The sequence below is a fragment of the Pollicipes pollicipes genome, unplaced genomic scaffold (assembly GCF_011947565.3).
Source record: "Pollicipes pollicipes isolate AB1234 unplaced genomic scaffold, Ppol_2.1 Scaffold_1600;HRSCAF=1878_pilon_pilon_pilon, whole genome shotgun sequence".
Classification (NCBI taxonomy): domain Eukaryota; kingdom Metazoa; phylum Arthropoda; class Thecostraca; order Pollicipedomorpha; family Pollicipedidae; genus Pollicipes; species Pollicipes pollicipes.
The window spans coordinates 25,697,946-25,770,034 of record NW_023595962.1 but is presented as its reverse complement, the minus strand read 5'-3'; the positions used below and the strand labels follow the sequence as shown (position 1 = coordinate 25,770,034).

General features: G+C 48.3%; 1 protein-coding gene and 1 long non-coding RNA gene across 2 annotated transcripts; one reads left to right on the top strand and one right to left on the bottom strand.

Annotated features, from left to right (window-relative positions):
- Positions 1 to 1,044: 1,044 nt before the first annotated feature.
- On the bottom strand, positions 1,045 to 3,664 carry LOC119098255 (techylectin-5B-like). Its single transcript, XM_037221213.1, has one exon. It carries the CDS (start codon positions 3,067 to 3,069, stop codon positions 1,900 to 1,902), a length of 1,170 nt encoding a protein of 389 aa, XP_037077108.1. The 5' UTR covers positions 3,070 to 3,664; the 3' UTR covers positions 1,045 to 1,899.
- A 29,902-nt stretch (positions 3,665 to 33,566) lies between these two features.
- On the top strand, positions 33,567 to 56,721 carry LOC119098364 (uncharacterized). The gene is made up of 4 exons (XR_005094225.1): positions 33,567 to 33,969; positions 34,822 to 34,889; positions 38,503 to 38,555; positions 56,139 to 56,721. It is a non-coding gene; the product is annotated as an uncharacterized LOC119098364 (long non-coding RNA).
- The last annotated feature ends 15,368 nt before the right edge of the window (positions 56,722 to 72,089 follow it).

Sequence of the window (72,089 nt, the reverse complement as noted above, 5' to 3'; positions counted from 1 at the left end):
TCATTCAAAATCGATCGATTTACGATACATCCGTGAAGTGATCCCAATAACCATGGAGTTAAGTATGTTACGTCGCACCTATTCAAATACTTGAAGTTAATGTACTGAAACTACCCAAGATGTCTGAAGAATAATGCACAAACCTCACGTAGCATAACGCAAAGCATGCTCCGTGTTGTGCTCATACACAGGCTGGCCGAAACAAAATCGCCACATTCAGATGTGCGGAGCCTTAACAGAATGAGCACATCGGTCAAGGATCTAACAAAAACCACTCTATTGTTAATTCAGTGGTCTACTCGCTACACTCATCGCTGTTCACTTCGGTGGCCCGGGTCTTTAGCCATGGGCCTGCACAGGCCTTTCTCCATTTACGTGCGCAAATAAATGAAACCTGCTGCAAGCGAAACAGAATTTTGCGTGTGTTAAATGTTCTCATTTTTACTAATTGACCAACCGGTTATCTGTAAATATATGCACCAATGCTTTGCTCTTCGGTCTCAAGGTATAGGCACTGGCGCCAGTAGTGGACTATATGGCGCTCAACTATAGTGTTTGGCGCTGTATGAGGAAAAATGTCCTCGGGGAAGTCCACCCTGATTTGGCGCCGATTTTGGCGCCGAACGAGGACCGAATCGTCAAAATATGTATTCCGTCCCAATGGATCAGTGTTGTGAATGACAACAACCGTCGTCAAAGTGGAGTACTTAACAGCACCACTTTAATACGTATCTCTTGTTTTTTGTCACATTCGTTTGGTTCATGATATAAAAATGGCATTTGTTGGCGCTCGCTTCGGACTTCGGAGTCGTAAGCGACCAGAATACCTTTGGGCTAGCATTAAAAACAAATCGCATTTTTCGGCTCGGGTAAAGGAGTTAGTTGGCACTAGCGTGCGTACATTATAGCATATTATTCTGTCTTTGTTCGTCTCTGGTCAGTATAGGCGCCATTACAGCGCGTTCTTCTCGACCTCGCACGGCGTCATTGAGGTGAGCAAAGGTGCAAAAGTCATGATTCGTGATTTACACTTGTACAGCCTCCTCAAAGAACCGATTGCCCTTCATTGTGTGTGGCAGTGGTGCTCACGAAAGTCATATATTAACATCCAAGCAACGTGTTGTCCGTTGTCTTGAACACCACGTGGCTGCCAGTGGGGTGGAAGGATATGAATAACGTTTCATGTCATCATCCATTCATGAATGACCTTGAATAGCTAGCACAGAATGATTTGCACATATTTTGGAAAGTGCACCTCAGACACAGGACTTTTAGTGTTAAATATCAGAGCTGTGAACCAACGATCTTAAAAATGGCTATTTAAGTTTGATTTGGATCTCAGATATCTCAAATAAATTGTTGGATGACGCCTTTGCGTTGTTTTTCGCAACGCCTCGTGACAGAGACGGTGTAAACTGCGCCGTGCGCAGTGAAATATTGGACGGCAAACGACATAGCGTCATCTTTTTTATTTTCAGCAATGGCCAAGTGAATGGTTGAGCTGCTGGGGCGCGTTGGTGCGGGTTCTTGACTGCCTTGACTTTGCCTGTTGCGAGCCGCCGACGGAGTAAACCCAATGACGTCACGCACTGACTCGTGCAGGTCATAAACAGACCCCATGGACTTAACCACGCACACAGAGCCTTGACAGCAATCGACATATCGCAGTTGAGGCACCGTGGCTCTTAACTCACTAATGTCTGACATATATTATTCTGCATAATGGGCATACCAAGTCGCTATTTACACCGACACCTAGTCAATTGCACGGACGTCATTTCCACATTTTGTCCTGCATCGCTGCAAAATTTGAGATGGCAAACAACCAAGCAAAAGGAAAGCATGGTAATGCAATAAACATGGCAGCCATAAACGCAAGACAGCATAACATAAACACCATTATTCTCTTGCACCTTCTTGCGCCAGTTTGTGACACCAAGTCATGTAATTAACAGGACGCATTTTCAGTTTGACATGCTTTAACGAGTATCTTTCTCCCTTCCAGTGTTTCCAGGTAACTCCATGCCTAGCCGTTTTGATGTCACCTTTGGCGTACTGTCCTGTCAGAGTTACATACATGCATGACTTGTGCCACCACGCACTTTTGTACACCACTGCACAGTCCTTACTCCAGCTATCGTTGTCCTGATCCTTCGTTGAGAACTTGCAGTTGTTACAATGTGCCAGGGAATCCCCAGTATTTCCTCCATACTTACCAATCTTCATTGCGTATTTCTGCTGTTCAGTGCCGATGGAGAAGGGAGTATAAGTGGAGAAGGTGGAGGCGTTGTCCCAAGCCTTCAGATCCACACGTAACTGCATCTGATCCATGCTGGTCAGCAGGCTCATGTACTCGTTGCCCAGCCAGAACTCGCTGCTGAGGTTGCCGAAGCCCCATTTGTAGCTCTGCCAGCGCATGTTGAAGTCCTGGTGGTCGGCCACGTCCGCGCGCCTCATGAGCACTGTCCAGCCGCCGCCGCCCGTTTCCATGTCGCAGAAGACGCGGATGCCGCCGCCGTTGCCGCACACGGGTGGGAAGATGGTGTAGACGCCGCTACGCTGGTGTCGCTGCTGGACGGCGGCGCAGTCGGCCGGACGCCACTCGTCGACCGTCTGGAACTGGTCCCGGAAGCTGCACCGCTCCACGATGACGGTGGTTGCGCCGCTGCCTGCCGCTGCGGCGACGGGACGCGCCTCCTCCAGCAGGGTGACCAGCCGCTGCTGCGTGTCGTTGAGCTGCGCCTGCAGTTGTTGCTCCGACTGGCGGATCTCCTGGCTGATGGTGTCCGCGAGGTCGGGCGGGCTGGCGTCGGCGGTAGCGGTGGGCGCCTTCGCTGCAAGCGCGGGTTGCCTGAGCTCGGCTAGGGTCTCTGTCAGCCGACTGCTGCCCACCTCCCTGTACAGCTGCAGCACGCTGTTGTCCAGCTGCGCCAGCTGCGTGTCCACCGTGCGCGTCAGCGTCTCTAGCCTCGCAGCCATCTGGATCAGACGCTCCTCCATCCTCTGCAGGATGCTGGGCGTGCCGTAGCCGTCCTCCGGCTCTGTCCCGATGCTGCTCTTCAACGGCATGTCGTGAGCTTCGGTGCCGTCTGCGCACAGAACACTGCTTACAGAGAGCACACGAGTAGCTGCATCTTGACCGTCGCTGCTGTTGCTTTTGTCTAACTCTGCCCTCTGCACCGCCGGCTCTCATTATACACCGACAGTTTGTTAACGTCCACAGCTCAGACAGTCTGGGATTCCGCAGACCGCTTTGTTTACAGTTCGTACCGTGTACGATTCTGACACTGCTGGGCTTCCCACCACTAGACAGACATACACACATAGCTTGGACCGTTCCAGGACGCCAAACTCTTCATCTTGACATGTGAGCCAGCATGCTTGGTTAGTCGCGGCTGGTGTCGTCTTCAGAGCGTAAACATCTAGTAAGGAGGCACTCCGGTGTCTGCTAATTCCAAACATAAACACGTGACGGAGGCCAAGAGAGCCGGTGGAATCTGGACTGCGTCACGAGCATGCCGAACCCGAGCACGAGCAGCTATGTTTACAACTGTAGACGTCACGTCGGGAAGTCAGCTGTGGTGAGCTTGTGTTGTTTATTTCCTTGGAAGGTGCCCCGCTTAGTCCACAGCAGTGGGGCAGTCTGCGACAGACGGCTGGTGGCCACCTCCGTCATGTCTTAGGTTTTTATAAAACCTGATGATTGGTGTTATCGAATAAACAAATCCTAACACAACATCTTACTCGTCAGATTAATGGCTTTAGAGGCATTGCCATGGGCAATGTCTGGTCCACTGATTACAAAGGTATTTTCCCGCTAATTTGTCATGCAATATGTGTTGTGATCTAAAAGACAAGCGCATCATTGGACCCACAAGACCCAAGAGGTTCCTTTTTCATTGTCTGTCTCCGTTTAGTACAGAAACCAATGACTGAAATTCCTAAACCAAGGTCAGGAGAGCGAGGTGGTAATTTTTTCGAGAAGAAACGTTTTCGTGTACTGGATGCCTGAAGTGTTTTATTGGGAATCCAAGGACGAGATAAGAAATGTGACTTTTGTTTCTTTTCTACGGCCTCCTTGGTACCATTTTTCACTGGAAACTCTGCTACAAACTGCGATGACACTTTTTGTAGGGGTTGTCTGCTATGAACTATACTTGCATTGCAAAAATTGCAACTACTTTTGCGATCAAGTACCAGTCTCAAATAGCCACGACTCGTCCTTTAGTTATCAGCCTTTTACCTCAACTTTGACGAATGGACACAGAAATACACCATGTCAGGCGAATTTTTTACTTCAATTAACGTAATACATGGCCATGCATTAAATCACACCATCGACAACCTCAGGTGAGTTACATGCCATGTGACAACTCTTGCCGTTTCGAGGCATTCTCGCATCGAAACACATCTTTCAATAGAAGATGAAAATCCATAACGGCAACGCGAGTTCATTATATTTACACGGTATATTTGATAAGGTGCATCTAATGTTCTTCTAAAATCAGCTACGCAATTTCGCCGTCCGTCAGTTGGCCGGAGCTTGTCCAGCACCCCGGTTGTCACCGATTTGGCACTGAGAAAGACCAACTAAAAAATCCCAACTGTTTGAATTAGTTTTCTTGTTACTTTAACCCAGGCACGCGACTACGCGGCAAGTTGCTGTGGAGGGCATGGCATCATATCCTTTAACTTTGGGCAGGGGTTAGTTTTGAACCTTGTAACGTAGGACACGGGTGACTTCTAGGAGGAAACGGTCTTAAGGGATCTTGGCGCACAGTTGCTGGTTTTTACCAGGGTAGTACCTTAAAACGTAGTAGATCGTGGATTTCGTCAACCGATAGCCTCTTTTTCCGAAAATCCTATCACGCCTCTAACGATGCCATAAATCAGCGGAACGTCGCAGCGAGGCGTCTCGATCATAAACATGGCAGAAGCATACTTGTTTTCCATTCAACATCGATAGAGTTGCGATACATCCGTAAAATAACTGCACTACCAATGGAGTTAAGTCCGTTGTCGTGCACCTACACAAATACTTTAAGTTAACATACTGAAACTACTCAGGATATCTGAAAGAAAATGCACAAACCTCATGTAGAATGGCGTAAATCATGCTCCGTGTTATATTAATCCACCGACTGGCCTAAACACAGTGGTCACATTCAGATGTGCGCAGCCTGAATAGAATGAGCACATCGGATAAGGATCTCACACAAACATAGCCATCCTGTTGTGAGTACAGTTGTCCGCTCGTTACACTCATCCCTGTTCGCGCCGGTGTCCAGCGTCTTGGCCAGATACCTGCACAAACCTTTTTCCATTGACGAGTTGAAATAATCGAAATCTACTGCGGGCACAACACAATTTTGGCTTGTGTTGAAATGTCCTTAATATTATCAATTGACTGACCAGTTATCCGTAATTATATGCGCCGATGCTTTGCTCTTTTGGGCTCTCAATTGTTCGGAATAATCCGGGAGCACGTGTAGAGCAGCAATACCAGCTGGTGCTGGCAGAAGAGCTGTCTCCCTTAGAACGCCACTGATCTATTCACTGAGTAGGTAAACAGCACCCATAGTGCACGCGCGACCATAATGCTGTCAGAAGAACCGTTCCACATTTAAAGATGCTGAGGCAAATATCAGATACTGTAAAGGCCAGAGCTACATGACCGACTTGTACTGAGCCTCAGCACACACTGCAGCCGGGACCGGTTACAAACCGCCGGCACAGCATCATCAACCCACGCAGGGGTGTCCGAATCCGAAACATGCCACAGCACGGCCGACAGTGCACGTGCACTACACTGCCTCCCACGAGCACGAAAAAAAAGAGGGAAAAAGCACTTCCGATGACCTCAGTTTCCAGAGAACCTTGCTTGCTTCCTTCGTCTCCCAGATCCACCAACACCCGAGACACTCGCACTCTCACCAAACAAGACGCAACCGGTGTGGCCATAGAACCCTTCACGGATTGGATGAATCCAGGGATCATGAGTAAATCCACGAGCCTGATTGGACCGGATCAGAAATTTGCACAAAAACATGGTTTAGGACAGGACTGGAGTTTCAAATTTGCCTGCTCACACCGAGAAGCGGATTGAAAATCAATGAAACGGAAATTTTCACTCAGTAGGTGCTCAATTGCTCAATGAAAACATCAGCTTAAAAAATAACATTCGAACCCGAAAATTAGGTGTTTTCAATTCCAAGCAGTGTAAAAATCGACCTTCGACAAGCCATTTTTCTGATAAAGCTAATTGATATGAATGAGTGACGCAAGGATGTGCTGCTATCGAAAACAAGTGTTTCCATTCCTTCCAAGTTCACTATTTCATATAATGATGAAATAGCCCAACTTATCATAATATACACGCCTTTGGGCCAGCTTTCTCCAGTCTGGCCAGTACCTCATCCAGTGTACGGAGATGTTCTTTGGTCTGGTGCTGGCGCGTATGCCGAATAACCCGAGCAGGGCGAATATCTCAACACGTAGAAAAGTGCTATCGAAAGGCTGAAGTCCTCCAAGTCCCCCCAAACATCACATATCCACCTCCAAGTCCCCTCAAGCATCACATATCCACCTCCAAGTCCCCCTAAGCATCACATATCCACCTCCCGCGCATTCGGAGCGTTAAAGTGTGATAATATAACATGTGACAAGATCCTCGTGATATAATGGCTGGAATCACGCTGCTGTTGGCTTTAAAGGTGGCACCGAGTCCTGAGGTGAAGGGTGGTGTGTAGTACCCGCTGAAAGCTCAGTGAGAAAACAATATCTACACAACTCCTACTCCCAAAAAAGGCGAAAAATATCTACAGAACATTCCTGTGACGGGAGCCACTGATGTTACGCAGGCCGATGGCGGTTTTGGTCACTTTTTTATTTCTTAGTTTTCAACATACTTTGTTCGTGATACGCCGTCTACTCAAACAGAAATCGTTTGCCTTAACCTGGAAGGTCACTGCATGAATGTATTTGATCTTAAGATATTCGGTTTTGACCGACAACGTTGTCCTACGCTGGGACACGATGAAAACAGTAAAAGGCACACATTCTGCATTATTTCATCTGAACTGGTGAAAGGCTGCATGTCTTAGATTTATACTGCCTCTTCAAAAGCGTCCATATCCCACCACACCTGCAGATTCGGTCACTTGGAAGCATAACGCTACACGCGAGCTATGACATAAATGAGCCCTGACGTTTTGACATTCGTTGAACCCACGTCCTGCTGGCGTTCGCAGCCGAATACGCCTCGCCGAAGCAGGGTCTTGCATCGGCTTAACTCGAAAAGTCATGGGTTGATTTCGCTGCTGTTTGTGGCAATTAACATGTTGCCAAATGTGGTATGCCGCCAAATGCCTTCACGCATCGATCGGGCGTCATCTGCACGCATCGTTCCGACAGCACAAGCAGCACAAAGTTGACAAAACCAGCTCTAGGCACACAATGTTAGAATTATTCAGCACTAAAGACAATTCCGACGACATTTATCAATTCTATACACGCAGAAGACAATAGCTCAACAACAGAAGACAACAGCTCGACATTCCCTATTTGCGGTCCCAATCAGCCCCAGGCAACAGGCATGCCTCTGATCGCCGACAACAGCTTTAGATGCGTCGCTGGTAGTCATCCATGAGCTCCAGGATGGCGTTGAATGAGCTCACCAGCTGCTCGATGTGCTCCGGTGCCATGTGTCCCCGGCCCGCTTCGGGTTGGTGCTCCGCTGTCCGCTGCAGATCCCCCGGTTCCGGCACGTTCTGCAGTGCCGCCTACTGGTGACCGAGATGACCGTTGGTTTCTGAATATCCGAGTGGAGAAAAACTCACCGCCTTTCTCCAGATGACGATTGCGATTGCTATCCGTGTCAACTACCGCGCGTCTGGAAACCATAGGTATGGGGTTCGGTTCCACGCGGTGTCCGCCTTTCCGCTAGGTTGCGGGAAGGCGACACCTCAGCAGCCTATGCAGCTGAGTGCGTCTAAAATCCCCAATGACGACAATGACATCAGCGTTAAGGTCTTTTCTCACCCTACCTTTCTGTGCATCTGTTCTATCGTTTACCAGGGGTAGTCTCTCATGGATTGCATCGCGTCCGTTGCTTATACGAGTGTAGTGGGGGGGGGGGGGGGGGGGGGGGTTACCCACTTCATTTCAAAGAAGTCCTTTCCAAGTCGGCAGCACAAGAGGGGGGACGAGACCTTGCCTCTTTTGGGACCCGAAAGAGCCCATAGGCGTCGAAGGGGTCCCATAGCCGGCCGAACAGATGCGGGTTTTTTGTAGAAAACACAACAAAATTGGACGTCTTTGGGCTTCCAGGCAACACATTAGTTTGTTTCACTCATTGGGAGGGTGGTGACTGGAAGTTGTTCATGTCTATCACGCTGTCCAGAGATCCTCCTTTGTTCTCAGGGACCCATATGCCCACTTGCAGGGACAATACCATCGTTAATGGTGCATTCTACGCAGCCACTGATTTCTTTGCATTTGCTCGGAGGACCTTAGGTTGTTTCTGGGGCCCTTTTCACTGGTGTACCGGAGGCACTCTTGTCAATCAGGGCCTTCCACTGAATCTTTCCATTCGCCGGAAAGGCTCTATAGGCTACAGCCGGGGACCTTATATGCTAAACTGCTGGGACATTCTCGGTTGTTTAGGTTATCGGTTCCGTTGGTCTCCGCTGACCTACCGGCACACTCACAACATGCCAGTGGGCCTTCTACGTTGGTCTAGGGCCCTTCCAATTCGGTGTCACTTGCTTAGGGCCCTACGCTCTTGTCGGAGGCCCATCTGATCTCCTGTATGAGCACACATGGTCGTTCTGGGCTCCCCAAATTAACATCCTCGGGCACACTGGATTGTTCGGCGCACTGCAAATTGGGTCTTTGTTGCTGAAATGTAGATTTCTTACTCTCCTGTCGGGGCCTACTTCTCGGCCTGCTCACGCACACTCGATCCTTAGAGGGGCGCCCCAACCGGGGTTCGAGTACTTCTTCTCTGAATGGAGGGCTCTGCGCTGTTGTCGGGGCCCCATCCGTTAACCTGGCCTTGCCCACTTAGTCGTTTGGACGGTATACTGTGCGATGACCTGGTCAAACGGACTAGGAGACCAAAACAGCTGGGTTTCCTTCATTTGTTGATCCCACGCCCGGCCGGGGAGAAAGTTGACTCCCCCCTACGTTTTTCTGAGCAGAGGTCCAAAAAAGCATACAAGAAAAACAGCAGCAGCAGCCGTGAATTCTCAGTACCTGTTTATTGGCTAATTAAGCATCCTGTGTGAAACTATAAAGTTTTGACGTATGCAGATCAGTGACATAGGCAATATCAAAGAGGTAAATGTCTGAAAACTTTCAACGCATAAACTTTTTGTGGGTCATTTGAAATCGTCCACACTTGTTGCAAACAATACAACATGTTACTTTCTAGAGTGTTTGGAAAATGAGAGGTCAGTGATCTACATTCAGGTCAACTTGGGCTATTTTTAGGAATAATGTTAAGTTGTGCATAGCTTTGTGTAGTTATAGAGTCTGTGTATGGAGAATAGTACTAACTTACATGCACAGCCATCATAACACCACAGCGCACATAGCCTTGGTCCAAATCGTGATCTTTCTCTAGAGGTGCCTTCTGAAAAACACATGCCGAGCTCAAAACTAGCAGATTTATGGGATAACTTTGGGCGCAGAATTCGAATGGTTCAGTAACCATATATTGTGGTATCATTCTAATGACAAATGAATTTACAATATGTCATATGAGGACATGCAAGGTCATACGAGGTCCTCTAAAGTCAACAAACTGCGCTGCCAGCAACTAAAGGGCTAGATGAAAGCGTACGACGCATGTAGCCTCCTCCTTATTGTGTTTTTAGGCCTGGCACGGGTTAAGAATGTGCCTCTGGTATTGTGAGAGCAGACCATAGTCAGCGTTGCAGTGCTACCAGTTGCTACTGACCCAGGTCTCTGACGGTAAATCGCATCCTTGCAACGTGACAGCACGTAAAACGCCAGTCCCGCTCGCAGATGACGTCATCACCCTGTTTGCTAGTTGTGGAGACATGGTAAGTTGAGGCGAGACTCAGACTGAAGCCGCCAGGAAATGAGCGCGTAACGAAGTTTACATCTCTAAAACTGTGGCGTTATACGCAGCCGACCAGGTCAACTGCCTGGCTTCTTCCGCCTGCTTCCCTCACTCGCCGCCTCATCCCTGCAACGTGTCGTTTATCCAGCCCATGCTGCGCCTGATAAGCAACGCTGTACGCTTTACCATACTAGTCATTAATTCGAGCCGCCGAGAGCTTATATGTTTGCACAGCTGACCGCAGCGCGAGGACGATACATAGTTGTTCTCGGCGTCGCACGACATATCTTATTTTCATAGTTTCGATGAGATGGCCTACATATGCAACGTATAAAACTCTCCGCTAAACTCATGTCCTAATGATAGCAATAGCTGTCTTTCAGAAATGTCACTGATTGCAATTCAGTGCTTTCAGTCACTGCAGCTGTTCTTAGTCTGTTCTCCTGTAACATCGATGACTTCTGGCTGATTTTTGTTGAATCAGTGCTGACTCGACCGTACAGGTAACGCAAACAGAATCAAATCTCGCTCTTAAGTGGCATGTTTTAGCTAGATATTCCAGCCAAGCTTGATTAGCATAAATTGTGATGCAACTCAATACGTACCAGTAGCGCATTAACAATCCCCCCCCCCCCTCCAAGAGCCCTCTCTAAGCACTGTAGTGGTTGGGGCCAGCTAAACCGCTAACGCTAATGAAAAGCTTGCTCATAACAATGATGATCTGTCGGAAAATATGCTTATGCATAGACAATGCTATCAATGACAGTGCTGTGCTATTGCGTTCAGTGTTATCCGCTAGTTTTCACCTGAACCCTAAAATGGCAACGTAACTGAAACGCATGCAGACGACGTGTTCTTCATTCACACAGCGTTTCCACTTCATGGAGAAGGGGTTTTTGCTGTTTAAACATAACTCAGATACGTCCCAGACCTCCAGGCTCCGCGACTGGGCAGAAACGGGTATGTTTGACCACCAGCCCGACCCCCGTGGAGAAAACAGAAGTCCTATCTTACTTAAGATGGACAAACCAGATGCGCCTTTAGGAACGCATGGATGGGCGACCTGGTCGGGTGTTTCGCGTCAAGGTAAGTAACTATTTTCTCTCGCAGTGAACCCTGTAGCCTTTGTAACTTTACACTGCATTACACACGTCATGTGTTTGAAACATGTACTCAAGTAACAATACCACCTGGATGCCCTTAAAAATGGACATCTTGCACGCTTATAGGTAAATCTAAGAATCGTGCTAAGTCAAAATAAAACCGTTGTAAATTGTTTTTTCAAAGATATCACAACATTGAACTTTTGGTAGATTGGACCGGTCACCATTCAACACTTATATGTCTCCAGCAGTTTTGGGTTACCAACTGCGTGGTCTGGATAGCATTGCTGTTGCCAAACACGCTCCGATGCTCCCTTGTATTCAAAGAGCATCGCAGACTAGCATTTTTGAGACTTCCTATCTGGGCGGAATTGGTGCAAAAGTGTGTTCTTAGCTTCTTTGTGTGCTTATGAAATGTACGACGAATGTTCGAAATGTTTGAGAATCTGGTATCACCTGTCATGATTACAGGCTTTCCACCGTAGCAAACAACAAGACATTGAAAGAGCGTCTAGCCGGACCAATGCCCGCATACAATAGTGGATAGTGGATAGTGGATAGTGGATAGTGGATAGTGGATAGTAGATAGTGGATAGGCACTATTTTTCACGATTACGGATGCACTTACATCGTCTATATGGCCCATGTCACTGATATCAATGGAATTCAGAAAAGCAGAAGGGAACTCTGTCTCTGCTGTTTTGTTTCAGAACACGAGAACGACACCGCCAGCAAAGGATCGAAGCCGAAGAACAGCATCGAATGGTCTTTAAGATAACTATTTCTGGAAAGGGCAAGAGTGCAGCCAGGCATTGGGAAAAGGATTAGCGAGCTCAGTGGGCATCACGCTGTAGACGTCCTAAGTAAGAAGCTTCCCGTCAGTAGCCGTCTTTGAGAGTGAATAACAAAAAATGAGCGATTCTTTGGAAGCCTATCCCACCCCCTCGTCCGTCCTGCCCTGGGCTGCACCTGTAGAATAGGATGTCAGACAGCCCAAGGAATTACGTTCTGGGAATTTCGCGTCGCACACCGCGTCGTGTGCAGCCCCGCACGCCGTGCAGCGGCGTGCCGAGACGAAAACCCGTGACATTCTGCCGTTCTGCTGGCACATGCTGATGCCTGATACCCCATGTTAACCAGAACTGAAGACGGCTCTAATAAAAGCTCATGGTTAGGGACAAGTATTACAAAAAGTACTGTTCACAACATTCATGACCAATGAATTGCAACGCACCAATCTACGCAATTTCAAATGCTGTTTGTTATTCATATGCCATTTGACTTCTTGTAACACCCTATATCATTTAATAAGTTTAGAGCGGAGCAAAATATGCAGCATTTGCACCAGCATTGAAATCAATTCGACATTAATCGTCGTTTGATGTACCACAAGGATATGCCCGTAGACGTTATCAGACATCGTAAAGCTACGTAACGCCTCTCTGTTAGTTCTAAAGTCCGCTAACAATTGCTAAAGAAAGGTAGTACAAACGGTGTCCATGTTGCCCGAAGGCTGTTCGCCAGGCGAAACACATGCAGCACTGGCCGAGGCGACCAGCGTCAGAACGACGACGAAGAGCAGCAGCGGAGTGAACCACATCATGATGATGTCTGTCCTCGCCGACAGAGCGGCATTAATATACACATGCTACTAGGCATGGCCCCAGGCAGCTAGTAAGACAAATAAAACCTGCATGTTCATATAAGTTGTTTAGTGCATTAGCGGGGAACATTCTCCACATATATAAGAGAGCGATACTGAGAGCGCACTGGAGCGATATCACTTTAGTTTTCGTGACGACATTGAACAATCAGCTTAAAGCGTTGGCGACCTTAGTTATCTTCACGTAAGTATTGCCGGTGTAGAACTCGCACTTGCCAACATGAACCCAATTATTTAGAGCGAAACTCCATGCAATATTGGAATCAACAGTTCCAAAAGCCATCTTAAACATCCATAGCACGTTCATTTAGCTCTATATGAAACATGATGGCAGCTAAAGGTGTTTTATTTCACTTCCTTCCACCGATCAGTGCGCCAAGTTTGTGTTGCTATTGGCAATGCGAGAGGCCTTCAACGGTGATGCTCGGCCTCTTACCACAAAGCCGCTGTTCCTCTCAATAGCAGGAAACCTCGGATGAATCATTGACATTTGTCGCTCCAAGGACTTTGGTTTGCCTCTTAAGCTACAGTTCAGGTATCCATAAACAACAATCTGGATCGGCAGGGCTTTTTAATGATAATGCCTGAAAGAACAAAACGGACGATTAGCTACGTCCTCCCAGCCAGTCAGCTTTTTATGACATGAACACAGCCAACAGCGGCCCACAGCCTGCCGCTAAACCCAAACCGTGGCAAACAATCAAGTCCATCGGTCTTAAATGGCGCGACGCTTCAAAACGCTGCGTAGCAAACTGATCGCGTTCGTCGCAAGATGCTGTGGCCAGCCGCAACCCCTACGACTAGAAATACGCGACGTTTTTTGGTACTTTATACCGTCTAGTATGCGAAGTGAATCTTGGCTGAAAAATCTGTGAAAAGCACTGATCTGGGCGGCATTCGTGAAGCATTGAGTTACCACTGATCCGTAACCTCAACACTGATATAGACATGTTGTAGTATGCTTCTGTCACCTGCTAAAAACTATCCTGATTAAATCTACTTTGTTTGGCAGCATCTGATGACTTAACTTTCTCATACAGCGAAACGTCAACATTTCGACATGTGCTCACGTTACAAGCGTTAGCGAGTACAGACCGATCCTAAGCTTTGAATTTTGTCGAGCTAGGATAATCTCTGTCAAAATATGTTTTCAGTCTCTCAATTTCGTGACCAGTTAGCTCGCAAAAGCGTCATTTTTCGTCACCGATCATATCCGGTAAATCAACAGCCTCTCACCCCTGGCCGCGACAGCGAAGCGGTTAATGCTCGCAGGCAGTTGAGGGCGCCAAGGGCCTAATTCAATATAGTTTGGGCTTCCTTTTTGAGTTTTTTTAGTCTCCTCGAACGCAATACCAATTAGCCTCCTCGAAGCATCTCATTCCAATCAGCTAGAATGGGTGCATTTGAACTCGGATCGCTGTAATGCTGCAGAATCACGGCCATCCGACCTCACAAAACGTGTTGGAATTCCCCAGCTGTCTGTCACTTATCTTGCTCCGACATCTAAATCTTTCGGCAGCACAGAGAACCAAGGCTACGGATCAGGCCAATACCTGAAAACGCTGGCGGTCGGGCCGCGTCACCAGTTTGTTGTTAAGAATCTACCCGCTCTTGACAGTTGGCAACCTCGTCTTGATTACTCTCTACTAGCAAACCCTGGAACAGCGCATTTGGCTCCGAGGAAACTCTTCTTAGGCCAAAACCTATGCGAAGAAATGCATCTGCGCAGACAGGCGGCACAGTGCGTCGATGATTTTCGGTTTTTTGGTACGCATGCCCGGCTCGCCAGGTTTAAAAACAATGGACACCGCTGACGCAGGAAAACGGACAAATTTTCCACAATGTCTCATGTGTTTCTAATGTAACATCTTCTTCAATAAGTATGGAATGTTTGGAGAAACTGCCAGAAAGTAAGAAATACATGGATGACTACGTAAGTTATGCGTACTTCAAGTGCACATATTCATACGCTATCCCAAAAACCTGGTCCTTTACCCCTACCTTACACAAACGATTTGGTAACTCAAAACGTCATCGATAATATCATGGTAAAAAAGGCCAGCGGCAAGGTGGAAGTCTCCGATGGCTTGCGTGAGTTTATGTCCGCCTACCGGCACCGCCTAAATATTTCCACTTCCCAGTAGCTTGAGGTTCATCTCTGCAACATGCGAACAAGCAGTCAGCAGTGTGAACACTAGCCAGCAGTGTACACGGTGTCCCTCCGGTCGTCTTATACAGGGGTCTCACTGCTGTCAGTGGGACAACCACAAATGCATCTATCCAGGCAGCACACCCGTTGCTCGAACTCCGGCTTACGTGGACATGGTCCGGAGCCGAAATCAGGATTCAATTGCCGACAAGGACAACTTTGGCGATGCCGATGACATTTTGTGTTGTACATCTTAAAAACATTCTCCGACCTTTCAGACCGCTGTAAGCCGACTCGCCTCTCCTTGACGCCATAAGTACGTGTTTACGTGTTTTGCGGCAGGGAAAGGTCCCGTCGATTTTAGCAGACTTTCACCTGTTCCTGCACCCAATAGACACATGCTTCGCTGCAGGGAAAGGTCAGGGGCGATTTTGGGTTTTTTTGCGGGCTTAATGCCAGCCGCAGCTAAGCCACTGTCGCGGCACTGAACGGGTGCCTCATACTGGGCTGGTCAGAGGCACATCGGCAAAGGCATGGTCAACACCGAACTCTAATTAGACAGCCGAGCGATCCCAATGTACATCATCGATCGCGATCCTAATAAGGCCATCACAACGGGATGAAAACCCTTGTGTCTACATGCATTCACCTAATTCCGGTTTATGTGTACACAGTTACTTTTCCAGGTTATAGGGACACCCTAACCAGCAGCGCAAGAGGGCTGAAACGTGGCATGGTGGTAGACGAGGACGCCATCAATGATATATCCACAGGTCTCTTGTCCAGAGCTAGTTGGTAGGTCTCAGGATTGCCCAGAGAACTGGCAGCCAAATACACTTAGCTGGGTGTCAGAGAATGCACAAAGGCCTTTGAAGGCATCTATAAATTCGGGTTGTAGAGGTTTTTAAAGGGGCTCCTTTATAAACGTTATGCTTTATCTTTTTACGTGGGTGCTTACGCGAACAAAAATCAGGTTACGATCCGAGCCATGGTAATGGGACAGGACGCCAAGTGTTAGGTTAGATCCTCTCTTAGATCAAGTGTTAGGTTTTTCCCTCCGTGGTAGGTACTGGCAGCAATGTGGTAGGGAGCTAAGCATTGCATTATTATTACATGCTTTTTATAATATTAATTATTTTTCATTTCAATATCATCAAACTGATGCGCTCACTTTTCTCCTCGTCTCAGCAAGTTTCCAATGATATTCCTCATAAGCCGACAGAACGTAAACAGCCCACACGGTCCCCAGCACCGCGTCACTATATAAAGCATATGTGTGATCCATGAAATCTGATAGAACATGTAGCAAGGCTTTGTCGTAATTTCTTCCTTGGCTACATCCTAAGTGAGAGAAGGAAACTTCAATGATCGCATAATAGATGCACTTCGTAGATGACCAGTTTTCCTTCCACAAAGCGTTCGGCGCAGTAGCCAGCGACGACGCAATTTCCATGGCGGCAGAATGACGCAACAGCTGATTGTCTGACAGCAGCGGCATGTGGTACCACAATGAATAAACCAAAAGAACTGGAGAGACAAGTTAGGTGGAAATGAAGTTGAATAGTCGGGACGTCCCCTGCCGCGCACATAAAATATTCGGCTCATTCCCTTTACGGCTGTTCACCTAACACGACATAGGCGCTTTCAAAATGCGCTGGCCTTTGACGTTTGCGCAAAATTGTACGTACCTTTAAACCATGCGCAGCTTTCAATTTTGTATATGCAAGCCCAAATGAGGTAGCAGTGTATGTTCGACTACAGTGAATGCATTGTACCAGAATGACGTGGACTTGTAATAATTTCTCCCGTTTTGTTGCTTGCTTAGATTTTTTTACGTCTTTGATAAATTATAGATTGTCCCGCAAAATTATCCGCCGTTTGCTTGAAATATTGCAATTAATATGTGGAGGCTTTTGATGCTAAAAATTCAGTTCTCTCCTGTCTGTCTTTTCAGTATTTGTCTGATACAATAAAACCTATTAACACCCGCCCGGATGGCCGATTGGATAGCCTTCGCTCGTGTGTGTCGGCGGGGGGGGGGGAGGGGTCCTTTTATTTGCGGTTCCTTGGTCTTGATCTTCGGGCAAATAAGGAAAGACAAGGTTAAATTACAGGCTGGTCTCCAAAGGGCCCATAGAACCTAGATATCTGTTCTAAGCAAGAGTTCACACGCTTATCTGAGGTCAGCGGCATTGTTTGACCTTTGATGATCATGGTGACCAAAGTCATACAAGACCGCTTTGAGTTTTGCATTTGGATAAGTGACAAAGGACAGTATGCTCCTGGAAACTAGATGTTGACATGGGTTATTCCGGGTTAGTGACCTACTCTGACCTTTAAAAAGTTTATGAAAGAGGTATAATGCAGTTTCTGACATAAATATATTTTAAATGAGCACCAGCAACTAACCCATACAGGAAGCGCTAGAGTAATAGAACAGGTTGATGTACCTTGGTCTGACCTTCGTACTTCACCTTAGGTTAACTTAATTTGTTCATTTAATTGTTGTGTTACCTAAGAAAATGTCTTAGAGATGTATGGCTCCGTTTAACACTAAGCTGTTGGATCAGACTGAACGATTCCCTGGAGACTGCCTTCGCTGAAACCATGGCCTATCTTTGACCTGCCATAAGTCAGCGACCTTACAAAGTACATCTAAATTTCTGATTCCAGACGATCCGCTATCTAAATTTATACAGCTAGAGAAAACTTGGCGCGGCTACGCCGCACCGTTCTAAAACCATTCCGAAAACTTCAAAAGGGGTTAATTTGACCCCCACCCTAGCACGTGTTAAAGCTCGCTCGGGTGGGAGTCGATTTAACCCTCTCCCCCGGAGGTTTTTCCGAAATGGTTTCCGAACGGTGTGGCGTGGCCCCGCCAATTTTGTCACAGCTGTAGACAATTAAATAGAGGATCGTTTGGTAAATCTCACAAAAGATCCACCACATCAGGCCACCGACCTACGGCAGGTCAAATTCAGACCATGGATTCTGCGAAGACGAATTACTGATAGCAGAAAACTCTGCACGGCTCGTTTCGAACTATTAATAACAGGAACGACATTATACATCTGCCATGAAAATCGTAAGTTCAGAATAGGTCACTGACCTAAACTTAACCAGGTCGACTTTCTGTTTTCAGGAACATACGGCCTAGCATAATCTTTGGCGCTTATTGCAATGCAAAACTCAAAGCGGTCTTCAATGATTCTGGTCACTATGATCTTTGAAAGGTCAAACAAGTTCTTTGAACTTTAAAGAGCACCAACGACCTTTTACATTAACCTCTCGGGACAAATTGAGCATCGATCTGGAGTTAAACTATTTTAGACCTTATCTGACCCGCGCCTGGGTAGCCGGTTGGATACCCTTCCCTCGGGGGAGGGATCAGTTTTCCACCCCTCCCCCTGAGATCTCCGGGACAAGGAGAGGTTCACAAAATTCACAGTGTGTGACACCAAATTCACAGTGTGTGTTGACCTCTACGTAAAATCCCTTTGGTCAACGTTTGAGATTCCTGGGTCATGATCTTCAGGTCAAGTAAGGTCAAAAAATTCAATTTCCAAATTGGTTTACGAAGGGCCCCTAGAACCTAGATGATTGTTCTCAGGAAAAGTTCACCTGCTCGACTAAAGCCAGTGACCTTGTTTGACCTTTTGAATGTCATGGTGACCAAAATCTGACAACCACGCTCTTATTTTTGCTTTTGGATAAGCGGCAAAGATAACGCTAGGCAGTAGGTCCTTAATAATAAATAAAAATGTTGACCTGGGTAGCACTACGTCAGTGACCTTCTCTGACCTTAGATAAGCTTATGAAGGCTGTCTAAGGTGGTTCCTGTTATCAACAATTTCGAAATGAGCACCAGGAATTACCCCTTACAGGGAGCACTAGAGAAATAAAACAGGCTGGTTTTGACGTTTGTCTGACTTTCAGACCTCACCTTAGGTCAATGCGACTTATTCATTTAATTGTTGTGCTGTCTACGAAAGTATCTCAGAGATATGTGGCTTCGTCTAACACTCTGCTGTTGGATCGGATTGAACATGTCCCTAAAAATTACCTTTGCTGAAACGATGGCCTGATTTGACCTGCTAGAGGTGAGTAAAATAACAACATACGCATTCATTTTTGATGTCAGACGATCTGCTATTCAATTTTCAACAGGTATGCAGGATTTGGCGCGGCTTCGCCGTGCCGTTCGGAATTATTCCAGAAAACCCTTCGAGGGGTCAAGTGGGCCTTCACCAGAGCGCGTGTTAAATTTTGGCGCAAGTTAGATCGCATAATCCAACACACCCTTTTAATTCGGTGTCTCCAGCTACCTTAGCTTCTAAGATCTCAGGGACCTATTGACCCCTCCACCCGAGCAGAGGGCATTCAACCGGCTACCCGGGCGTGTTAAAACTGAAATGTTTACAGCGCATGCCCTGGTTTTCAACACATTTTAGTTGTTCCATGGTCCGGGCCAATATTTACCTCTTAATTGTTTAGTTACAAAGTGTCATGTAAATTGGGAGGAGTCAGCCATATGAGAGTATGCCCTAAAACATTAAGCAAGGTAATATACAGCCTAAGTTCACTGACAAGCATTCACTAGCAGTCCTAGCCAGTATCATGTAGAATGAAAGGTTCATTAGCTGTTTAGAGCCGAGTGAGGGTAAAGGAGGCTATATAGGTAAATGTACATTTATTTAAAACCAGGGCACATTTCGGTAGTAATTTGCAACTATAATACAAAATAATAGCGTTTTAAATCAATATAAATCATGGTATCGTACTAGAACCCCGTGACATTACTCAGTGCAATTCATAACTTGATGGAAGGCTGTCTATTGGCATGGTAATTAACGATATATTGCTTTAAAGTGCATACACATCCTATATATGACACCAATCAAGCAATTTGTAGAAAATGTTTGGCATATCGGAGGCAGGTGACAAATGTTTTATCAATATGCACTCCCAGTGCTAGCCAATATCTAAGCTATTTGGAAGTTCTTAAACTGATAATTATGTGTTCCTAAACGTTTATAAATGGTAGTTAACTGAAAAGGGGTGGAACACTTATGTATATTTTGTAAACGAGAAGAGAGTCTAATGAGATTTTTGCCTTGACACCTGGAGTGTAATTTTTATAGGAATTCACCGTCTCAGCTGCACAGTCTCAGCTCTTCACCTGCAGAGATAAATAAACACTGAACACAAATGAGCCTTGATATTTTAACCACGATACTGGCCTTTTCAACAGCAGCGATTACTCCCGAAAACTCCTGGATGCAGTAACCTGCAACTGCACCGCTGAAAGCCAGACATGGAGCGTTGCATGTTACAGCCACAACAGCCAAAAAGCAGGCTTTTGGCGTACAGACTACCACAAGCGTTAGGGAGAAATAACATGCTTTAACCATTGCGCCGGCAAGCAGATGGACATCGAAGACGACGGAGGGGAGCTAGGTGTGCATAGTGATGACTGTGAAAAGACGTAGAGGAATGTGACGGATGTTGGCTGGTCGTATTGCGCCCAAGGTCTCTTTAGATGCCGCAATGCTGTGTGTCACGATGTTCGTGTGCCAAAGGTCCTGTCTGAATTTGATAATTGACCTCTGATTTGGCATTGAATTACACCTCGTAGCTCAAATAAAAGCTCAAAAATGGACTCGCCACCCGTGATAACACCAATAAAGAGATGTTATGCGATCACCTATGTTATTCATATCAACGGGAGAAGCAAATTGCTTAGCATTCAAGATGTCGGTGGGAACCAAGCTAATTTGGAGTTTTCAACTTAAAAGAACTTATTTCCGTGTCGACGGGTGCGATATTTAGCATTGCGGGGTAAACATTCTGGCAATTTGGCTACATGTGCTACTCCCATGGAGCTGACGAGTGACTTATTAACAGCTTAACCCTTACACACGGGGGCTTGGTATGAAGGACGGTGGTTAGTGAAATCCGGGGAAAGGCACGCAATGTGCGGTCACGTGGTACTTCAAACTGAGTCAGCCACAGTCATACCTACACATACCTTACTGGACCGCTGCGGAAGGCTGCGGTGTTAGCCGTCAGGATCGGGCCAAGCAGCTGAGCAGCACGATCTAAGCTATTATTAGATCAGCGAAGGGTGTGCAGCGGTGGCTGTTGTCAGTAAACATTTATCTCGGCCTGCTTGTTCCGGTTTAAGCGGCTTTCGCTTTTGCATTAGACTTCTGGCGTCATCATCGTAAGCCTAGCTTTGGACAGATCAAAGATAGTTTTAGCAGCCAGAGTATACACGGCACCAGGCGACTAGAGAGCCGAGTCGGTTCCGTGACGACGCATCTCTTACAGCCAAGCCTGGGGAGTACATCGAGAAGACCGGCCACGCACACAAACGTCGGCCACATCAACGCGAGGCTTGTTCCACCTTCGGTCGTGTTGTGTACGGTGGCGTCCGCGCGCTGCAGCGCCACGCTGGCAGCACATGCCTTGGAAGCGGACGTGACGGTCGCACTGGTGGCAGGCGGACGGCCGTGCGGACCATGGCTGTTCGTCCTGTCGGTGATCTTTACTAGTCCGCCCTGTCGGTCGTCCGTACTAGTCCGTCCTGTCGGTCGTCTATACTAGTCCGGCTTGTCGGTCGACCATACCTGTCCGTCGCCCACGAGGCGACGGGCCAAAAGTGTTAACTGCCTCCCTCCGCCCCACTTTTTAGATTTAGGTTGTGTTTGGCATACTTTTGCGTTTGCTCATTCGCCATCGCTTAGTGTTACAGCTGCGAGACCGACGCTGCACGGCCTATGGGGACTGCGACGTCTGGTGTTGAGGCTGTTGTTGCTATGACATGCGAGGGTGCATGTTCAAAATCACATTACATAGCTTTTATCATTACTAAATTCTGACCGAATCATGTTAATTTTAAGACAGACGTGGATTAGCCATCTTGCTACAAATTTGGGGCCCTATTCCATCTAAAGTCTACGATCAGGGAGTCCTCAATATGTCTGAGGAACACGTAAAAATATGGAACTGGAGTCTATGTGACAATTATTGGACCATCTGGAGCAACCAGGCGGTCCAACAATTGTCACAATTCACAACGAGCAACGAAGCATCTATCTCAGAGGTAACGGTTTACAACACCGCAGTGCGCAGCAGATAGCGAAAAAATTCCAAGCATTTTTTTTCAAACCAGTCGATTCGCCTAAAAACTTCCAGCGGGCACGAGCAGCGTACGGCCGGCTGCGTGGCGTTGCCAGGGCCGTGCGTCCGCCGCCGGCCCGGGACGGCTATTATGTGTAGACTGGAGTGGCGGCGGGCGCGTGGCCCGTGTCGGCTTACAGATCGGACGGCTAGGCGGTGGGTCGTGGGTTCCCTGGCGGCGATAACCGTATCTTGTTATTGTTAGGAGAGGCGCTCAGATTTAAGCGTTTCGAGTATGCGCTAATCCAATCGCATTATGTACTGCTTCATGTCCATAATCGAAAATAAACATTAATCAGTCAAACGATCAAAAACCAGGGATGTTGTTGCGTCAATGAGTGTTCCTGTGCTGATCTGGGGCCAACTGCGGGAGTCAGAATGCCTCCCGTGTCAGGGAGGGGAGCAATGTGATCTGGTGCATCCTTGTAAGGGCCTTCGGATCGACCAGGAGATCCCGCCCCGTATCACCAGAATGACGGCCAGAATGACAGACACCCCGCGATTTGACGGAATGCCCCCTTAGCCCTTGGCTGGAAACGTTCATGTGCTGCTGGTGTTCTACTCAAGTGGCCCTTGCCCGGAAAGAAACAAGGGGTCTCAATATTTTTTGATAGAGTAGGGGTCTCATTAGTATGGAACAAAGAGGGTCAAAATCAGTAAAAAGACAAAAAACAAGGCTATGTCATAGACAAAATAGTAGTATTAACCTGATTCCGTGGAGAAAACCAAGGAGAATGGCGGTGTAGTCAGATTATCGTTTTTTATCCGAGGGCTAAGGCTACTATACTACTATACTAATGTCTTATCAATCATGTTCGTTAATGCACTGGACAACTTGCGCAAGGCCATTCCATGTCTGCCTGAGCACGTCCACTTTTCATACTGGATTAGTGAAACCAATGACATCAAAAATTTTTCATGTGTCCGCCGCAACCTCGAGAGCAGGGACAGCGATGACCTGGGTTGCAGCTCCCGCAAAGCCTAACAGCATCAGCCTCTGCAAGTGCCACCAGACGGCGGGCGCCGTGTTAACCTGTCGCCTAGACAGATTAATAGTTACAGAAACACAAAAATGTAGATTATACGTTTGCTCATCCAGTTCCACTACGAGATTTCATCGCCTCTTCGCGGTCCTTTGAGGGCCAATCCGTCCTAATCATCAGTCTAGAAATCGCACACGTGAAATATGCGCCCAGACTGCCTTCTAAATGTGCGATTTGAGGTCCTGAAGTGTTCAAAAGTAATTCTTCCAGAAGCTTCATCGTTTTCGTCCCCCCCCCCCCCTTTGGTCACAGCTCAGTATTAGCTGCTGGGCCTACGCTGTCCGGCCTACGGAGACTGCAACGCCTATTGTGGAGGTTTTTGTTACCAAGATATGCGAGTACACATGCTTAAAACCACGTCCCATAACTTGCATCAATAGTCGATTTAAGCTTTCGAAGGTAATGACCTCAGTAGCGTCATCAGCGGGCGGAGGGAGTAGGGTCCAGATAAGGAAGATATGACGGAAGGGCCTTTATTCTGTGGCTTGATTTTTTAAGAATAATATCCAGCTTTACGAAATTTGCTAGATTTTTGGAGCAATTGCGACATTCCAAATTTGCTTCGCCTAGAATGCTGCGACAATCCTGACCCATGCCATCAATGATGACCTATCAATTTTCTTTCAAAGTTTCCACCAGCCTACGTCCAGGCCGTATTTGGCATCTACCCAATGCAGTAAGATGCCTCCTCAATGATGCAAATACGCTTTCCATTCGTAGAATATCGTCTCCCCAGGAAAGACAATGTTGAAGTAGACGAAGGAGACTGTGAAGCTGGATAGCCAAATTTGCCGAATGACATAATGAGTGGAATAGGCAAGATTGTGCACCAGTGAGGAACATAGTGACCAGTGAGGCTGCTATGCTAGATGCATACTTAACAGAGCAGCCATGACGCTTGAATAAAGAGCGACAACAGCCTCCATGCCCCCCCCCCCCTCTGTCATCGGGCTTGTTTTTCAGAAAAAATATTCCGAAGTACGTCCTGAGCTTCCCCCCCCCCCCTTACAGTTTTTGGGGCGTTCCTACGCATATGCACCGACATCTTGAATGCATCTCGAGCACCACTGTTACAGGACAACGGCGACACTGAGGTGTTCCAGTCCCGATTCACCCACGAGGCTATGAAGCTGCGGCGCTGCATGGGGTCCTTCCAATCTGAACGCAGCTCAGCTCCCGACAGTGCTCTGTCCGCTGAATAAACACATATTAATCTCACTGCCAGCAGGTTCAGTCAGCCGTGAAAGGCGGCAAGACTACCAGAAGTCCACGAGATTGAAAAGCCGGCCGGTTGGACGAGTCATACTGCCTCATTGCCGCCATGTTGCTGCATGTCTTCTACTTAATGGCATCAAGGCACACCAGGAGCTGAGCAACTCCCTGGAGTCAAGCTGAGAGCACTCGACCAGGAGGATGTGGGCAGGCTCCTTGGTGGCGGGGCGGTGTACGGGAACAGTACAGAAACAACTGGAACAAGAGACATGGTACTGAGCATCGACAGGAGGCAGATCAATCACCACACTGAGTAAAACGCCACCACTCTAGCCCCAGAGGTTCTCTAGCTGATACTTCAACGTGATTTTACGATACTTAGTTACGATTAAGTTTCACCTTGAAATTACGATTTGACCGTTTTTTTACCGAATACATTAAAAACAACTGCAAAACTTTGCCCTCTGCCATCGGAAACCCCTACAAATCGGCATCACACGATCCTCCAATTCGTCGCGACCAAACATCATAACTGAACCAACATCCAAGATGGCGGCGGTGGGATATTTAATTCTGAGAGATACGTAGAGTTACATAGTTAGCATCCAAGCTCATTTGGCTCTTCTAGCTTCAGAAAGCTTGCTACATAGAAAAGTTCAGTAAAAAGTCCGCGGTAGCTTACATTGCATGGTCTCATTTAAAGAGTTTAATGAACGCAGCTCGACTACACCCGAGTGAAAAGCGTCCTCTATAGAATATGCGCGGTCTATGAAGCGTATGCCTATATGATTATGGTATATAGCGCATGCAGGTTCTGAGAGTGTTCTTTTGCAATGAGTACCATAAGACAACAGACGGCATATATCGGCCAACAGAGGCGATTTTGTTGGTTCATGATCAGGTTTGAGAATAAAGTTTCGATTTGATACTGACCTTTGACCCATACATTGTAAATAACTGCAAGAATGGACTTCCTCGACATAGAAAACCTAGCAAAATTGCAACGGTTTTCATCTGCAGCACAACTTTGTATAGTGTTACGCTTATCACGCAATGGCGTATGCTGGTGGTTACCATATCACGTTTTGACCAGAGCTTCACCCGTCAGTGCAGGCAGACCTAGCAATAAATATCCAACTAAATGAATAAACAAGCACACCAAGGCAAATAGAGTGCGGGTAAGGCAAGGAGGTAAGGCAGGCATGCGAGAGACTGCATGTGAGTGACAGCGTGTGAGATAACAACAGATTTGTGAGATAACACAACACCATGAAGGCCCCTTCCCTCACCATGCCACATTGCCATGAAAGATCCAGGCTGGTAGTAGCGTACCTTTTTAATGGGCTGCGTGGCCCGCAGGTAGATGACGTTCACCCGGTCGGCCGCGTGGTGCACGTTGGGGCGGGAGCTGTGCGGCGGAAGGCCGGCGTCGGGGAACAGGTAACGCACGTGCGAGTCGGGACCGCGGCCGCGCGCTTCGAAGGCGTTCGTCACCAGAATGCCGCCCAGCTTGTGCAGCAGCTTCTCGTCGGCCTCCACCTGGTGGCGTCAAGGCGAGTTTCGGGTCACCAGGGGTCAGTGGCGGGTCATCAGGGTCAGGTCAGGCCACTGACGAGGCATCATGGTCGGGACAGTCTAGGGCCACCAGAGGTCATGGTGGTTGGTCGGGGTCGCCGGGATCAGCCAGGGTCGCTGAGGTCTACCCTGCTGGGTCGATGGGTGGAAGAAGGCGGGAACACGTCTTGCTCGACGTCAGATTAGTGGCACATCGAGCTTGCGTGAAATGAGAGGCAATTTGAAGCAAAGCTTGCATGACGTTAGGTATACGATATTTGACTGTATCAGTGGAGATGAAACTGTCCATTTATTCAGCTGACTGCTGCATAACCCATTAGTTTGAATGGTGGGCATGTTTTGGTTATGCTTCTTTTGAACATAGAATTCATCTTAGCATCATAGAGGTTGATCTTTATAAATGATAACAACCATTAAGGACGAAATGAGCAGGAAATTCCGCAGACAAACCGTTGCCATGGCAACCCAAGGCTATAAAACGCCCAGCAACCGCAATATGTAATACGTTACAAACCCCGCACGACGTGTAACTCCAAGTTACGTATACCCCCCTCGAAATAAATAAAATTCGGATTAGGCTTAACTGTTGCTCGTTTCAACTTTCTTCCAGAAAAATGTTTGCGTGCCGAAACTGTGGACAATTCATTCCTAGTCCAACCGGGTACCGCCGCCCGCACGTCGAGAAAACGTACGCAACATCCAAACTAATGGGCGTTACAGCAATCCGTTGATTAAATGAGCGGTTTCTGCTCCACTTATGTCATCAAATATTGTGTACATGACGTCATGCAGGCTTTTCCAGCCTACTTATTTTCACCCGCAGTTTGATGCTGCCACTTCTGGACAGTATTAAATGATTCAGTTGACATCCTCCTGGGCAGACGTATTTAAAGGGGGCTGTGCAAGAAGCACAAAAGTCATGGAATTGCTGAAAAGAAGACACGGTGCATCTCGCAATTAAGTACACATTTTCAAGTTGCATATTAACTGACTGAGACATAAACATGGACAAAAATTCGCGCGATTGTATAACAGACTGAAGTCGAAATGGGAATCTAATACTTTTGAGGATGTGATCAGTTAGCAATTACCAGCATACCCTCATTCCAGGTGTTTGTGCAGTTGACGCTCGGGAAAATCTGACGTTGCCTGAGCTTGGCCGTGATGAGGTCATAACACGCCTGTTCTCCCATCTCCGCCGAACACGCCTCGGTGACGATGCGCACGGCCCTCTCCATCGCCTCGGGGCGAACTGGAAAGGGCGGGATGGCCAGCGGAGCTCGCGTGCAAATCGTCTCGAAGCCCGCCGTCGCTGAGGCCTCGCAGCGCAGGCTGTGAGACTGGTCCGCGCCAGGAGATAAGCTCTGCGTACCCTACGGTTTTGAAGTTTTTCGCTGGGATGGCGAAGAGCCTGGACTGAAGAAGACCCTCGGTTTGCTGCTCGCGCGCGGCGCAACGATCCGAACCGCCTATTTGCGGACCACAGGTTCTGGTACAGGTGGCCGTGCATATCTAAGCTAACATGAAGATATCATTTTAAGATGAATGTTTGTAAAATGCTGTTCTCGTTGCTTATTTATTGATAATAATTAATCATGATTCAATCTGTGAGTTGTTTTACAGGGTCCCCAAAATCGAGATAAGATCTGCCTATGTTTTGCCGAGGAGACCGCTCTATCCTTGCCGCCGCTGCAGCACATGAGGACCAGAAGAAGGGGCCGAACTCTGTGGGATCGGTGCAGCGCTCACAGGCGCAGTCGAAGAACTTGCTGTACTTGATGTACTCCCTCCGGGTGAGCGTGCCGGCCAGACAGTGGGTGTAGGAGATGAATATGGTGTCACCCTGTGGGAAAGTCAGGACGGGTCAGGATATGTCAGGGCGGGTCAGGGCAGGTCAGGGCGGGTCAGGGCAGGTTTCAGCCCAGGTACCGTGGGTCCGTACGGGCCACTGTCTATTAGTCAGCAGGTCAGCAGGAGCTCCTGTTAAGAGGTGGGCAGGGGCTTCCGTTGACAGGTCAGCAGGGGCTGCTGTTATCAGGTCACAAGGGGTCTCTACTGGCGGGTCAGCGGGGGCTAATTTGGGCGGGTAAGGAGGGGCATTGTCGATAGGTCAGCAGAGACTACTATTGACAGGTCGGAAGGTACATTGTTGATGGTCAGCAGGGCCTTCTGTTAAATGGTCAGCAGGTGCTACCACTGACAGTGTTATCAGGTCAGCAGGGGTTACTATTGACAGGTCAGAACGAGCAATGCTGATATATCAGTAGGAGATACTGTTGACAGGTCGGTGGGGGAATTGTTGGTAGGTCAGCAAGGAATGAAGTTGACAGGTCAGCAGGAGCTACTGCCTACAGTGTTAACAGGTCAGCAGGGGTTTCTGTTGGCAGGTCAGGAGGGGCATTGTTCATATATCAGTAGGAGATTCTGCTAATGGTCATTAGGGACATTGTTGATAGGTCAGCAAGGCATATTGTTGACAGGTTAGAAGAGGGATTGGTGACAGGTCAGCAGGGGCCACTGTTGACAGGTAAGGGGGAAAGACATTTTCCATACGTCGATAGATAGGTCTCTTGACTATCTCAGCGTCTCGTGTCGCACCATCACGCATTCTGCGCCGGTCTCATGTCAGCCCGACGTCAGATTACCCCAGCCCTTCCCCGCCACGGTGTCGATGGATGACGCGTCCCGCACCCCCCCCCCCCCCCTCCCCCAAGTTTTGCTCAACGAACTGTTGTCATGTACGGCTGCCGCACATCCGGTCATGTTCACACTCGCTCGCTTTATACAGCCAGGCTTTACATTGGCATGGGAGCACTCCGGGAGAGCTGGACCGAACTCTGCGTTCGTCGCTTGCTGGTGCTACGTCGGCGCGGGGACGTTCCGGCGCCTCCCCTATGTGTTCGGTGAGGCAGTGCCGGCCGTGGCAGCGTGCCCCGTTGGACTGTGCTGACGTCACACGGCGGCGCCCGTGCCGGCGGCGCGGCGGCTTAGTAACGGCGGGGTCGGGCGTGACGATCGCCACCCGTGTCGGGAAGGACGGCACAGAATTCCGAGAGCGATGGGGGCATGCCACAAGAACAGAGCGGTGTCGAGGCCGTGAATGACAATTACAGTCACGGCAACTGTGATCATGCAATGGACAGGTCGCACTTAACCTTTCCACAGCACTTTTGTTCATATCCACCGGCTGCGTACAGTTTGTTTACGGGCAGATATAGACCGTCAGCGTCGATGTACGAGGCTTCACCTTGAGTGGTGCTCATGTACGACGTTTCCGCGCCGGTATTAGGCGTCCAGAGTGCTGGGCCGGTCCAGTTATGATTCATTCCTGACAACCGGACCTGGGGAGTTCATCGAGAACATAGGCCACGAAGGCGGACATCGGGACGACGGTGAAATGCCGGAAAAAAGCACAGATCGGGGCGATTTCGCGCGAAGCCATGAGGTAATCCTCAAAGTCTCGTCGCCCGTCTGCTGCCTGCGGAGGAACTCACGATGGTCCTGGATGGTGTTTCACTTCCGACGCATATCACACTGCATGCCACGGATGATGAACTGGACGTCGGAGGTGTTCACGTCGACATCGGGCTGTGCCGGAGTGTTCGCGTCCACCGGTCGTCTAACTGAGCGACGAGTGTGGCGGTGTGGCCCGCCGGCGGGAGGTGGCACAAACAGGTGAGGGCATGTCGTGAGCACACACAGGCTGGCACCCTCCATCAGCCAGTCGCACCCAGCCGTCGCGTGACGCTGGGGGTTGCTAGACCAAAGGCAGCAGCGGGGGCGCATCCGTATGGCCAGGGTCTTCTAGACCAGAGGCAGCAGCGGGGGCGTCTCCGTATCGCCAGGGTCTTCTAGACCAGAGGCAGCAGCGGGGGCGTCTCCGTGTGGCCAAGGTCTTCTAGACCAGAGGCAGCAGCGGGGGCGTCTCCGTATGGCCAGGGTCTTCTAGACCAGAGGCAGCAGCGGGGGCGTCTCCGTATGGCCAGGGTCTTCTAGACCAGAGGCAGCAGCGGGACATCTCCGTATGGCCAGGGTCTTCTAGACCAGAGGCAGCAGCGGGGCGTCTCCGTATGGTCAGCACGGCTGTCTGGCCTGGCTGGCTGATTCGGCCAGCGTTAAACAGCGACCCGCTCCCTGCTGTGCTGAGCTCTTGGCTTGGTCCTGCAGCAGGTATGCATGGCGGGAGAAGGTCTGGGCGGGGACGTCCGGATCCATGGCGATGGACTGCGCCACACTGCAGCTGTTACTGCTGGTTCGACGAACCACACCACGGAAACGGGCGTATGTGAACGGGGTTGCCGATTCATTCCTCGACGCGTCGGACGTGACTGGTGGACGCGTGGAGACGCCTTTGGGCGTCTCAGCGCCTCGGGTCCTGTCGTCGACAAGGCGTCGACACGCATTCCGTGCCGGCTTAATTCAGCTCGGCGTCAGATTAACCCAGCCCCGGCGCCACGGTCTCAGATGGACGATGCGTCAGGTCCCGAAGGGCACTGTTGACAGGTTAGCAGGGGAAATGTTGACAGGCTAGCAGGGGCACTGTTGACAGCTCAACAGGGCATTTGCTAACAGATGATGCTGCTCGGTCGCTCGGCGCGATCCGGACGGCTAGTGCCACAGCCGTCCGCCTGCGGTCCATCAAGGCATGTGCAAATCGTCGCTGTGGCTGCCTCAATTCGCTGTAATATTTGGCCGCACATTGCATGCCTTTCCAAGAATTTTCCTGCCCTCCGTCCTTCATACCAAGGCTTAGTGAAGTGAAATAATGGCAACTCAACTTCACGTACTCATCCAAGTGAAAAGCGTCTTCTACAGCATATGCGTTGTGTATGTGGTGCATGCTTATATAATAGTTCATAACATATGCAAATTATGTGCGTGCACTTTTACAATGGGTGCGAAAGTACAACAAACGACTTATTTCGATTAACAGAGGCAATTCTGCTGATTCAAGATCAATTCCGATCTTTGGACTTCGGGTTGACCTTGACTTTGACCCCACAAACTACAAATAACTTCATGAGTGCAATTCACAGACATAGAAAACTTATGAAAACTAGGTCAAAACCTTGTCAAGCGTCTCGTCACACGATCCACCGAGTGATCGAGAAAAAAGTTTCGAGTCAGGAACAGCATTCAAGATAAAGGCAGCCACCATCTCGGATGATGATAAATGCCCAGAGTTCCACATATAGTTACTAAGCTAATTTAGATCTCCCGGCTATGTAAAACATACTTCTATGAAAAATACGCGGCAGTGAACATTGCAGAGTCTCATACACGACATGTCACGATGGCACTCGACTATTATAGCGATCTCCCACTTACTTCGACGGAAACTCATGCAATAGAAACAACATGATAACAACAGTATTCATCTGCTCCATATATTTCAGTGGTTTCATGCCTTTTGGACAATTGGGTATGCTGCTCGTTAGGATATCACGTTTTAACCAGTAGTTACACACATCAGTGCATGCATGTCGGGCAATAAACATGCAAGTCAAATAAGGAAAAAAAGACACGAAGCCATGTGGACTGCAAGCATGACAAGGCGGTAAGACGAGAGACTGCGTGAGAGGTAATAACAGGCTGTGAGGTAAGACAACTTTACGAACACCCCGCGTCCTCTCACTATGCCACAATATCATGAAGGATCTGCCGAAGCTTACCTTTTTAGCCTTGCGAAACGTACCTTTTTAATGGGCTGCGCGGCCCGCAGCTAAATGACGCACTCCCGGTCGACCGTGCTTTGCACGTTGGGGTAACAGCTGCGCGGCGGAAGGCCGGCGTCGGGGAACAGGCAGCGCACGTGCGTGCCGGGACCGCGGCCGCGCGCCTCGAAGGCGTTCATCACCAGAACGCCGCCCAATTTGTACAGCATCTTCTCGTCGGCCTCCACCTGGTGGTGTCATGACGAGTCTCGGGTCGTCAGGGGTCAGTTCATGCCAGTTTCGGATCACCAGAGGTCATGGTGGTTGGTCGCGATCGCTGGGATTAACGAGAGTCTCTGAGGTCGAGAGGGTTGGCTGGCGGCGGGATTGTCATACGGTTCACAATAAATCAGCACTGGTCAAGAGACGAATCCACGCCCAGGGTCACTGGTGTGCGTGTATATATATATATATATATATATATATATATATATATATATATATATATGCGTGCGCGCGCGCGCGTGTGTGTGTGTGTGTATGTGTGTGTGTGTGTGTCATGAAAACAGAGGACAACACCCGCTGACACACCCAATAACCCGTCACTGTCGGGATCTGGTAGTCATTACCGAGGCCCAAATGCCAGAGTTTGGTTTTGAGAAGCCTTACTTGGGATTCTCAGTCTTGTTTGAACATGTTTATTCGGTTTTCAGCTGGTTTTCGAAAAACGTGATTAAGAGCATTTTGCTTCTGGTTGTGTAACGCGTGTTATTTTGGGCGAATTGCGCGGGTGTGTAAGTTTTTCTGGCGCCCAGGTCTCCTGGAAGAGAATAAGGATGATTAAGGAAATGGGAAATCAAGCTGTTCCAGGATATGGTCTCGTCACTTGTAAGTTGTTTGCGTTTGGTGCAAGCATCTAAATCGAATCGAATCACGTTGAAACCGGTGCTAGTTAAATATTTTAGTGTAAATCTCATTACACCACATGAGATACGGACCTCTATTGTCGCCATTGCGTGTTCTTGGAACGAGTTTGATGGTTTCATTGCGGTGTGTGGCCTCTCAAACGAGAAGACTGGGTTTAAGTTGGATGTAAGTTATTGTCGTCCGGCAAGATTTTGAAAAGTAAGTAGTGAAGATCCGAAAGGGATTGGGGAACCATCTTTACTGACAACTGTAGCCAATAGGAGGACTCATCTGCCTGTAACAGTTATATTATGGTATTTCGGTAGGGATAGTTCCTGAAACGGTACACAAGATGTTAGCTTTTGGAGGTGGTTGAAGAGATTGACCTCAGCAAGAACATGCAATTGTCTAGGTAGGTTTTTCACACTAGACCAGACGTTTGGAAGGGGATGCCTGTAATTTTTTCATGCATTTGCAGAGGATGTTCTGTTACATTTCAAAAATGTTGTCGGCGGGTAATCATGGACATGTTCCCCAACCCCTAGAACAACACATTTCTAGAGGCTTTGGGCACGGATTTAGCATCGGAGGGAAAGCCATTTCAAACATCAGGTTTTCCATACCTAAGAACGTTAGAGACATAAGGAGGATATGCATTTTGATCTTCAGAGTCCAAATTACGCTGTCGACGCTTTGTAGCAGCACTACATCGCGAAAACCATTGTCATGACAACCGCCCCAACATCTCTACTTGTGTGAATAAAAAGAGATGTTCGTGATTGGCCCAGTGGACGGCAAGGGCCTGTTACCGCGAAACGCACTGGTTAAAGTTAAAACCATTGTGTCACTATGGACGATGTGATACTCCCATTCCCAACGCCAAAGCGCGCCCCGAAAATACCCACTTAGGTAAACGCCAGAGTGAAGAAATCAAAGCCATGGTTTAAAGTTTCGCTGAATTCTCTAGATAATCATCTCATGTTCGCGTACATTTCTGTTCATATAGAGTGCTGTAGGCTTTCGTATCATTGATTGCACACATATTTTGACACATTAGTGCATCGCAAAAATTATAGAACACACTTTGGAAAAAGCAAGTCAAATTCAATGTATTACTTACTTAGTGATGGGCATGGAATTTAATGAGATTTCTCATGCAGGAGCAGCTTCTTGAATACAAATTCTGAGCTATTCAGAAGGATCTCGAGAAAACTGTCCAGACGGATCAAATCGCAGATTTTCAAATGTTTGCACTTAACTTATCATCTCGACGTTAGTTAATCTTTACCCACTTCAGATTGTTTGAGCATTGTTGTTATTTCAGGTGGTGTGGGAGCCATTAGATATTGAAGCGATTGAAGACCAGAAGGCCTTAGTGCGACTGGCTGGATTCAGGTCAGTTGATGTCAGGAAGGTCTTAAATTATTTAGGGAATGACTTCTCTGAAGAGGGCATGAAGCAATTGTGGCATACAACATTCATTTTCATCAGCTTCTTACCTAGGATTTCATGTGTACTTTTCATTTTCCATCTATCCCATCACATTGCACGACCCTGCCAACACCATTGCATCGTCCTATCCCGACAAATACGCTACTACAGTACCTTGCTCCACCATCCCTACCACTGCCGTAACCACTAGGATGTCATCACAGTGCATGACATCATGCACCCCACCGCATTGTCTGGCTCTACCAATCCCACCATGGTGTCTGACAGTGCCGGGCCTCCCAATAGCCCCATCACAGTGTCTGATCCCATCAGCTCAGCCACGGCGTTTGATCATATCAGCTTCACAATATCTTCTGATCTCACCGCCCTACTGTAGTGCCTCGGCCTAACCCAAACAGCTGCAAGATGGTGTCTGATCCCACCAGCCGTACTACATTGAACTCACTGAAACACCACTGCGCTGTATGATTTCGTCAGCTCCATCACAGCGTCTGGCTCTATTAGCCCCACCACGGTGCTGAAGGCGCGAACCTGTGCTAAATATCTTCCATGCAGGTAAGCATTCACTATCTTTGAGGCGGTTCACAGAGTACTCGGAAAGTCTGGTGTGCGCCTTATTTCGTTTTAGTCATAAAAATGTCCTTTAAACATTGTGGCCGGCGAAAACGTAAATACACCCGCAACAGCGTCATGGAAAGGTTTTCTCGACCATTTTATTTCCCTTCTCTGTGGCACCACGGTGCATAGGCGCCATTCTTTAATGGAAACATGTAAACACAATTGTTTTCCTTTCAGGTGGTTTATATGGATTCCACTGGGAGAGTTAAAGAAGGACTTCCTCTGGAAAGTGTACTGCGACGAAGGTAGTCCAGCTTATATTTGGGATGTTTTAGAACTTCCTCGCAACACCGTTTTCATATGCTATTTGTGATACTGGGTATAATATTCTTCTGTCCGGAGCGCTTTTGGGGTGTTTGGGTCGAGAGTTCGAGCTCGTGGGCCCTCAAGACTATTCGCCGCGGGCACTGCTGCCCGAAGAACAATGGCAAGCAATGGCGATGGCAGAAATAGGCTTCGTAAACAATTTTCCCGCCAAATTTAGTCAGGTGGGGTGCAAAGGCTGTTTTAAAAAAGTTATTACTCGCCGGGAATTTTAGTTTTTTTATTGTATGCGAAAGTGAATGGTTTTGGATGCATGCTGGAACATTGTTTCTTCAATTATTTACCATGAATGGAACGACTGAATCGAGCCTTCGATCGCTGCGGTATATCGTTTGACGCATATTTCACCGTTATCAATGATCTATATATATATATATATATATATATATATATATATATATATATATATATATATGATATGGTATGGTATGGTATGATATGATATGATATATATGGTATGAACACCATAGTTTATATATATCATGCACACCACCAACGCTGGTATCAACGCCGGTATCACCGGTATATATGCTGGTATCACAAACGTTGGAATGTTTGCGCCGGTATCACCAACGCTTTCATGAGCGTGGGGTTCGGCCGCCCACTGATCATTGCTTACGGTGGTGGGTTTAGCCGCCACATCCGGCTCCGGGCCATGGTGGTGCTGGCAAAAATCCCTCGAGGGAACGCTACGCACGGTTTTGGTGCCCGCGCTCCGGGCAGACCAAAACGCCTGCGACGTGACCTCGTGTGCGGGCCAAGGCAAACGAGTGCCTCGCAATGGCGCAGAGAGGCCCGTCCGCACCTGGGAGTGGTGTCAGTCTTCCGGCGTGTCAAGTTGTCGCGAACAGTTGCGGCGTCGACGTGCATTGGGGCTGCCCCCCATCTGTTTCGCGGCCAGCATCACGGTGTGACGGTGTGACGTCGGATGGTTTCAAATGCGATGGTCTGGTGAGCGGGGTGGCTCTCTGGCCTTTTTTTATTTCCCCGAATACAATTATATGCCATGCAAAATCACATTCACAATCCATATACTCCACATAAAATCATCGGTCGTATGCTCTTATTATGCAGCCGGTAGACACGGACGTGGGCTTTGGCAGTGTTCTCGGCTAGGGGCATAGACGATAGCCTGTTGAGCTTAGAGCCAATCAGCTATTTGATAAAGACTCATTTCGGCATCTGAACCATGCGGCATTACCCAATGACTGTTAGTCGCATCGCATGCAGCGAGGGCATTTTGCCGTTGGCCTGGGACATCAAGGTATCGCTCTGCATTTGCCACATCAGGCCAGCGATGATTCTGTAACTGTTGCTCTCCTCTGAATCCAGCCTCATCGCATTTGTGGGTGCGTAGCTACCGCAGGAGTGAAGACAGGTACGCCGTAGTCTGACAACGGGCGCGCGTGCCATGCATAAGGGCCGTCCGAATCACGGTAGCTGCTGATCATGTTGACGATGAACGCTGGTGACACTGCTGCCGTCGGTCTTATTCCAGGTTAACCTCGGCCGCATGGCCAGAGATCAGCACATTCTGTTGTTGCCCCCCCCCCCCCCCCTCCTCCCCCTCCTCCACTCCCGCCGCCACCCTGTTATTTCCTTTTCTTGACTGCAGTGTATGCGCACTAACAACCTGAACAATATGTCGGGGACGGGAAGCCTGGACCCATTGTTGCCGAGCATTACTCCCATCAGCATAATACGTAGCCACGCTATACAACACAAGCGCGGGTTTTTTAGATGGGGGTTATAGGACTGTTTTGAACTCAAATGTTTCAATCACATCGGTTTTTTCACTTTTCAGGTAACTCCCCGATAGTGACGCTCGTTAAGGGTGTGAGTAGTTGAAGCTCTGCCTTCAAGTATTCGAGGGCTTGCAAGTGACCGCTAAAGCCAAATTGTTTGCATTTTCTGCATGATTTTAAATGTGTAGGGGCATTAAACGCGGAGAGTCTTGCATGGTGTGTAGTCTCTGGATAACGAAGCAGCAGAGTGAGAGTGCAGTTGGCTTGGGCTTGGGCTCAGTTGCGTTGTGTCTCCTTTTTCCATGTCTTGAAGTTGGTGTGCTTTATGCTCAAGATCAAAGCAAAATGTACAGGAATAGGCTGTGACGTGAGGCTTGTTGTAAAACACCAACAAACCATTTATGTGTTAAAGTAACTGCACAATGTCCTGCTATCGGATATCTTGCCCGAGGAGAAACCAACTGATGTTGAGCCGGACGCTGCAGCGGACTTCTTCGACCTTCTTCGACACGATCGATGTCAGTAAATGCGTTTCATCGTATCGTGGGTGCTTGTCTCTTTCCGGTGGATGCAATAGTGAATCAACCATTCTGGTCTTATATGCCCAACACCCTCAACAACTAACTACACACAACAATAACTTTTAAGGAATTAAATCTTTAAACTGAGCAAACAATTCCTCTATAAACCGCATGTTAACCATGCTTGTGTTTGTGTGTTTTGTTTCCTGATTTCCTGATCTCCTGATTTTTGATTTTAAGAACGACTTTGAAAATCATGGAAGGCGCAACCAGAAGGAGCTGAAGTCTGCGCAGCCTTTGCTTCCCCTCCCCTCCCTCCATAAAGGAACTGTCCACGCAGCGGTGCACGCCAGCACGCACTGGAAGGCCTCGAAAAGTCGTTTGTCTTGGCTGGTGGAGGGGGGAGGGGGGGGGAAGGCGCCACATCTTCTCTGTAACGTCTCAGAAACCCTAAAGTCTTCGAAAAAAGATACAGAATTGTCTTTTTGCGCGAACGCCGCGAAGGGCGCTCACAGATACACAAAACCATGTAAACTCCCTGATTGGTGTTGGAACTGATTACGGAAGACTGAAAAGTGGGCATATTTTGCGATCCCTTCGCCTTTCCAGTGCTCATGTGAATTTCCTCTCGATGTGAAACTTACTTCAAGTGGTGCATTCGGCCTGTTGTTTTTCATTTCTATGACGGTTTGAAATGGTAAGGGGATGCAGGTTGCCTCGCTTAGAGTAAAGTGATCGCGGAACGTTACGACCATTAGAAGACAGCTGTAGGTTAAAGGCGGAGGCTAAGGGAACGCGAGATAGTAATAGGTTATGCGATATTATGGCAAACAAGCCGGTCGTTGATGTTGGCTCGTGTGAGCCTCAGCTTTAAGTTACATTCACCTCAGCTCAACCATGCCACACGATTCTTGGGGAGTGAATTTTTTTCGTCGTTGTCTTTCTTGTGGATAATATTTTAAGGCATGTAATCTTTCCATATTATTTCTTCACGTGCCCTTAAATCCCAATAGTCAGGAAATGAATACCTCATCATTTTCCCCCTACATCACCAGTAGATTTACTAATACATAGGTCGTTTGCTGTTTGTGCATGCGTCTCGTGATCATTCTAATGAGGCTCACAAGAGCCTGACAGCGTAACTTCAAGACTGCTGTTTGCTCCTCGTCTGGTCTTGTCGGTCATTTGGTCATCAAATGCTTTTGATGGTACCTTGTTCAATCTGAACCGAAAATTTGCGTCACGATCAATGTCCTGTTCTTTTCCAGAGTGATAGAGACAGCCGCGTCTCCATGAAGTAGAAACCTCAAAGTACAGCATGGTAAGAGGCCTGGCGTCGCCTAAAGCCATCATATTTGTGGGTTGTGAGAAAATACAATGCATGATAGGACCCGCGACTTTTTACCAGTCTGTCCGGTCTGTAGGTGCCACGGGCCACAGCGCGTCAATTTCGACAATATTTATTGAAGTGTTGGCTAAATGCCGCTGAGACACGAAGCGGGTTGCTGGCATTAAACGTAGAGGAACTTTGGGTTTTAATAAGCGGACTGACCCGGCAAACACCTTTGGCTGGGCTTTTTCAGTAGGCCGCGTGCAGTCTCAGTATTCTCGGAAGAATCGTGACCATACAATAAGGCTGTGTCGTCTTAATTGGCTGTTGCGTATGAGCATTTTCTACGCATTGGTGCTTGACAAAAAACGGCCATTTCTGTGAAGATATACCACTTGATAGACGGTATTCAAGTGTTGCCTAAATGTGATGCTATATCGCGATGGTTTGAGTCTTTATAGTGACTCAGTTAAGGTGCACAGTTGTTAAAGCTCAGTACATTTCGTCATCCAACATTCTCAGAGGAACTTCGGCTGTGTTGAAATGAATTATTGCTTCGGCGATGATAGTCCTACCGTATGAATACTGTGGGTCGGCTCACTAGCATGGCGTCCAGAGAAGCCTTGTTGCTGGTTATGGTACAAATGTTAATATTACTCCTGGTGACCAATTGTCTGCGCTTTCCTCAGGGTTAAGCCGGTGCCGCGCCCTGCTCACGCTCAACGGCATAAGTCTATCTTTATATAGTCTTGCCTCATTTCTTTAATCTTCGAGACCTAACTTCTCCCTTTTCATGCTCAACTGCCATGCGCACTTTAGTGAGTGCTCTGTTGAAAGCTTTTGGAAAGCGTATAACGTTGACCTTGGTTCAGGTTGGGAGAAAGGGAGGGGAAGAACGTATGTGGATGGTTGAAATTAAGTGGGTCATTGGTGTCGTAAGCAATTGTATTGGCACGACAAGTGCGTCATCCGGAGACGAAAGAAGTGTACCTCACCTTCTACTCTGGCAAGCGTAAATGGTTTGAGTGTTCGAACTAGCCCCGGTGTTCCACCTAACCTTCTCATTTTCGTGCGAACCTGGAGCTTTCAGATTAATTAGCACCTGCTCTGGGAGGTGGAGCGATGCGACCCCCATTAATGTTTTGTGACGATACCTCCCCGCCATGGTGCGCAATCGCGCCCAGATTTTCAGTAGCCTATGGGGAAACCCTTCCTCGTGTTTACACACCAATAACATGCTCCTGTTTTTCTGGTTTTGGAGCAGCAGCGGTTTTCGGGTAACACTGTAAAGCGATCAACGGCTTGCGCAGCCGGCTCTCTGCACCGGTTTGGAAAAGCCAAGAAGCGAGTGTCGCGACGACCACCTTGCCAGTCCGCGTCATGAAAACGGCGAATGATGAAGATGGCTCAGACAGCCTAAGGGAACCATTTGGAGGCCCCTTAGATCTGCGGGAGGAACAGGAGAGGGCGGGTTCACACTCCTTTCTTTTCTTTCTTCACACTGTCTTGTTTTTTCTTTCTATCTTTCTTCCTTCGCTTCTTCCTTCCTTCCTTTCCTGCCTCATTCCTTCTTTCCTCCCTCCCTTCATTCCTTCTTTCCTTCTTTTCTTCCTTCTTTTTTTCTTTTCTTTTTTTTCTTCGCTTTTTTCTTTTCTTTTCAACGATTTTCTTCCCTCCTAACATTCTTCTTCACTTCCACCGCCATTCTCTGTTTCTTTAATGCCGCCTTTCTTCCTTCTCTTCATCGTTCCGTACTTCATTCATTTGTCATTTCCTTGCCATTGGTTCAGTTCGGCTACATATATTATATGGTCGATATCGTCGTAATCGTAAAACATTACGAAACCGCTCTCAAAATAGCCGTCCTGGCGGCTTCAACTATCGGGATTATCTATCTATCGGGAGTAGAGACTCTTCTTACGCGGTGGCTTGGTCCGTGTGAACCAAGCGTCTCCCCTGGGAATCAGGCCACCCTACACCAAGTGTGGGTGCGTGCTCCCGATGTTAAAACTGCAGCAAAAGCTGTTCTGGAAACCGAGCCATAGCAACACACGATTACGCAAACCATTACAATATTAGGTACGGCTTCGACCCACAGACGGTCAATCGAAATTATGTTCGGGAACTACAAATGCTTGCTCGCACCTGTTTGTAGTTTGTTGTGCTGTGAAGTCAGCCGGAATTGTGGCATTACACTTGTACTACTGGTAAGTTGGCAAAATATGTTTGAGAACTATTTTCTTTGGATTAAATGCAGTGAAATCAAATGTTTCATTCCATGTCATGAGCACCCAGAGGAGCCCCCGTCCTGGGATCAGTTTGCCCTGACGTGGGACGATGACGCTGTCGGCTCTCCTTTCTCTCAGACCTTTCCGTCTACGATGACCTGGGAGCGTTTTGCAGTCAAGTGGTGTCACTGTTAACAATCTGAAGTGCCCTGAACAGCAAGTGCACTGAACAGCACTGATTTAGCGTGATGATCTCTTGAAAGTTCTGCATTTCACATACATTTACCCATGCCAATAACTGTAACATATTCCTTGACTTCGCATGTAGTGACGCATGCATTCCAGCTCGTCAAAGAACGTCTCATTCTAGCCAAGTCGGCAAGAAGTGGTCATCCACGACATTTTGACTGGATAATAACACGGCACCCCCTTCACCTTCGACGAAAGCGCGATTCAGGGGGAATTATGCGACCAAAACATAATACTGGAAGCTTAAAAGTCGTATGGCGTACCGGTAACTAATACCAGATGAAAATACGCGATGACGTCAAGAACCCGGCTTTTCAGCTTGTTCCAGCACAAACGGTTGGAAGGATTAAGGCTAAGGCAAGGCTCATCGGAGGGCTAAGCACTTTTTGTAAAAACGGCCAAAGCTAACAAATAAACAACGAACGAATGAAATAAATATGGGGAATCGGAAACATCACCTTTAAAGCCAAATGAGTACGTGAGTCAACTAGTTTACGTTTTAGCCTCATTTTCTGAAAAAAATGGTACGTTTTATTGTCTTCAAACCGATAGGAAATTGAACAACGATCATTTGCCGTGCAGTGAAATGACAGAAATCAAGGGATCCTTTCTATATCGTTCGCGAAACGAGTTTTGAACATTGACGCATCAGGTCCGGCGGCGCGCCACCAGCAACTTAAACATTTTCCTCGAATTCTAGAACAACATCTGAATGACGATTGTGTGCTCCTCAACCCTACGTAGCTGTCGTCCCTCACGACTCACGCAGAAGGCAACGTCGTACGCTGGGAGCCCTCAAAACACATCGGTCGCCAGTAAACAAAGATGAGCTGGGGCTCAGCTTGACAAGAAAAAGACAGCTGGTCGGAAGTTACATCAGTGTGCTAGACCAGTCACCTTGTGTGCTGTTCCCTCACGCCTCGAACCGCAAACATGGAATTCAATACAGACGCGTCTAATTCGCCGCCTGCGGCGCGTAAATCTGACGTGTGCTCAAGAGAGGGTCAGTGAGTGTAAAGCCTCGATGCAGGAAGGTCGGGCGAGTGAAGACATGCATCTTTGCCACTTTCAGGCAAGTGCTTTCAGGAAGTCTTAGCAAAAGTAATCGGTTGATGGTAGTCGAAGAAGAGCAGAAGAAAGTATTTGCGCTGGTGACGGCTTTATAATATGCATCGCTTAGTGTCATGCGGCCGATGTCCTCTGTGATAGAGTTAACCCAAACCAGCGGACGGCTCCAGCTTCGAGGGTGAATTCACCTGTAACATCCGCTTTGACGGCGACACGGTCTGACTAACCAGCTGCACAATTCACCGCAACAGACATAAAGATAGCCATGACAGGCGAGAAGCGCCTGCCCGCGGCGGGAAAGGTTTTCCTGCAAAAGGGTTAAACCTCACGTGTATTCACAAACTGTAAGCTGCCGAACATGTAAACCGTTTCAATCAATCGATGAACTGCTTAACCACCAGCTGTACAGCCCGCCTGCCAACTGCAGGGTCTACCATACCAACTAGGCAGCGTACCTACCAACTGAAGCAGTAAACACCTCTGGCCATAAATTGTTACCACTAGTTGTACAGTTTTCGCTGCCGCATTTACAGCACACCCGCCAGATGCACTGTTTACCCGCCGACCTCACAGTGCACCAACCGCTAAACAGTAAGCCTGCCAACGTCGCAGTGCCGCGGCGCCATCAGAAACTGGTTTGTCTTGCATCACGACGGACCCAAACAAACTAAGTACCTAGCCCAGCGAAAATATCGGTCTAGCCGCCTGTCAGCCCGCGCGGTGGCTGTCGGCCAACACGGAACACAAGGTCACCACTGTCCTCAGCCGGCGCCCCGGAACGACAGGTGGACGGGTGCCGGACGAGCACGGCGACCGGTGCCGAGACGCCTGCCACCTGGGAACGCCTGTCATACGGGAACGCCTGTCACACGGGGGCGCCTGTCACACGGGAGAGCCTGTCACACGGGAGCTGGCACGGACTGCTGACCGCCACTGGCAGGAGACGGAACAAAGACAGGGGGAGCTGTCAACGAAATCCGAAGCTGTCACCAATGACTGCTGACTGCTAATGACTTCATGCACCGAAGGCTGATGACTGTTGATGACTTCATGTAACTATGACTGTTAAATGTTAATGAATTTGTGCAGCAATGCTTCATGACGATGACTATAAACGACTTCGAGCACTGATAACTGATGTTAGGCGAAATCAAGGCTGATGCGCTTGAACTTTCTTGATTTGCACATATCTTGCACCTCATAATAAGAATCAATGATTAGTGCACTGAGCGGCAAAACTGTGTGACCCCTATTACTGATTTGTCACTGTTTGTCGCAGTCTCTGGTTTCTCGCATGCTAAAAAGGTTCGTTCTGTTTCATTTTCCATGTCTTCCAACCACGGGTATCATTTCGGGTACTTTGGGGAGGGTGCTGAATCGCACCCTCGCAGCGTTGACCTGAACCTGCTCAATGCTTTTCTGAAACCCAATGGATATAAGCAAGAAAAGGCATACTGGCCCAATGAAATGCAGCGAGCGTCTGAACTGCTGGTACACTAGGTACCTTGAGACATCAATATCAATATCATCATGATCATGTATCAGTATTATCAATATCACAGCGGCTTCAAATAAGAAGTAATTTCTCAACATCAAAGCAGTTCTGCAACCGAAAAAGACATGCTTTTTCACATTCAATTTTCACCTTAGGAACGCAATTCAAAGTGCACGAAATTAGATGAGATACCAGGGTTCTGAGTAAGTTAAGTCAAGTGTTTTACCTCGGCCAGTCAAACCAGCTTTATAAAGTTAGACCCCTGATTCTAAATATCTGTATCTAATAGGCATGTGCTAAAAATTTCAGCGTAACATATCGCGGCAATAGGAAAGTCTATAGAAGCAAATGCTGCAGTCAGGAGACAATGCGAGGCGTGAACAAAAGTCTTAGACGCTGTTTGTGAAAAACTTTTGGTGTACATAATTTGCTTCAACGCTAGAGCATTTATCGCAAATATTGGGCAAATGATTAAGGTGAATAACATCACGTCGATCACAAAGATCTAAGACAACAACACAAATGCTATTGCAATTTTTGCAAGTGAGCAGCATCACAGAAAGTGTTGTGATAGTCGTGCAATAAAACGTGGATGGTGATAAGAAGAAAGTGAGGATCATTTCGCAGAGACATATATATATATATATATATATATATATATATATATATATATATGTATGTATATATATATATATATATATATATATATTCGAAAGAATCCGCATTTTCTTCTTTTCACCATCCATGCCTCATTGCACAATCACCACGCCCTCTGTGATGCTGCATATTAAACGTTCCCTACATCTTGCTTGATTCCTTTGATATAACGTATAAATTTATTTTCAAGTAGATGCATCTTTCATTGCTATGCCATTACGAGAAATGCTATCATCCCATGGATTTTTCACATTCCCATCACATGTTTCTATTACGATACCTACAATTGTTCTGATTAAAAATAGTATTTGACTTGAAAGCTCAGCTTTCCCATTCAAACATGTCTTGGTTTAAACTTAATCCGCATATACTCATACAGCCTCCTCCCTTTGGACTCCACTACAGACAGTTTGCGAGCATTTCATCTTGTGCAGTCTTGACAAAAAAATAACAACGTCGGTGGATGTATATTAGTGGACTTGAACTGTATGCTACCTCGCGGACCTTTTGAAGTCATGTTCCCATACGGCTGACTGCTGTAAATCTGAATGGTATTTGTAAACTATCATTAAAGAGGTGAATGTTTGTGTTGGCAACATATGAACAAAAAACATTTGCTCCAAGAGTGCTAGATTTTAAATGTGACTAACTTGCAGCATATACATACGTGCGCATTAATCGCCTAATTCCTCGTAGCAAAACCAGGAGATTGGAGATATAGATGCGACGATATTTCGGCAACATGCCCGTATCAAAACTAATAACAGAAGTAAAGAGATATAATGCTCCTTGCAAATGCACTCAAGAACACACGTAGATCGCACCCATATGCCATCATTCAAAACTGAACTTGGGATGTTTAACATAAGCCACGCATGTCGCTATCATGGCAACTATGGCAATTATTGGGTGATTGCCCACCAGCCCATACACCTTGCACGTTATTCACCCGTTGGCTACACCTGTTTCCTTACCCCTGCAGGTGATGAGCTTTGAATGCACAGCTCCAAATGAACTGCAGCGTAAGTGATGACAAAGATTTCAAAAATCAAGACAAAATCATTATAATTCCGCAGAAACAGGTGAAAACTGTAATCGTGACAGAAGGAAGCATCAGATGGGGTGTTGCCCTCACCAGCTTGAGATTTGCGCACAAACGTACCACCATAGTTCACATGTGAGTATTCAAGGAAAATGAAGCTCCGGCGCTGATAATTGTGTTTGATGTAAAATGTCGTAATATCCTGCACATGGCGGGCTTACGTGAGCATTACCACAACAACATGTTGGAAATAAAGCGAATAAAAGCTGTGTCAAACCCATACGTAAAATGTAAGTAACCTAGCATATCCAGCGGTAGTAAGCGTCTATGCCATCACGAACAACAAAGCAATTGTCTTAACCGTAAGCGTTCGTGGGTATTTAATTTGGTATTCTTGCATCATTCATCAGGTCTGAAACCCCTGGACAGAATATGGAAGAGAGTTGAAAAAATGCGTTTTCAATGATTTCAATGTCATCATGCGGCTTTCGAACTTTTCTCGCTCATTCACATAAGACATGGGCTTCAATGGCATCACATAGTAAACCCCCTGCCATGCATTAGATAGGACACAATGTAATTTGGGGCTACTTCGAGAAGAAACAAAAGCCTTTATTACCATTGAAGCGCATACACATCAACTAAGGTACTTAAAACGCCCTACAATGTTGGGTTATAAAACAAGTAAAAAATGGCTTAAGTGTGTGATCTGAATAATAAACATAGTCCACTCTACATACACTCCATCTCTCCCTGCGAATATTCCTAAAGTGTTTTCATAGAAGCAGTTACGGACATGACCCAAGGGGACAACAATCTTTCCAGAATTTTTTTCTTATTTTGAACAGTATCTAGAGCATTGACCAAGTAGAAGGTGTTTGTCTGTATGCAAGTTTCAGACCATCTCGAGACGCGTCCTTACTGTGCACCGTGCCTGTTTCCCTACATTTGAGATTTGTAGCATCTTTTCGACGTACAATTGCACACATGTGACTACAGGGGCAACAATTTATGGCACTCCAAATAAGCCCATCATCAAAATCACCTCTATTTGTCTATCACCTCTACACCCCTAGCATAGCTTACGTAGGCCGCTGATACTCAACACAGGTGTCATCTGACATAAACCGGGGATGTCCCGAGCGTGGGCGATTGTTCATATATTGCTTTAATAGTGTTCCGACAGCTTAGCCAAGCTAATGCAGAACATATTTATATGGTGCGTTATCTGATATCAAATTGTGTGACCAACTCATACATTTAGAAAAAGAAGGATGAGTTCCACACCTAGTTAGGTACCCTAATTAGGTTACCGTACCAGAATTTGTGCAGTAATCATGTATACCAACGGGAATTTCATGGCCCAAATTGATCAGTCTGAGGCCTGTTCTGAGTCCCTCAACAGTGAATGGCAATGGTTGTTGATCCCAAAAAGAACTTGAAAATGGGGCTAAAATGTCCGCAAGGCTCAAACATGGGCAATAAACAAACGGCTTTCGTATATATGCTTGAAAAAAACTATTTTTAAGAACAGTCATGTGCAGCAAAACTATGTAAAAGGCGCATACTTTTAGTGATACATGCTTCCTTTTATTACTTATTTTGGCCTTAATCATCTTCGTATTTTTGCCCACTTACGTCTAGCTGGTGCTAAAATCATCCACTGATTTCTTCACGAGCCGCTATGCACATTAAATGGCCATAGCTAGGCATAGTGAAAACATATTCCCCGTCTTGGCAAGGTCTTAAATTATCTGAGATCTTTACTCGGCCAGTAGCAGTATTTGCAACACTTTTCCATGTTCGAAGTGTCGAATGCCATGCCGAGAAAAATTTAACGTTCTGCATAATTATCCAAGAATGCCTACCGGCCAAGCGCGGCAGGTCCTTAAACCTTCATACAACCAAACGCTCTGCGGATGGAGTAGTTGTAATTAATAAACAGACGAGGACGGGGTCGAAATAGTACTCCGTCCGATATGCTTCTGCCTCTCAGCAATCGCTCCTTGGCACTGCGAACAATTACGCGTTTACCCGATGGCCGCATTCGAGTTGATTGAAGTTCGCTGTCAGTGCCGGCGAGCTCTCTTCTCGGAAGACCATTTGCTGACGCTAACGACATGCTTGGAATATGAGCGTTGAATGAATTGTGAAAACATTTTGGGCTGACCCGTTAACTTTGTGCTGCGAGTAAAAATTTGAGGCGCTTAAAATAGCGTTGGTCGCTTGCGGTCGGAAAAAGTTGCCGGCTCCTCAATGCTGCGAGCCTCGTCAATCTCATTGTCTACCATTTAACCGTGGAACTCTGCGCTTGGCTCCGAGAAGTTACTCTTAGACCAAGCTTCCGCGGTGCAATACACCGGCGCAGACGGGTAACGCAGTGCCTCGCTACTTCTACGCATTTTAGTACGCATGCGCGGATCGCCTCGTTTGAAAACATTGGACATAGCTGAAGCTAGAAAACGGGAACTTTTGCACCATGTCTCTTTCACTTGTAATATAACGTCTTGCTCAATAAGTATAGGACATTATTAGAAGCTCGCCGAAATGAAGAAATGAATTTTTCCCAGTGATTCATTGAACTGTTCCCAGCCTTACAATGGTTTTGTCGGATATGGCTGTCGCTACGGTCATGGTTGGGTTGGAGAACGGAGGCTATACTGGGAAGGGGAGATGAGGGATTGTGGAGAAGGTAGCCGTAGACCTGCTAGTGGAAGGAACGCTCGATTTCTTTAGAAATTGCATAAGCAATGAATATAGGCAACAATTGGATGGCTTAGTATAGCCGGTGGTTAGACGAAAGGGGGACCTAGGAAGCGTTTCAAGGATGCATGCATCTCGGAAAATGGATAGGGTCGAATGAGCCAGGTGGGATATCTTGCGCCGATCCCGAAAAAGCTGAGAAGAAACAGATAAATGCCGTCCCAGTGTGGCGTAAAACATGAGTTTGGAAGAAGACCGGAGATGGACATGTTTGAGACATGTCGTACCAGCATGATGGACAAGCAGTCTAAGACCACAATTACGATCAGCAGATTTCACAACGTTAGCTCTGAAAAAGTCGGTCAGCAGACGCTCGTGTTGGATCTTCGGTTCTGCAAAGTCCACCCTCAGGTCAGTCACCGCGCGTCTTTGAGGTCAGTCAACGGAGGGCAGGAGGAACTCTCAACTACCATCGGGCCGGGCAGAGTCCAAACGCCTCAAGCTTGCTGTCAGGATACAAGGCTGCGGTTGTTCTGATGCGCGTTAAACTGATCCCGTTCCGAGCAAACACTGCAACGTCCTCGCACCCTCGGTTATCCGCCCGGTCAGTGACTACACCCATGGAGAGATCACTCACTGCGTTCCGCTGCAAACATGTTTAGCAATAAACGCCGCGTAGCTGGTACGTGTTTATCGATACATGAATCAATATACCGATGCGTATCAATGTCGTCAGACCAGTGCTGCTTCAGCTACAGCTGAAGCAGTACTGGGACTCAAGGGCACAGCTGCAGTGCGCGTCTTTTTGGGCAAAAGGGATATGTGCACTTTAAGCATATCATTTGGCACTCAGTTTTGCAGCCATCACAGCCTTACTGTGCAATGATGGATGCAATTTGGGATGCATTACCACTCGATGTGTAGAGCATTGGTGTAGTTATTTAGGTTTGTCAGAGTGCGAAACTTTTTGATTATGTTTGGTGCTGTTCGATCACATTTTCTGTAATGGATACTGCCTTTGTAACGCCGATAATATCGTTTAATTATTCACTAGCTCATCGTTAGTGAGGATATGTACTTTCTTAGCTGAATTGCCACCAAAACATGATCAAATCTTTGAGATGACTTCCAGTCAGGTACGACATATACGTACGAAAATGGTTGTTACTTGATGATGCCGGTCATTCAGTAATGAGATTGTGAAACTTATGCCGCACCATGCTATGATTCTATTGCATCAAACAATTGCTTCCAAACCCGTGAAGACCAGACTGAATTTAAACCATCCAAGCATGCATGCATGCTTGCATGCATGCAAGCATGCATTTGGGACAACATTGACGGCACACATTTGTGTTTTCTCTAGATGTTCAAGCACGCTTTAATGCAAAGAAAATCCTCAGAGCTCAGCGTCTTTCTGGTGCGATGCGCGGATTTTCCAGGATGGTGGGCGGATTAAACCTCATGGTCAAGGAACTCGCGTTCTGCCCAGGCAATCATATTTATCAGTGTCCCACTGAAGGTCGTCAGACTCCTAAATAAGACAACCCGCGGGGCAGCGTGTCCACTCTTGGCTGGTGTGCACGCTGCTGGTCACTTGTTAGCAAGGTACAGAAATGAACTTCAAGCTACTGGTGAGTGGAAATATTATGCCTGTGACGCTGGTAAGACGTGAAGTGATCAATGCACTTGGAAAATCCTGCCTAACACTGAAATATTATACCAGGTCATGGCTGATAACGTTTTGAGCCTGCGCTACCGAAAGCCAAAATAAATCACATAGAGTATGTGTATAGGAGCACGCTCTATCTCGACTTCTGGGATATAGTTTGCGTAAATTAACATATACTTTACAGATGCCCTTGCTCTCTCACTCTATCCGACCTCCCCGCCTCCACTCTCCCTCCCTCTTCCCTTCCTCCTTCCTCCTTGCTCCTTCGTCCTCTCTCCCTATTACTCTCTCAATCAATATTGCTTTCTCTGTGCCGTTTACTCCCCTTGCCCCACTTAATCTCCAAGTCCTTCTTGCTTTCCTTCTTCTTCTCCCTGTCTTTACCCCTTCATCTCAACATCCTCCCCCCCCCGCAGACTCGCCACTTCCCAGCATCTTGCTCTAGCTTTTGTCAGCTCCTCAGCCCTCGCTCTCGCCATCGCTACGTCCCTCTATCCCTCTAGTTTTTCGTCCTTTCCACCATTCATCCGTATCTTGATCCTTCGGTGGCTTGCTCACTTCGTCTGTCTGGCATTTCCTCAGCAAGTATTGCTGCAATATCTTACGGCATTACTTGTGACGCTGTGAATTGCATGCATTTCTTTCAGTGATTTCGCAGCACTACGATCTTTGGCACCGTCTCACTTCATCTCATTCGCTTTCACTCTCCCCTTTCTCGTCTCCTGTTTTTCCTTTCCCGTACGTCTAGTCCTCTCACCTTTTCTCCCTATCTGGTCCCTACCAGAAACACAACTTTTCTTCCCGCGAACCCGCCTCATCTGATCCACAGGAGTCCGAGGGCTTCTGGCCAGGCCGACGGCAAGACCGGGCCAGCTTTTCGCGGCCAATTATATTAACTAGAAAAATACCTGTTCCCCATGTACCTGTAAATACCTGAAAAGGCCTGCGACCCATGGCAGCTATAAACGCATTCGGCGGTCGCTTGGAGGGGAGGGTGCACTTAAGATTTCTTGTTTTATACACAAGCCATCTCTCATAATCATGATTGATCAATAGTCAATGAAATGAACGGCAAGCCGTGTGCCTCTCATTAAAGTAGCCTCGCTCACTTGTTAATGGCGCCTGTAGTCACCGGTTAGTACATGCAGAACTGCTATCAAATTGATATAGTCCTGAAGAACACACACCTTACGAGCACGGTAAAGAGGCTATTGGGTGTGGTACGCTTCACCTTTGATACGATCGTCATCAGTTTACAATTATGTCTCATGAAAATGTTTGTCTTGTTTGACGTTCCATATATTTCATTCGGGGATATTAATTTGTATACTACTGGGAGGGCGCTGAGTGCTCTTCGTAATGTTGAGCTGAGATTTACCAGTGAATTTCTCAGGCCTCAAATGAATATAAGCAAAAAGGCACGCTTGGCCAGTGGAATGCAGTGATCGTCTGAACTAGTGATACACCAGCTACCTAAACGCATCAATACCAATATAACCATGATCATATATCATCATGATCATATCAGAGAGATTTCCAGTGAGAAACCATTCTTTAACATCAAAACGATTATGTAACCGACAAGGTATAACTTTCAATTTTAATTTGTCATTAGGAGCGCAAATCAAATTGCCCGAAATCCAGGGAGAAATCATGATTCCAAGTAAGCTATGTCAAGTTTTTTACTTGAGCCCCCAAACCAATGATATAAAGAAAACCCTTGCTTTCAATGTCTGTATATGTGAGCAGGTCTGGGTTAGGAATTTTCAGGTTAGCATATCGCGTCAATAAAAAACATAACGTTATACTAGTATAGAACCGACCCCCCCCCCCCCCAATTCCGTTCCGATCAAACGCTGCAAAGTCCTGGTACCCTCGGCTATCTGGCCGGTTAGTGACTACACCCATGAAGAGATCACTCCATGCGTTGCTTTGCAAACATGTTTAGCAATAATAACCTGGTAGGGGATATCTTTCGATCGATACATCAATCAACATACCGATGTGTATCAATGCCATTAAACCAGTACTGCTTCAGCTGCAGCTAAGGGCACAGCTGCAGCGTTCGTCTTGTTGGGCGAAAGGGACATGTGCAATTTATGCATATCATTTTGCAGCCATTTTTGCAACCCTCGCAAGCTTACTGCACGACGCTAGATGCAATCTGTGATGAATGACCACTCGATGTGTAGAGCATTTATGTACATATTTAGGCTTATTATAGTGCAATATTTTGGCTATATTTTCTGATCTTCGATCAGCTTTTCTCTGATCGATACTACGTTTGTAAGTGTGATTATATCTTTCTAGTGAAGGTATGTGCTTTCCTAGCTGCATACCATCAAAACATGGTCAGATGCTTCGGATCACTTCCAGTCAGTCACGACATAAACGTTACAATAATGGTTGTTGCTGGATGATGCTGACCCTTCAGTAATGAGACCGTGAAACTTATGCCACACCGTGGGGTAGATTGTATTGCATCACGCAATTGCTCAAAAGCCCGTGAAGACCAGACTGAATTCAGAGCATCTCAAGCACGCACACATTTTAGCAACACTTAAGGCACACACTTGTGTTTTCTCTAGATCTTCAAGCAAGCTTTGATGCACAGAAACTCTAAGAGCTGAGCGTCTTTCTGGTACTATGCACAGATTTTCCACAATCATTGACGAATCAAGTCTCGTAGTCAAAGAACTCTCCAGCCTGCTCTCCTTCCATCCTGACGTCCATCCATCCCTCTAGCCTTTTGTCCTTTCCACCATTCCTCCGTGTATTCATTCCTCGGCGCCTCGCTCCCTCCGTCTGTCTGTCGCTTTCTCCCTCCAGCCCTCCAGCTGTCCAGCCCTGTGGCTGTCAGTCCCCCTCCCCACATTCATCCATGCCTCCACCCCTCCGTCCCTTTGCCCTTGCGTCCCTTTGTCTTTTCCACTGTTACTCCGTACCTCTATCGCTCCGTCCCTCTCTCCCTCCGTCCTTCCTTTGTCGCTTCTTCTCCTCAAAATGTTCCTTTCTTGCAATGTCCTCCTCGCTTTGTCGCTACGACGTTTAAAATATTGATATTTGATTAGAGTTCATGCATGCTTACAAGCAGTTCAGGCGCGAGATCCACGCATCTTGCGGCATTACTTGTGATATTTTCAATTCAAATCCTTACAGGGTACATCTAAATATTTTATATCCGACGATTCGCTATTCCATCATCTACAGTCATGCGAGGTTTAGTGCGGCTACGTCACGCAGTTCGGAAATCATTCTGGAAAAACCTTTGGGGGTCAAGTTGACCCCCCCTCACCCACCACACCCGAACGCGTGCTCAAGTGTACATGAATCCTATATATGACACTAATCAAGCAATTTGACATGAATCCTCAATAAGAATCTGTGCCACGGTTTCAGCACTTTTCGATTTGGTAGCAAATGACTCAGGCAAGCCAGAAAACATGTCAGTTACGTTAATGACGCATCGATTAGCACTGTAGCTATGCGAAAACGGTCCAGAGAATGTCCACTGCAATCAGTTCGAAAGGGTATTTTGAAATATGCATGCTTAGCAGAGGAGGTCGTTTTTTGTTGCCATTTTCGCATGTTACAGGCTATGCAAGTGTTCAGCTACCGAACCATGTCTCGGTACATGCCAGGCCAATGATCACTAGAGCAGAGTTAATCAGATCCCGGCGAATCTAATGCCCTCCCGGCGATTTCAACCGTCGGGAGAACAGGACGTCACTTCATACGTGGTGGCTTGGTTCACACGAGTGCGCACCCGTGAAAACTGAGCCATCCCGTACTAAGTAAGGCTGTGTGCTGTCGATGTTGAGACTACAGCAAAAGATGTTCCGAAAACCGAGCCATCATGTGCTGTGATTACGCGAACCAATACATTATGAAATAAGTCTGCGATGCAAAAACGGATCCGTGGAAATTTTGATGGAATCTCCAAATGCTAGTTCGCACCTGTTTGTCATTATTTGTGTTGTAAAGCTAGCCGCAACTATGCTACGTGTAGTTATTTATGCTTGTTATAGAGCGAAACTTGTGGTTATGTTTGGTACTGTTCGATCCCCTTTTCTGTAATGGATACTTCCTCTGGAACGCCGATAATATTGTTTAATTATTCACTGGCTCATCGTTATTGAGGATATGTACTTTCTTAGCTGAATTATCACCAAAACATGATCAAATCGTTGGGATGACTTCCGGTCAGGTACGATATAAACATTACGAAAATGGTTGTCACTTTATGATGCCGACCATTCAGTGATGAGACTGTGAAACTTACGCTGCACCATGCGACGATTGTATTGCATTAAACAATTGCTTAAAAGCCCGTGAAAGCCATACTGAATTTAAACTATCCCCAGCATGCACGTATTTAAGGCAAAATTTACGGCACGCATTTGTGTTTTATCTAAATGTTCAAGCACGCTTTAATGCACAGAAAACCCTCACAGCTCGGCGTCTTTCTGGTGCGATGCACGAATTCTCCAGAATCGTGGGCGGATTAAATCTCGTGGTCGAGCAACTCGCGTACTGCCCAGATCAGCGTACTTATTAATGCCTTACTGAAGGCCGTGAGAGCGCTATATAAGGCAACCCGCGGGGCAGTGTGTTCACTCGTGGCTGGTGTTCGCACTGCTCATCATTTGCAAGCAAGGTGCAGAAATGAACTTTAAGCTACTGGTAAGTGGAAATATTACGCCGGTGCCGGTGGTAAGACGTGAAGTGATCAATGCACTTGGAAAATCTTGCCTATCACTGAAATATTTTACTAGGCCATGACTGATAACGTTTTGAGCCTGCGTTACCGAAAGCCAAAATGAATCACGTAGAGCATATGTGAAGGAGCACGTTCTATATTTATTTCTGGGATATAGAACGCGTAAACCAAAACATGTTTTACAGGTGCCCTTGCTCTCCCCCTCTTTCCGACCACCCCGTCTCTACTCTTCCTCCCTCCTCCTTTCCTTCTCTCTCTTTCGTTCTTTCTCCCTCTTACTCTCTCACTCAATCTTGCTTTTTCTGTCCCGTTTACTCTCCCTGTCCCACTTACTCTCCAAGTCTCTCTTGCTTTTCTTTCTTCTTCTCGCTCTCTTTACTCCTTCATCTCACACATTTCCCTTCTTCCCTCCTCACATCCTCTCCCCCGACTCGCCACTTCCCAACATCCTTCTCTCGATCTTCCAGCTCTCCAGCCCTCGGTCATTCTTTCCTCACGTCCTTCCATCCTTCTAGTTTTTTGTCCCTTCCACTCTTCATCCCTTGTTCATTCCACTTCCAATAACATTCCACTTGTTAACAGCGCCTGTAGTCAGCGGTTAGTACATGCAGAGCTGTTGTCAAATTGAAACGGTGGCAGCCTTAATTTTGTAGATTTATTCCTGAAGAACGTACACCTTACGACCACGGTGAAGTGGCTATTGCGTATGGTACGCTTCACCTTTGGTACTATCGGCACCAGTTTACAATTATTTATTATGAAAATGTTTGCCCTTTTTGATGCTTCATGTCTTTTATTCGGGGATGTCAATTTGTATACTATTGGGAGGCCGCTGAGTGCTCCCCGTAATGTTGACCTGGGATTATGAGCAAAAAGGCACGCTGGGCCAGTGGAACGCAGTGGTTGTCTGAACTAACGATACACAAGCCACCTAAACGCATTAACACCAATATCACCATAATCATATATCATCATGATCACATCAGAGCGACCTCTGGTGGGAAGTCATTCCTTAACATCAAAACGATTATGTAACCGACAAGATACAATTTTCAGTTTCAATTTGACATTAGGAGCGCAAATCAAATTGTCCGAAATCCGGGGAGAAATCATGATTCCGAGTAAGCTATGTCAAGTTTATTATCTGAGCCTCTTAACCATTGTTTTAAGGCAAACTCCTGCTTTAAATATCTGTATATGTCAGCAGGTCTGAGTTAGAAATTTTCAGGTTAACATATCGCGTAAATAAAAAAGCATTGCGTTACAGTATTCTAGAACTGAATATGTATATATATATATATATATATATATATATATATATATATATATATATATATACTAACATAGTACTATATGCAACCAAATGCGGTATTAAGCAGGCAATTCAAAAAGTGAACCAATGTTTTAGGTGCTGGAGAGCTCTCTTCTCGGAAGACAATTTGCTGACGCTAACGATACGTTTGGAATATGAGCGGTGAATTAATGGTGAAAACATTCTGGGCTGACCCTTTAAATTTGTGCTGCGGTACCTGTCGGCTGTCGGCCTGTCGGTGTCGGTGCTTGATTAGACTTCATACATGCTTACGAGCAGTTCAGGTGCGAGATCCACGTATCTTGCGGCATTACTTGTGATGTTTTAAGTTCTACACATTTTTCAATGATTTCGCAGCGTCATGATTTGAACGAATAACGCCAAAGTGAATGTGCAGGTTATACGACGTTGCGTTGTTTCCGTTTCAGATTCTGTTGCTGGCGGTCGTGTTTGGCGCCATCTTGGCGCGTAGACCCTCCGACCGCTTTGACCGACGCTCTAGACGCCCCTTCGAGGTTCGTGGCCGCCATAGCGGCATACGCCGCTGGCATCACTAGAGTGGTCGCCGCTGAAGCACAGGCTATGCAGGAGGCTGCAGCAGTCGTGGCCACGGTGGCTATCCGCGGTGGCTAGGTCGCCACTCTCGACACAGAAGATGGCGTAGGAGAGCCGTCGGTTGGAGAGATTTCGTTCTAGTCTGCCTGCGGTGTGACCCGACCCTGACCCGCACAATGACCGCTGTCTGAACTGACCACTGTCCGCTTGACTCTGATCGTCACCTGGAGCTGCCTCTCTGCTGCAAAATACATCTGCACATCCACGGTCTCTTTTACGCAACAGGGAAGGTATGACTTGATCACACTGCGGTAAATGCCAACGTTCGTGTGCCTTGCGGAAGACACCGCAGTGTTGAAGCAAAGCCAGCAGACTGAAGCCCTGCATGAACGAGCTGCATGAACGCCACGACCGGTCACCCTTTCAGGCGTGCCTGGTCGTAGTGTGGGGTGCGATGTTTTGTTAACACACGAGTCAGTTTGTGCCTCTCACCTCATCTGTGCCGGTGGTCGGGCATCTCGTCTCGCTCTGCTACGGCTGGCGCGACTGGCCGCAACACCAGCTCCGCACGCTCCTTTACCCCTGAGACTGTCGTTTTTATACAGGGTGAGCGCAGCCTTACACCGCATTACTGACGGAGCGATGGGGAACAGAAGTTAATATATAAATGCTAACTTCTGTTTTCCGGTTTATCTCTGCAGGGGGAAAACTAAGAATGCGCAGCTGAGCCAAAGAACTGCTATAAAAATTACGCACCAGGTGTAAAGTTACAAAATATCATAAGATCATCTTGTCCTTATCACCGTATATGCATAATTGTGCCACCTTTTAAGTTGACTACATATAACGCAGCTTTATGAGGGTTTATGAACACGCAATGCCCAGTTTATTATCTTTGAAACAAGTCAAGTGTTAGCTACGGTATAGTACAACTGGTATGGTAAAACATATGGTACAACTGTCTTCCCTCATGCAGGGCGCGCGTGGGTTGAGGGCTCCGCACGGCCCGTGCACCTTCTTCACGCAGACGATGTCGTGCAGCTGCGGCTCCGTCTCGGGGTCTGGAAGCTCGGCCGAAACAAAGTCGTCCAGCTGGTCTTGGCGGGGCTCGTCGTCAGGGAGGACACACAACAGGGCATGGGCCTGCCGAGCACCTGGAATGCGCAGGTGTTTCCACTAGAATAGCATCGTGTGTTGCCTACGCCGACTCACCTTGTGACCGGTAGAGCAAAAAGAATCGGCAAGTTGAGATGGCATCCCCTCGCGACTTTATAAAGTTATATGCAAGTCCTCGGTAGCTCAGAACGTTGGTGGAGAATAGGCAGAAGCAAAGGCGTAATTTCGCGCAATTTGGTGAAGTGCAGAGCGGTGTAAAATGTGTAAATTTACACCAAAATACGTCATCGAGCGTTCACCATACATTCGGCTAACATCCCTCTCATTGTTGGCGGAAGAGGGAGAGGCTAGAGCTACTGTTAGATGCTGGAGAACTCGCAACGGATTAGGAAATTGTACCCCTGGGCAGACGAGTGACAGGAAAGTGGCAGATAACTGCCAGAAAAGAAGCTCAAGAAAAGAAACTGTATGTGACAATTTAAAGGCTCATAAATATCAAATATTCCGCTGAAGCCTTATACAAAGATATCGTTTTTAAGATAAGAATGTATTTAAAATTGTTTTCATTGCTACTTCCTATATTGATAATACTTTGTAATGATGAATTATGCAAGTTATTCCATAGGCGCTTAAAATCCAAAGAAAAAATGTGACGCCATCATGAGACAAAGTCGTATGACACCAACGCTATGGCGGCGTGAAAACACTGTTCTTTGCAGGCTAATTCAAACATAAACATTCTGAAAGCCCAATTGTTTGTTTTGTTTTTTTCGGTTGCGCATAGTTTGCTTACGGGCGGACACAGATCGTCAACGTTGATGTGCATGGGTCAGCTTGGGCAACGCTCATGTACAACGTCTCTGCAACCCTATCAGGCGTCCAGAGTGCTAAGCTGGCCCTATCACGATGCATTCCGGATAGCCGAGCTTGGGGGAGTGCGGTGGAGACGACGGGCCACAAAGGCCTGTCGTCCTTGCGCCAGTAGCCGCTCCCTCCGTTTCGCTGAGGCCCTGGTGTGGTTCTAAGCAGGTCCGTCAAGCGGGAGAAGGCCTGGGTGAGTACGTCCGGATCTGTGGCGGTGGGCCCTTTGGGCTTCGCCATGCTGCAGTTGTCATTGCTGACTCGGGGAACCCCACCAAGCGAACGGGGTATGTGAATGGGGGTGCCTTTTAATTTCTCGGCGCCTGAGATGTGACTGGTGGACTCGTGGGGGCGCCTTTGGTCATCTGGTCGCCTCGGGTCGCCATATCACGCATTCTGCACCAGCCTCCGTTTGGCCCGGCGTCAGATTACCCTGGCCCCGGCGTCAGATTACCCTGGCCCCGGCGTCAGATTACCCTGGCCCCGGCGTCAGATTACCCTGGCCCCGGCGTCAGATTACCCAGGCCCCGGCGTCAGATTACCCAGGCCCCGGCGTCAGATTACCCTGGCCTCGGCGTCAGATTACCCTGGCCCCGGCGTCAGATTACCCTGGCCTCGGCGTCAGATTACCCTGGCCCCGGCGTCAGATTACCCAGGCCCCGGCGTCAGATTACCCAGGCCCCGGCGTCAGATTACCCTGGCCTCGGCGTCAGATTACCCTGGCCCCGGCGTCAGATTACCCAGGCCCCGGCGTCAGATTACCCAGGCCCCGGCGTCAGATTACCCAGGCCCCGGCGTCAGATTACCCTGGCCTCGGCGTCAGATTACCCTGGCCTCGGCGTCAGATTACCCTGGCCCCGGCGTCAGATTACCCTGGCCTCGGCGTCAGATTACCCTGGCCCCGGCGTCAGATTACCCAGGCCCCGGCGTCAGATTACCCAGGCCCCGGCGTCAGATTACCCTGGCCCCGGCGTCAGATTTCATGGCCCCGGCGTCAGATTACCCTGGCCCCGGCGTCAGATTACCCAGGCCCCGGCGTCAGATTACCCTGGCCCCGGCGTCAGATTTCATGGCCCCGGCGTCAGATTACCCTGGCCCCGGCGTCAGATTACCCAGGCCCCGGCGTCAAATTACCCTGGCCCCGGCGTCAGATTACCCTGGCCCCGGCGTCAGATTACCCTGGCCCCGGCGTCAGATTTCCATGGCCCACGGTCTCCGATGGAAGATACGCCACCTACCAAGTGACACTGTTGGTATGCCAACAGGGCATTGTTTGACGGGTTAACAGGGGCCCCTGTTGACATAGCAGCAGAGATTACTATTGGCAGAGAAAACTGTTTTTCATGTATGCCTTAAAAGGCGCAGGATAGTCACGCAGAAGTTTTAATTTAGAGGAAAGCCATTTAAACCTGGACACCCCGCCTGAGATGCGTGTTCACTGATGACAACTGTTAGCACAGGACGCCCTTGAACGATATGATAACAGCTAGGATGATGATGCTCGGCCCGACCTGGACGGTTAGCACCACGGCTGTCTGGCTGCGGCCAGGCGGGGTATGCGTTGAGTGCGGCTGTAGCTGTCCATGGAACACGGCGGTAATGGCATGGGAAGTATTAGACAGGAATCAAGACGAAATTTTGCCAAAACCGAAGACTAGCCCCACCGCAAAATCTGTAAATCAGTCCACATAGGTAAACTAAAATGCCGGCTTAATAGACATGCATCATCCTGGAGAATACTGTAGTCTCTATCTGTGCAAGGCTGTGTGTTTCGTCGACTGTGATTTACTGTACTGTTGTTCGGTCGAAGTGTAGAAAATGTGTACCGTCTGAACACGTGTGTGCTGGAAAGAAAACCGCCTTCAACGATGGCTACAGTGAAGTGTCCACCTTATAGTATACCACTAATGGAAGTTGATCACGTTGTGCTGGAACACGGCGGCGACCTCGGACGAGGGCCAGTGATCTGGGCTGGCGTCCATCTGCATTACTCGATCCCACAGCATCGGCTGCGTCTCCTGCAGCTTCAGCAGCTGTCCCGGCGCGAAGAAAACATTATGGACGTCTGAGGCTGCAATGAAGGCCCTCTTGGCGTTTGTCGTGAGGCAGGCAGCCACAGCGGGTGGCACGTGCCGAAGAGGTGCCCCCGAAACTGTCTTTCATCTGTGCTACACATGAGCCATGCTCGCCTTGACGAGCTGTTTCAGTCGCTCCACTTGGTTCAGGAATGAACTCTTCGAGTGCGTGACGGGTCAGAGACACCGGGCCAACTGATCATCGTGACAAACACACCGAAGGTAAGGCCGGGATGTTCGCCATCGGTGCATACAACTGCAGTGTCCAATGGCGTGTCATGTAGTTCTGGCACAGTACAAAAGTACTACGGTCGAGGTTTCGGCCGCACTTTGCAAACATTCTGAACACAGCAAAAGACTAACAGATAGGACTGCAGTACCCAGTTTTTTGGACTGCAATACCCTGCAGTGCCCTGTCATTACGTTCAACGCGTTCTCATATGCTTCTCACGTCCCACGTTGTCAACTTGTTGCCATTGGTTCATCATGCCCCACGTTCCACACGCTTCTATGAGATCATCATGGCCTCAACTTGAGCGGTGGAGGGCTCAGGCCTTCAGCCTGGGGGGCGGGGTCTCTGATCCTAAGCTCGGAGGGGGGATGGCGGGAGACTCAGACCCTCAGCTCGGGGGGGGGGGACTCTGACCTTCATCTCGAGGAATGGGGTACGCTGAGCGTCATCCCGGGCGGCGGGGTACTCTGACACTCATCTGGGCGGGCGGGGGGCTCTGACCCTCCGCTCGGGGGATGGGATACTCTTACCCTCATCTCGAGGGGTGGGCTACTCTGACCCCCAGCTCGGGGGGCGGGGGGCTATGACCCTCCGCTCGGGGGATGGGATACTCTTACCCTCATCTCGAGGGGTGGGCTACTCTCACCCTCAGCTCGGGGGGCGGGGGGCTCTGACCCTCGGCGCGGGGGATGGGATACTCTTACCCTCATCTCGAGGGGTGGGCTACTCTCACCCTCAGCTCGGGGGGCGGGGGGCTCTGACCCTCCGCTCGGGGGATGGGATACTCTTGCCCTCATCTCGAGGGGTGGGCTACTCTGACCCCCAGCTCGGGGGGCGGGGGGCTCTGACCCTCGGCGCGGGGGATGGGATACTCTTACCCTCATCTCGAGGGGTGGGCTACTCTCACCCTCAGCTCGGGGGGCGGGGGGCTCTGACCCTCGGCGCGGGGGATGGGATACTCTTACCCTCATCTCGAGGGGTGGGCTACTCTCACCCTCAGCTCGGGGGGCGGGGGGCTCTGACCCTCCGCTCGGGGGATGGGATACTCTTGCCCTCATCTCGAGGGGTGGGCTACTCTGACCCCCAGCTCGGGGGGCGGGGGGCTCTGACCCTCGCGCGGGGGATGGGATACTCTTGCCCTCATCTCGAGGGGTGGGCTACTCTCACCCCTCAGCTCGGGGGGGGGGGGGGCTCTGACCCTCGGCGCGGGGGATGGGATACTCTTGCCCTCATCTCGAGGGGTGGGCTACTCTGACCCCCAGCTCGGGGGGCGGGGGGCTCTGACCCTCGGCGCGGAGGATGGGATACTCTTGCCCTCATCTCGAGGGGTGGGCTACTCTGACCCTCAGCTCGGGGGGCGGGGGGCTCTGACCCTCGGCGCGGGGGATGGGATACTCTTGCCCTCATCTCGAGGGGTGGGCTACTCTGACCCCCAGCTCGGGGGGCGGGGGGCTCTGACCCTCCGCCCTGGGGGCGGGGGACTCAGACCCTCCGCTCTGGGGGCGGGGGACTCTGACCCTCAGCTCGGGGGGCGGGGGACTCAGACCCTCCGCTCTGGGGGCGGGGGACTCAGACCCTCCGCTCTGGGGGCGGGGGACTCAGACCCTCCGCTCTGGGGGCGGGGGACTCAGACCCTCAGCTCGGGGGGCGGGGGACTCAGACCCTCCGCCCTGGGGGCGGGGTAACCAAACCCTTAGCTCGGGGGGCAGGGAGCTCTGACCTTCATCTCGGGGGCGGGGGCCCTGACCCTGGCGCAGCCCCAGGCTTCAAAGCCATTCTGGCCCCTGTGGCCTGGGCTTCTTATTCCGAGGTCACTGTCGCTGCCGCTGCTGCGGCGGACCCCGCCACACTGTGGTGATGGCCTCGAGGAATGCGGCCGGCCGACTCATCCTCCGGTCAGACGCATGCCCCGTCGACGACCAGCAGGACACACTCCATCTGCCTTGGCGTCCATTGCTCACTGCACCGCCGGATAGTGGACTAGTGCGCCGCCGGTCAGTGGAATACTGCACCTCCGGTCAAGCCGATCGCCGCCTTTAAAGGAGATTTCACCATCGGGCGTCAAAAGAGATTAACAGTGACAAAAAATAAATGAACTGAACTTTGGCTCCCCAGACGGTAATATGGTTCCGGTTGCATGGATTTGGTGATGCACATATACAAAATTGCTGTCATGTCCATTCATTTGAAATCTAAGCATCTTCATGGCCTGCAAGCTGCTTCGAAGAGACAAAAATCACATCGCCAGAAACCTGGCGGATTCGGCGCTTTTGGCGACGTATGTCGTTTGACAGATAAGCAAACACGCAATGAACATAAATTCGAGCTACCCTTGATCGGTGTAGACGCGCAGGCCGAAAGTATTACAGGGGGTGTTCGATCCCGTGCGCGGCGGTCCCGTCTCGTGAGGCTGAGCACCCTGCACCGCACCCATTTTACCATTCTTATTTATGAAGGGTTCCTGCGACCACTCCTACTTCACTGCTATCCATAATCGTGTTGATCCCGAAGGGTCTTCAAGTGATTGTTTTGCTCTAAACTTGAAAAGACATAATGGGATACTCATTTTGGGAGGAGCGTGTTTGGGCCCATACCTTGCCTCCCTCCTGCTGGTTGCGGTACCCCTTAGCTAGATTTTGGCGTTTAAGTCACCCCGACGGCTTTTACAACATCAAGACGGTCCGATCTATCCAAATGAGATCTTGAGCCAAAACACGTTATTTTCGTAGAGAAATCAGGGCAATATTTCTGTTAGATGTTTAGTACACCGGAGGCGCCCCTAAAACATCTGGACTTTTGGAGAGTTATTTACGTCAAGACTCTCGGAGAAAAACGCTTGCGAAAAAACAAATCGACGAAGAGGGCCCATTGACTGGAGGACCCGTTATGGCCCGTTATGGATGGATGCTCCGGGCTTATCTAATGGCCCCGTAAGACGCAGGGAGTAAATCGCCGCACGTGCGCCCATATTGGACTGAACAAGTTTCGGCAAATGGAAAACACTCAGTAATGACTCATTTTGACAATGGAAAGACTAAGCTGCACTGTATTAACACGTTGTCAACATCCTATATTTTATCTTGAAGTTTCATTGGTGCCCGTGAGTTGTTTTAGGTACACTCATTTGCTCTAACAACATACATTCGGATGCGTTCCACATACGGCGTCATCGCAGCTCTCCGAGGACGCTGTTAGTGGACAATCAACATAACAGAGCATAAAAGCGCCTTGGCCAACTTCAATGGCGCCGTGCGATGGTGAGAAGAACGTGCTGTAATGGCGCCCGACCTGGGCGTGTTTCAATAACACGCGCTCGGGTAGGGGAGTCAAATTGACCCCCCCCCCCCCCCGAAGGTTTTCCAGAATAATTTCCGAAGGGTGCGGCATAGCCGCGCAAAATTTTTTGCAAAGCTGTAGACAATCGAATAGCGGATCATCTGACATAAAAAATTTATATGTACTCTCTAAGCTTACTAACCTATGGCAGGTCAAAGTCAGGCCATGGTTTCAGCGAAGGCAATTCTAAGGAATCGTCCAATCTGATACAATGGCGGACTGTGAACCCATACATCTCTGAGAAGCTTTCTTAGGCACCTCGAATATGAAATGAGCAAATCGTGTTGACCTGAGGTCAGGTATGAAGGTTAGACCAAGGTCAAAACCAACCTGATTTTTCACTCTAGGGCTTGTTGCATGGGATAGTTTGTGGTGCTCATTTCGAATCTATTGACAGCAGGAACGGCATTATACATCTTCCATTCATTTCTGAGAGGTCAGAACAGGTCATCGACCTAAAATGACCCGTGCCGATATTTTGATAATGTGTGAATTGGGTGTCTCTAGCTCTCTTGGTCCCCGAGATCTGAGTGGGGGGGGGGGTCAAAATCACCCCCCACCCGAGTAAAGGGTATTTAGCCAGCCACCCGGCCGCGTGTTAAATAATGGAGCACATCCATTTCTGGTCTGTTCTCACCACAAAGTGAACTTACTTGTCCTAGACTGATAAGCTCCTCAGCTATTCCTTCACTTATCAAACTATTCGTGGTTCGTCGTGCGCTCTTCGGTACCCAGACCTAGAACTGAGTATGCTTTGTGAGATCAAGTGAAAGTTGCATGATGCTCATCAATCTTCACACCAAACATGAAATTCGAAAATAGAAAATGCTGTGATGCAAAAATATGAGAGAATACCGATGCGTCGTAATAGCCCAGAGCATCTAGAATAACGACAGCATAATGTTTTACTCAAAGTAAAAAACCATGATATATTTTTCAACTAGCACAAAGATATCTTGAGTGCTTATGGCGCCAAAGTTCAAGGCAATCGCCAACAAATGTATTTTTTTTATCTCATTAGTCAACCGCATGTGACAAAAAAGAGGCAGATGTTTAAGTGGTGCTGTTGAGCATTGCACTTCAACGACTGTTGCTGCCATTAAAAACAGTGGTACGTTGGTAGTCTACACCTATTTTTACGATGGTGGACTCTCTTCCCCGAGGTCATTTTTCCTCATACAACGCCAAACAGTCCAGTTGGGCGCCAAAATGTCCACCACCGGCGCCAGTGTCATTTCCATATATTCGACTGTCTCAAAAGCAAAAGCGATGCTGGGCCTTTTCATGCGAAACATGAAAATGCCCTCGGGTCCACGCCAAGCTCTGTTCAAAAACAGAGCTTTGCTGTGTGCCATAACCGCTCATGTCAGTGCATTGACCTCTGTCAACAGTGAAGGGGCAATATTTCGGACAATGCTGCCGTTTTGCATCTCGCCCGGTGAGAAGGATCACATCGCCGGTTTTGCATCTCGCCCGGTGAGAAGGATCACATCGCCGGTTTTGCACCCCGCCCGGTGAGAAGGATCACATCGCCGGTTTTGCATCTCGCCGGTGAGAGGATCCCATCGCCGGTTTCTCCAGTGGTGTGGCTCGAGTACCCAGTCCCGGTGTCCTCCACTGCGTTTTGAGGTATCCTCTCGCATGTAACAGCATCTGTCAAGGCACGCTTTACTCAGTGTGGCATGTAATTCTGTCCGTCTTAGATATATCATCAGATGCTTGATTGCGCTCACCTCACATGACTGTTCGGACTGGTATCACCACGGGTCGGACTGCTGTGTGTGTGTGTGTGTGTGTGTGTGTGTGTGTGTGTGTGTGTGTGTGTGTGTGTGTGTGTGTGTGTGTGTGTTTGTGTATGTATGTGTGTGTGTTTGTACATGTGCATGTTAGAAGGGGTACCTCTGTTTATTTACTAGATGGCAGGCAAGCATTTACCAACCTTTCCGCTCGCCAGGCATCTCACGATTTACCCCCAAAATACACATTTACTTTAGCAACAACACAGGATCTATCGACGCGCGTCAGGAGAAATATGCTGCTGTAAAGACATGGTAGGGTGCATGACGCATGCGAATGGAGTATATGCTCCGCCAATGCATAGGTATCATGTCATATTTGTAGCAATTTAAGACGTAGCCGAAATATTTCGACATTTCACCCTACGCAAACATCTACGTTTCATTGCCATTTCGTTTGATAACATTTCTGCGTTAAACTTGGCCTTCCGCCATTGTTGTCGAAGGCATATCTCGGTTGAAAAACATAAAAATCATTTCCATCCGCTTGCACTTTATCGCAAAGCGTTGCTTCATTTAAAATCGTTGGAGCACAGGGAGGTTTTCATTCCCACGCTCCCCCAAACACATTTGGACACACTGTTGGTCTCGCCTCGTGTTTATAACAATGGGCCTTGCCTCGCGTTTACAACCGCTGGCCCCGTTTCGTGTTTACAACCACTGACCATGTCTCGTGATTACAACCGTTGGGGTCGCCTCGTGCTCACAACTGTTGGCGTCGCCTGGTGTTTACGGCCGTTGCATCACTGCACCTTTGCACGATATTTGTTGTCCACTTCCCAGACATTAATTGCATCCCCGCTGTCATTGCCCGGAGAATTTTACAGATAACGCGACCAGGCTGGGAGAGTTTTCTGTTAAGTGGAAAGGGGTGTCACACATGGTGCAGGAGATAGGCGAAGAGGGTCAGACCCCTCTTCCTCTAAACCACAGAACGGCAGTCGTGTTACGCGTCACACGCATCACATGTTGCAACAATAACGTCAAAGTTCGTCATCCGCGGCAGCGGCGCGATCGGCCAAATCGGCAGCCGCGTCGCACTGCTGACCCTAGTTGCTGTCGGCTGCATCCTGCTGGTTAACGTGACGCATCCGCAGCAAGTCACAGAAGCGCGGCAAAACATGCAGCAGCGGGAGCAGCCGGTGGTGATATCATCTTCTGAAGGCCTATACAGAGGACAGCCAATCAGCCAGCTCTGGGCACGCAATCTTCCCGAGCAGGCTTGGTTCCCCGACCCCCAGTGCCGCCACTTCGTCACCAAGTTCACCCGTGACATTTGTCTGGAGGTGGTACGTCTAGCGTCCTTCCCGAGGTCGGGCAACACCTAGTCAGCTGAACTAGCTCAGCTTGGCTTCATTGGCGAGCTCAGCCTTTGGACGCAAGGCACCACAACAGCGATGAAGACTCACAACTTCCCGGAGCCATGGAATGCCACCGAAGCCAAGATAGACAGATGCAACTCAGCAGCGTTTGCTGCCAACACTACACGACGAGCCATTCTGGTTGTTCGAGACCCTTTCAAGGCACTCATATCGCTAAAGATTTACGGCAGGACGCAATCCGTCCTCAACAATGGCAGCGATTGGCAAGACTTATTTCGGGGAGACGAGTGGATTGACTTCGCGGGGTACTACACCAACCACTGGTACAAAATGAACTGTCAGTGGGTAGAGAGGACGAATACGCCGCACGTCGTCATGTACGAGCACCTGACGACAAATACCATGCAGGAGCTATAAAGGATGCTTCAATTCCTGGATGTGCAGCCCGATCTGGATCGCATGGAGTGCGTGCGTCGTTATTTGGAGGGACGAGCTCACAACAAGAAACATGACATTGTGCCCAACCGCTCTGTGTATCCTCTACGCCTGCGTGGTGTGGTATGGGGCTAGATCCACCAGCTAAACTGGGTGCTGAAAACCAGGGGTTATAAGCCGCTGCCTTTGGACCTCTATTCGTTTGCGGATGAATACAGAGACATTGGTCTGGGATAGGATGACACTGCTAGATGTGAATTACCATATCTCAAAACTGTGTTCAGGTTGAAGTCAAATGCGTCCATGATGGTGTGCTCGAAGGAGAAGAATTCAGAATTTTTCGATTTGCTTCCCTGGAATAAGGGTTACGACAATGAGTCGCATTCCCCCATCATCAGAGTCTCATTCCCGCATGATACAAGATGTGTGAGAAAAACAGTTTTGTGAAAACATGAGGGAGAAACTAACAGTGGTGTGAAATGGCCTATCCGAGCAAACCCATGACGCGTGACAACTCACCCGTGCCGCGATGCAACACATCCGTGACGCGTGACAATACACACTTGCCGCGTGACAACACATCCACCAACACGATTGACTTGTGTCAGTATTTGACCCGGACAACGGTATACTGACCATCCCGTTGCCGGTCGGCTGACCACAGTTGGCCCGTCGGCTGGCCACAGTTAATCTTCCGCTGTCAGTCGGCTGGCCACAGTTGGCCATGCACCGTTATAGCAAAGAAAAAGTCATGGCCTCCGATCGCCGATTTATATTCACTTCTCACACTGCTCCCACAAGGACATTCTTTCACCGTGATTGCGCCCACCACACACGGATAAAAATAATTCAAATTGTCGTCCATGGCTCTGTAAGTGGCTGCGGCTGCCGGCTCGCCAGCACTGAGTGACACGCTGGACAGTTGAAAGCGGTAGGGCAATGCTATACACGGTGGCCGTCTAAACGTGCGCTTGGCCGATCAGTGTTTTGCGGTCCCCTTCGATGAATGAGCATGGTGGCTGCATGTGTGCGTGAGCTTTTTTTCTATCTGTATATTTTTATGTAGAAAAGTCTGCTGTAGACAACACTGTTTATCTGCTTAGGAGTTGTACTCTTTAATACGTCATGTCTTAATTACGTCATCATAATGACGTTACTGACGTCATCATACATACATACATACTCAATGACGTTATTATGGCGCCATGGATGTCTAAATGACCTCGAAATAGTCTCACCGAAGTCGTCTGCATATTTTCGCGGCCATGAAGCTCAGAAGCTAGCCGGTTTTTGTTATGAAAATGATAGGGCTGTGGACTGCACCGAGTGAACTTCAAGATGGCTATTTCACTTCCAAATGCATACAAACAAGGTACACTGTCCTTAAATTGCTAGGCGCATCTTTAGAAATGGCTGCCGCGGTCGGCTCACCAACACTGAGCGAACGCCGTGGGGCATCGATAACAAAAATTGATGACCTCATGGAAAGGGCTATCGTGCCATAAGCTGGTAAGAAACAGTAACAGTGGCCGTCTTGGGACGCGCAAAAAGTATTATTTACGGGCCGCCGTATTCTCGCCATATTGCTACCGGCCGGCGGAATTCTATCGGCAACGCACGGAGTAAACGCGAAAACTTCCACGTCGACTTATCAGCGATTGACATTGCCGTCCGACAGTGCTTCTTCCACCCCGACAATGTTTGCACCTGGTTTCACCCGCTCTGCACAAATGAAGTGTTTTAAATTTGGAGCCGAACTCCACAAATGGTGGCGACGGGCGACTCATCGGCATGCAGTGATACGCCGTAGCAGCATCGACCGAACAAACAATGACGTCTTCAAAACGGCTGTTGCTCCGGCCGCTGATAGCCGTAGAGAATCGTTGACAAGTGTACAAAGCTTTTGCGCACGCTTTGAGCGTTTTTCCCTGTCCACCGTATGCTGGCCATCACGCTACCGGACGTCGGGCCGCAGCCGGCACCGCACCACCATAGGAGACGGTCATGTAGGCATATCAGCAGCACATACTGATGTACCATAGTGCTTTCGCAACGGCATCGTTTGCACGTGGTCGCACCCACCGGGCACACCTAAAAGTATCGTAAATTGCCAGCTGTAGTGCTGTGATGCGTGCTTGGCGATTGCAACGATGGTCAAGCAATATCGCTGTTAGAGAACTATAGGACCAAAATAGAGATCGCTTATCGTACGGCATGACGTTTTTCGCGCTCTGACGACATGGTTCCAACTGAAGTCCGACGGCCGGCAGCGTGAAGGCCAGCATACGGCGTGCCTGGAAAAACACTCATACGCACGCCTAAAGACAGCCACTGTGTTTTTGTTAGCACCGCTCCTTTAGCACAATGCCTTCAGGCACGTATGAAAGATATTGCTTGATAACGTCATCGATTTTTGCATCGGTGGATGTCAAAGGGCGTATCACTCAATGCTGAGGAGCCATCCGCAGCGGCCATTTTTAGAGCTGCTGCTGGGTGTTGAAAACACATTTAGGCATGCTCAGCGTGTGGGAGCATGTGGAAGCAATGTGATTGTTGGACCACTATCCGTCACCAATTTAAATCACTGATCGGCCGACGTGACCGTCTTCCGCGCTAACGCTTTTCATTGCCGACTGAGGCTCACCGGCTTATAAGGTTTTGGTCAGTTAAGGCGTTCCTGTGCCGGGTGGGATAGTGTATTGGCCAGCTTATGACGCTCCTGGTAAAATACTTATAAGCGCGCAGGCTTTTTGGATTTTTACGGTTATGTACATTGCAGGACATTTCTACACATTCTGTACGCAAATGGAAGTGCATCGTCTTGTTTTTTTGGTGAGCAAAGGCACACAAAAGTGCATTGTACAAGACGTATTTAATTTGCGGCACATTTTGGACAGTCGAAATGGTCGTAATCGCGCATTAACACGGCTGAGCACAGCACACATTGGGAAGCTCAGACGTGTTTCGGTCATTTTTGTCAGCGTTTGCTTCTGGGACCTGTACCTTGGTGACACGCTAGACACGGAGTGCAGAAAGCAAATCACCAAGAAGGGTTTTTGGGTGTTGGATTCGTCGCAGCAGGACACTGACCGAGCCGGTCCATTTCGGTCAGGCCCATCGAGCGTGCAGTCACAGTTGGACATGTCGGATCTACAGCATCCTTCACAGCCGCGGCTCAGGTTCAGTTCGATTCGGCGATCTTTCAGCAGCTTGGAGCTGTCATCCAACAAAAGGCCGCGGAAGAGGTATGTATATAATCACGGCATAGCGGCATTTACGCACCACACGCATCAACTTGCCACGCGCCAACACAGCCACGGCTCTTTCGATCGCGGCGACAGCTACAACGCAGCGCGTGACTTTCGGTAGAACGCCTCTGCGCCTCCTGGCCGATGCAGTGCAGCAGCAGCGCCTCGCGGCGAGTTACTGTCCAGGGTAGCCAACTACTGGTCACAGCGAGGATCTCAAACGTGCGCTCGAAACCACGGAGCTTGGGGCCGACCGGCCGCAGCCAAAAATGGCGCTAGGGTCCAGCAGAGGTCCATCACGCAAGTGCAAGTATCCTCGCCGCCACTTGTAGAGTTTGTCACTTAAAGGAAACTAAGTAGCTTTGCAGGTGAAAACATTCACGTTAGGCTATCATGTCACCCGTGCACATAGCCAACAGCCCAACCAACAACCCAACCAACAACCAAACCAACAGAACAACATCGACACGCAGAGCCCCTGCGCGCACGAACGACAGGGTCTCAAAAAACGACACATGAAGCAGACACACTCGCTCTCCGAAAAGGCTCGTCTGATCGTCTTGAAACCTTTACCGATCGATTCAGTACAATGAGGTGAATCATGGGATAGTAACATTGAGACCTGACCCGGGGTCAAACAGCCAAAAAAAAAAAACGCGAAGGAAAAATTTCACATAAAACGGAGGCAACGCAGATCTGAGAGCCCACTGCGCCGATCGCTGTGCGACATTTACTATTGAATGCATTATGCCTCATTCCCTGTTGCAACTGGAAATTTGGTGACCCTAAGTCAAGTAAAAAGTCATCGAATTTTACATCTTCTAAATTCTTGCTTGCAGACAACTCAGTTTTCAGAACCTACCGAAGCGATTCCTGTGAAAACTTCGCCCTTGGATGCGCCATACCTGATTTTTCCCCGAAGTTGAAAATTTGGTGACCCTATGTCATGTCGTTATCAAATTTAACAAATTCCGAAAATATTGTTTACAGGCAACTCAGTTCTCAAAACCTACCGAACTGATTATTACGAAACCTTCACCACTGGATGCACCATATGTAATTTCCTGTTAAAGCTGCAAATATGATGCATTTCCAAGTGTGCCCTTTCCTTCTGTGCTTAATCCCCCCAAAAATGTGCGACTTTGTTAGGCTGGCCTTGCTTGGTTAGTGACGTCATTTGCTATTTGAAGATTTCCTTAGAAGATGTGTTCTACCGAGAGTCACGCGCTGCGTTGTAGCTGTCGCCGCGATCGAAAGAGCCGTGGCTGTGTTGGCGCGTGGCAAGTTGATGCGTGTGGTGCGTAAATGCCGCTATGCCGTGATTATATACATACCTCTTCAGCGGCCTTTTGTTGGATGACACCTCCAAGCTGCTCAAAGTCCGCCGAATCGAGCTGAACCTG

Coding starts and splice junctions, on each gene's coding strand:
- LOC119098255 (XM_037221213.1), bottom strand. CDS start 3,069: ATGCCGTTGAAGAGCAGCATCGGGACAGAGCCGGAGGACGGCTACGGC.